Source organism: Crocuta crocuta, unplaced genomic scaffold, assembly GCF_008692635.1.
Source record: "Crocuta crocuta isolate KB4526 unplaced genomic scaffold, BGI_CrCroc_1.0 scaffold84, whole genome shotgun sequence".
NCBI lineage: Eukaryota > Metazoa > Chordata > Mammalia > Carnivora > Hyaenidae > Crocuta > Crocuta crocuta.
The window spans coordinates 7,146,373-7,207,771 of record NW_027530213.1 but is presented as its reverse complement, the minus strand read 5'-3'; the positions used below and the strand labels follow the sequence as shown (position 1 = coordinate 7,207,771).

The 61,399-nt window shown below is 47.4% G+C and overlaps 2 protein-coding genes across 2 annotated transcripts; both read left to right on the top strand.

The window, feature by feature from the left end:
• The first annotated feature begins 7,074 nt into the window (after nucleotides 1–7,074).
• On the top strand, nucleotides 7,075–30,583 carry IFNAR2 (interferon alpha and beta receptor subunit 2). Its single transcript, XM_077765506.1, has 8 exons — nucleotides 7,075–7,247; nucleotides 8,380–8,421; nucleotides 10,280–10,403; nucleotides 12,188–12,360; nucleotides 15,041–15,201; nucleotides 19,198–19,366; nucleotides 24,125–24,255; nucleotides 27,899–30,583. Exons 1-8 carry the CDS (start codon nucleotides 7,193–7,195, stop codon nucleotides 28,604–28,606), a joined length of 1,563 nt encoding a protein of 520 aa, XP_077621632.1. The 5' UTR covers nucleotides 7,075–7,192; the 3' UTR covers nucleotides 28,607–30,583.
• Nucleotides 30,584–33,025: 2,442 nt separating this feature from the next.
• Nucleotides 33,026–56,377, top strand: IL10RB (interleukin 10 receptor subunit beta). Its single transcript, XM_077765507.1, has 6 exons — nucleotides 33,026–33,146; nucleotides 36,358–36,515; nucleotides 39,179–39,345; nucleotides 43,237–43,384; nucleotides 48,972–49,126; nucleotides 55,695–56,377. Exons 1-6 carry the CDS (start codon nucleotides 33,031–33,033, stop codon nucleotides 56,025–56,027), a joined length of 1,077 nt encoding a protein of 358 aa, XP_077621633.1. The 5' UTR covers nucleotides 33,026–33,030; the 3' UTR covers nucleotides 56,028–56,377.
• The last annotated feature ends 5,022 nt before the right edge of the window (nucleotides 56,378–61,399 follow it).

Here is a 61,399-nt window from a genome sequence, read left to right as displayed (position 1 = left end):
CCGGGACGGACCAGCCGGCCGGGAGGTGCGAGGCGGGCTCCGGGGCCCTGGAGGGCGTCCACCCTCCCTAGGCGACCTACTGACCGACCCTTGGGGGCTAAGACCCTCAGGCCGCCCCCCTGCCCTACACCAAGGCGAGCTTCCTAAGCACCCGCCCCCCCTCCCACGTACCGTTCAGATTTGGGGAGCAGAGGGGTGGAAAGGGAAGCCACACCAAAATCTGGTCTAAAGAAAACATCTTTTAAACTTTCCTAGGAATATGGGCATGTTGATAAGGTTTGACCCGTTTGTCCAGGAAATGGCTTGAACGTTTAAGTTCTATAGTGTACGAGCTGGTTTTCCATCTTAAATGATCAGAAACCTGCATGACTCTGTTAGTCTTAGCTGTGTTTCCTCCCAATTTCCTCATGTGTTTATTTAACAGGTGAAATCTGCCTGAAATTTGGTTCCTGTTAGGTTATCTAAAAACATTTTAGAAGAATCGCAGCCCCAGAAGTAGTCTTAGAAACGAAACTTTAAAAAAAAAAGTCTGCTTCTTTTGAGACAACACACACACACACACACACACACACACACACACGTGGGGGAGGGGCAGAGAGAGAGACACACACAGAATCCAAAGCAGGCTCCAGGCTCCTAGCTGTCGGCACAGAGCCCCACATGGGGCTTGAACTCACCAACCATGAGATCATGACCTGAGCCGAGGTTGGGCTTAACCACCCAGGCACCCCTAGAAATGAAACTTTTATTAAAATAAACCTCATCCCTCCTGCTTGCACACAGAGCCTTATTGAAGTCATTTTCCCGTTACATTGATCAACCTTCGATCTATTAAAGAATCAGCGGCCTATATATTTTAACTACCAGTCACCCTATTTTACCAAAGCCAAATGCTACTGAGTATGAGATGCACTTTTATGTAACCAAGTAAGAAAAAAAAATGTGCATTCTGATTTCGGAGATGTTTGGATGTCGGAAAGAAATGCATGTTTTATAATCTGTAAAAGGTAATTGGAGCAAAGCAGAGCCTGACAGTACTTTCCCTGCGGTCACTTCATTCCTTCCGAGAATGAAATTGATTGGCGTGGGATCCAGGAAGACTAAGAGAACAGTAGTTCCTTGGGAGAACAGGTGGGCTTTAATAACAGTCCTGAGAAGTCCAAAGAAGAGAAAAAGACAGAGACAGAGAGAGAGAAATGTAGAATGGGGAGTAGTTGAGAGCAGTTGAACATGGTCTCTGGAGCCAGCAGTAAAATGAGGCCACTTAGTTTCCGCATAAGCCAGGGTGCATAGGAGAGATACTCTTAAGCATTATTCTCATTCTAATTCTGAGTTTTTAAAAAAATTTTTTTTTTAAATTTAAGTGTGCCCATCCACCAGAAACTTTTCTGGTAAGTGAACAACCATCTTAAAAAGGCTCCCTAATAACAGGAAAGAAGAAAACAGGGCGTTCGGACAAAGGGGCAGCAGTCAGAGGCAGTGAGATGGGGAAAGTCAGCTGGAGGAGGGAGCCGGGGAGAAAGCCAGCACCAGAAGCTGAATCACTCCGAGGGTAGAGGCCCTACCCCCGGAGTAGGTAGGAGTGGCTGGCCCTACCTCACCTCCCCACTAGAGGCAGTGAACACCTGCACACAGACAAAATCTTCCAGGAGAAAGCTGGGCGTAGGGTTCCTGACACCTGTCTCTCCCTTCACTGAGCTCCCCCATCCCAGCGTCAGGCCTTGGGGCTCCAGAAACTGCCCAGGCTTTACAGAACAACCTGGAATCTGGTGTGGAAGGCAAGGAGGTTAAGATTTCACTCCACTCTATCACGGTGATGGATGACAAAGCCATCTAAGCACCAGTAAGGTGAACAGAAGCTGGGAGTGGCAGGTGAAGAAAAAGAAAGGAAAAAAAAACGACCATACAGCTTGCAGGGAGTCCTACTAAAAAATATTACTGCTAGACTAGTAGAAAAATTTTTTACATTAGCCTTATAGTCTACAACTTGGTAAAAATACGACTTCAATAAAATAAACTCAAAGGTTGGGATATTTTAAATTGTGATGGAGAGGGAGATTGCAGACAAGATAATTTGAGCACCCTTGAAACATAACTTCAGAAGACATAAAAAAGAGGATACTTTTGAAAATAAAGACATTTTTAACAGAGGAAAGGTTTGATTTAAGCCCAATGAATGCAAATGAACAGAAAAAAAAGATCAAGTCAATTAGGAAGAATCTCATGTGGAAATAAAGAAAGCACAGTCAAGCATTAGCATAATTGGGATCCCTGTCATCCAGAAAGCAACACATGGGACAGAAAATGCAAATAAAAGTAAGATAAAAGAAATTTTCTTGAAGAAAAACGGCCTGGAGGCCAAAGGAACATGTTTCAGGAAATTGCCATTTTCCAAATATTCGTATGGGAATGCTGAGCACCAAGATATCTTTGGTGATTTAAAGTTTTTTAGGGGCACCTGGGTGGCTCAGTCAGTTAAGCATCCGACTTTGGCTCAGGTCATGATCTCACGGATTGTGGGTTTGAGCTCCATGTCAGGCTCTGTACTGACAGCTCAGAGCCTGGAGCCTGCTTGGATTCTGTGTCTCCCTCTCTCTCTGCCCCACCTCCACTCATGCTCTGTTTCTCTCTGTCTCAATAATAAGTAAACATTAAAAGAAAAAAAAATTTTAATAAATAAATAATTTTTTTTTTTTTTAAAAAGGAAAAGGTTTTAGGAATCCCGGAAGAAAAAGGAGATAAAAGAGGGGCAAGCCAAAGCAAGCTGGCCTCAGACATTCTAGTGCTAAATTCTAGAACATGATGGTTCTCAGAGAAATGTTTTAAGGGGAGGACAGTGTTCCAAGAGGGTATTTTGTCCAGCTTAAATGTCACTCGAGGTAAAAGTCAATAGGCAGGCCCTCTCAAATATGAAAGAGCAGAGGGAATTCAAGACCCAGTGAGCTCTTTGGGGGAAAAAATTACTGGATTAGAAAAATCCAGCAAATGGCAAGTTAATAGATAAATCAAAATAAAGACCCCAGGTGTAGAGATCTCACACTCAAAAGGACTGTTGGTGAGTATTTATCTAAGTGTAGATGAATACCAGATATCTTTGGAAGTTGTAGGTAGGAAAAAAATATGATTGCTCTATAAATCCAGGCACAAAAAACAATAAAGCAATAATAATAATATTAAGGAAATAGGGGAGGGAGATGAGAGGAAAAAGGAGTGTAGTAAGGTTCTCATCTTTGAAAGCATGGATCAATAAATATGGTTTAATAGTAAACAGTGCCGGGGGCGCCTGAGTGGCTCAGTCGGTTAAGCATCTGACTTCAGCTCAGGTCATGATCTCACGGTTTGTGAATTCAAGCCCTGAATCGGGCTCTGTGCTGACAGGTCAGAGCCTGGAGCCTGTTCAGATTCTGTGCCTTCCTCTCTCTGCCCCTCCCCTGCTCATCCTCTTTATCTCTCTCGAAAATGAATAAAGGTTTAAAATAATTTTTTTAAATAGTAAGTGGTGCTGGGAACATGTAACTTCCTAATGTCTTCCATAACCTTTTTTTTTCCTAAACATTAGAGGAATATTTTAGGAAGTTACTCTTTCTTATAGATAAAAATAATTTAAATGTCAACAGTCTCTTTGGTCTTCCCTTCAGTTTTGTTCCAAGTACAATTAAAGTTAGACAAAAGTGGTGTGTGTGTGTGTACGTGTGTGTGTGCACACACACGCACACATGCATAGAAAGATCTCTGGGATTATGTTCACCTCATGTTAATGATGGAAATATCTGGATGCTGGAATTTGCATTTTCATCCAGTATTTTCAATTTTTTTAATGAGCACACAAAGTTTCACAGAAACAAGAAAGACCTTTGAAAAAGAGACTGGAAACCAACAAACATGCCAAGATGCTAACAGCGGTTGATCCTGATTGGTAGAAGTAACGATGATTGTTACTTTCTTCTTTATGCTTTTTTTTTCTAATTTCCAGGAAAAAATTATGTAATTGTGTTTGTGTAGTATTTCTGAATCCAGTTCATTCATGACTGACTCCCTGACAACCAATGATACGCCAGGCATCAGGCCAGATAGAAGAAGAGACTGTTATGTCCTCCACCAGGAGACTAGAGACCGCAAGTGCCGTGAGGGATTGTCTGTCTGTCTGTCTGCTTAAGGAGGAGTTAGAATTCAGAGAAGGATCACTTCACCCTGTGGTGTGCATTCGTGCAGGGCCCTGGAAATCAGCCGTGTTTGTTGACAGATCAGAGGCGAGGGTCGCTCCCGGTGAGCGACACCCAGAGCTCGTTTGGGACAGTGACTCCAAGGAAACCCAGAAAGGCTGATGACAGCCTTGAATTCAACCTACCGTGTGTGCCTGATGCCCTGTTAGGTGACAGTGAGCTACAGACGGGGCTAGCCACAGCATTTGCAGGGGCCAGAGCAAAATAAAAATGCAGGGCCCACATGTTTAAAAAGCAAGAAGTATCACTGAAGGCATTAAAATATAAAGCTTTTTCCTTTCTTCCACTGTCTGTCTCTCAGCTGATCACTTTGATATTTGCCTTTGAAATGTCCTGAGTAAAAAAAAGAAAGAAAATTTGAAACTATTAGCAGGAGTTTCAACCTTTCTGCTTTACTGTGCAAACGCACAGCTCTAAATGCAGATGGAAGTGCCTTAAATTCATGTGGGAGTCACCGAATTACATAATTGGCGTCTCATAGCGCATGTTGAGAGGTGCCTCGAACTAGCCAGGAGAAGCAAACTGAAGCCAAACCAAGGAGGGTGGCCAGGGGAAGAGAGGTCCCCTCCGGGCACACAGCCCAAGCAGCGTTTCCTGGGCTGCCGTCGGGGCCAGTGCGGCTCCTCACAGGTGCCCGATGCCACTCTGCCCCTTGCGGCTCTGGGTGCACGTGCACTTGGGCCTGCAGGATGCCAGGGTCGCTCTCCTGCTCGCCGCCCTGCACTCCAGCCTGGGGTGGGCTCCGGGGAAGTCCAGCCCTGCATCTCGCCTCCAGGACCTGCTATTTCAACCCACAGCTCACTGGCCATGCCCAAGGGTCTTTAAACCTCTGCCCCCGGACATGCTAGGTACCTGATCAAGACCGCCCTAGATGCTCACGCCCCCCCGTGTGGCCACAAGCTCGCCGTGTGTCCAGCAGCCTTCACTACCAAAACACAAGTTCAAAGATAAATTTGTTAAGAATGTCAAGACAGCCATAGGCCAGCAGTAAACTGAGGTAGAACCCTTCTTCGGGCGGGACCCCAGCGCGGAGGTTGGGGAAGAGCGAAGCCAGCCCTTGCTAGTAACAGCAGCTTTGCTTTAGGCAGGCTGATTTGTAGTCAGGGAGAGTTTTAAGGAGCCTCATTAACAACACCAGGCAGGACGCCAAGCAGGAAATTAGATTTTCCAAGCAAGCAGGAATCTAGTTACTAGTCATGGGGTTGGAAGTAGAGTGTGGGTCATCAGGAACAAAGGGGAGGAGACGCCCCCTGGCCCCCAGGGGGTGAGGGACTTATAATTGTTCTATAGATGTAGAACAAAGGTGAAGATGTACAGTCAGGAAAAGACAGAGGGTTGAGAGGCCACAAGGTAGATGTTCAAGGGTAAGGGAGTCACACCCCATGTGGCATTCTACACTCTAGCCGCAATCAGCATCTAGGGAATGTCTACAACCATGCAGGCCCTCCTTGGGGAGTAATGGTGGGAGATGATGTCACGTGTCTCAAAGATCTCTGTAGATATTCTAAGTGGGTGCAGTATTGTGGGATGGGTTGTAAGCAGAGGAGCCTGGATAGCTCAGAGGTGGCGGAGGCTGTAGCAGGGATGACAGGTTGTTGGTTTTTTAAATTTTTTTAATGTTTTATTTATTTTTGAGAGAGAGAGAGAGACGACAGCATGAGCAGAGGAGGGTCAGAGAGAGAGGGAGACACAAAATCTGAAGCAGGCTCCAGGCTCTGAGCTGTCAGCACAGAGCCCGATGCGGGGCTTGAACCCACGAACTGTGAGATCATGACCTGAGCTGAAGTCGGACGCTTAACCGACTGAGCCACCCGGGTGCCCCTAGGGATGACAGTTTTGACCTGGGAGCCCTTCGACTCCTCTAGGAGAATACCCTGGATGGCACCTGTTACTCTCACGGTCAAGAGGATTGTTTCATTTGTTTTGAGCCTGAACTCAAGTCTGCCGTTTGTGGTCCTTTGTCAGTTTCAGCTTGGGGCTTGATGCTGCCACAGTGTTGGGGGGACAGAACACCCAGAATCTATAGGCCCCAATTACTTGGATGGAGACAAAAGCCCTGAGGCAGAGAAGGAACAAATTCCAGGGGGTCTCGTAAAATTTGCAACGAATTTCTCACCTTGGAGTGAGGAAAATTTACTCACTAGGACTCAAAATGCAGATGCCAAGAAAGGAAATACCTTTAAATCTGAAAACCTACAACTCAGAAACTAATGCATTAAAAAAAAACAACACTTTTTTTTTTTTTTTAAATCCAGCATGAATAGGACGTCTGGGTGGCTCCATCGGTTAAGCATCCGAATCTTGATTTCCACTTAGCTCAGGATCTCAGGGTTCGTGAGTTCGAGCCCCACATCAGGCTTCGTGCCGAGAGCCTGGAACCTGCATGGGATTCTCTCTCCTTCTTTCTCTGCCCCTCTCCTGCTCGCTCTCTCTGTCTGACAACTCAGAGCCTGGAGCCTGCCTCAGATTCTGTGTCTCCCTCTCTCTCTGCCCCTCCCCTTCTCACGCTCTGTTTCTCTCTCTCTCAAAAATAAATATTTTTTTAAAAGGAGGAGAAATAATATATATTTGGTTTTGCCTATGCGTAAAGATGTTGTGAAGGACTCAGCAAAAAATGAGTAAAAGTCCTTTTCTGAAGGAATCAAGACCTTAGGCTGTTTGCTTTTGTGTATTTTTGGAAACAAATAACTCTGTCGACTATTCAAAAGTTAAATTGAAAACTTCTTCCGGACTAGATGCGAGCTGGGCCTGGGGTGGACTAGATAAGAACTGGCCCCAGGCCCAGCTCCCCAGGCCCAGCTCCCGGGAAGGCAGAGGAAACTTGGAATGGGAAAATTCCTGTTCCCGCCTCATTGTCCTGTGTTTGTCCTTTGTTATCTTTGTAATTTAAGTAAACACTTTAGCATCTGGATCACCTGATAATACTTTCCTTTCAGATGTGAAAGTAAAGAAAAGACTTAATAACAAAGATGCTTTGGAGCCAGAATACTTCCTGGATTAGACCACGTAATTTGTATCCCATGGGTAAGTGTCACTTTTGCCACAGTGCTCTTAGGAGCAAACTAGCAAAGTCACCCCCACCCAGATCCCCTGTTGGAGGAAGCAAATGGCTTTCCCTGATGAGGGGCCCGTCCAATGCCAAGGGCCAAATGGAATGTAGACAGGAAACCTATGCTGATTGATGCTCTGGATTTATTATGAGTTTCTGTCCAACTATTAATTTTAGGAAAACAAACAACTAAATAAGAATGACGCGCGGCTCCACAGTGATGGAGAATATCCTCGTAAGCAATCTGAAGAGTAATTTCTCTTAATACTCTCCTTCTAATCCAGGGAGGAGTCAATCACTCTACTCCCATGCTTACCAAGAGGCCAAACCCCGTATCTCTTACCGTGTCACCAGACTGAAAAGTCATCCCTGAACTTTGGCTTCTTGGCTTCGTTTATTATTGATTTTTTTTCTTCTGAAGTCCTGGCCCACTTTTTCTCTCCCTTCCTTTTGATTCTGTTTCCATATCGCCGCGTCATCTGTTCCATAGCTCATAGGTAGGGGATCCGTGAGCGGGACACTTCTCCCCTGCGCAGGACCGCCCAGGCACCATCACCACCGTCACCAGGGGCCCGTCACCTACTTGGCCTCCGCGTACTAAAAATGCCTGCACGTCCTCCCCTCCCAAGTCACCGGGCCATCTGGAAAACAAATGAGGGTCCCCAATTCCCATCAGTTTTCTTCCTACACCCCCTACGCCACCCCTAGCAAATACCTTTACCTTTAAAGTTTCTTAGAGAGCAACATGCATGTGTATTCATATTCTGAGACTTTTTCCAGACAGGCAGATGCTTCTCGGGACATTCTCTAAAGCAACCAGCCCTGGTATCAGCATCAACTCCCAAACAGATCTTATGCTGGATTCACTCAGGTTGAAAGCCTTGGACCATGTGCTGCCGATACCTTCTAAGAACCCTGTACTTGAACTTTTTTTTTTTTTTTAACACAAGGACGTCTCAGTCCAACGTTAGGCCAAGTGTACAAAAGAATGCCAAGTGTACAAAAGAATGCCAGGTGTATAAAAGAATGCCAGACGCAGAGCCATAATTACAACTTGAGCCTGGAGCGAGTATTTTTGCTTGTCTAATTTTTTTTTCTTCTTCCTAGTGTATGTCAGCCTCATGGTTGGTGTGGTATCTGCGTGGCCTGGTAAGAGATTTTTCTTGGCTTGGCTGAGTTTTGTGTCAGGGACAGAGGATTGGGGTGACCTCTGGGTGGCGTGACCATTTAGAGAAATCTAAAATGCAGGGAGTTTGATTTCTGATGCCAGACCTGTTGCCCATTTTTGTCTGAATCCTTTCTCTCAGGTTTTCTCAAATACTCTTATTTTCTCTGTCAAACAAGCCAAAAGTAGCCACATTTTCACATTTGTCTCTCAAAACTCTTATAAAATATTAATACCAAAGACCATTTTTTTTAATGTTTATTCATTTATTTTGAGAGAAAGAGAGTGTGTGTGTGCCTGTGAGCAGGGGAGGGGCAGAAAGAGAGGGAGAGAGAGAGAGAATCCCAAGCAGGCTCCACCCTGTGAGCGCAGAGCCCCACTCAGGGCTCAAACCCAGGAATCATGAGATCACGACCCAGGAGATCATGACCTGAGCCGATATCAAGAGTCGGACACTTAACGGACTGAGCCGCCCAGGTGCCCCACACCAGAGATCATTTTAAAACTCTTTGAAAGAATTTTCAGGGGTCCTGGCTAGCTCAGTCAGTAGAGCGTGTGACTCTGGATCTCGGGGTTGTGAGTTCGAGCCCCGTGTTGGGTGTATAGTTTACTTAAAAATAAAATCCTTTAAAGGAATTTTCCATTTAAAAACTCTTAATCTAGGATTGAGGAGATAAAGACTAGGTCAAACAAAAAACAATCCAGAAATGATTTCCCTGTAATTTGCATTCCTACACCTGTTTTCTGGTGCCAGGTAAAGGAAAATAACTTTTTTTCAACCAAACACCTTGCCTACATATATAAATCTGTCCCCATAATCTCACTATGCTTTAACTATATGTCCAACCTTGTGATGAGCACAGGGGATGAGGAGTTTGCAGTCAAGAAGCAAAGGTCTGTCCTAGGTTCTAAGTACAGGAAGCTTCGAGAATCACAAAAAGTGAATTTTGGGGGGAAAAGAAAAAGAGAGAGAGAAAGAGAGACTTGCATTTGAACAGGATTTGACAACTATAGCTTTAAATTTTTTTAATGTTTTTATTTATTTTTGAGAGACAGAGAGTATACAGGCGGGAGTGGAGGTGGGTGAGAGGGTGAGGAGGGACAGAGGATCCAAAGCGGTCACTGTCAGCAGAGAGCCCGATGTGGGGCTCGAACTCACAAACTGTGAGATCTTGACCTGAGCCAAAGTTGGGTGCTTAACCGACTGAACCACCCAGGTGCCCCACAGGTATAGCTTCAGAGTCTGTCTCATTTGCCGCTGCCTCTTCCCAGCTGCGTAATACTGTATAAGCCAACTTCTCAGTTTCACAATCTGTAGAATGGGTCTGTTAAGAGCACCTACTTCAGCATTGCCGCCCAGATTAAATGCCCGGAAAGGGCCAGTCTGGGCATACATTATCTGTCCCTTCCTGCCATGACTAGGGAATAAGTGCAGTGGAGGGAAGGCAGGCAAAGGGCTGGGCTGTTTCGAGCACTGCAGAAGGACTTAGAGTGGAGTTGAGAGAATGAGGTGGCCCAGGACAGAATGACAAAGATCATTTTGATTCAGTAAGCCACTGAGAGTCCCTGATCATTAGCCTGAGCCCGAATTCTGTTTTCACAGGGCCGAGTTCCTGTATCCTAAGCTTGCCCGCCCTCATAGTGTGTTGTGCGTCAGTTAGTTGTATTCCTTCATTCCTCGTGCCCACCAGAACCATCTCCTTCCTGTGTTCCCCAGGCCCCCGGGGTTTCTGTGCTGGGAGCGTGGGCTCCAAATCCCAAGGGACAGAAGGACAGAGACTAGCTAAGCAACACGCTGGGTTCCAGATTTCAGTCTTGTTTTTTTCCTTCTGCTTCCTTTAGATTCGTCTGATGAATCTTGCACTTTAAAGGTGACATTTCCCAATTTCCGGCTAATCTTATCATGGGAATTAAAAAACCATTCGATTGCACCGACTCACTATACGTTGTGGTACACCATCATGAGGTTGGTTTGACGTTTTATTTTTTTCTTGCTAAGTATATTATCTTGTTACTGATTGGGGAGTGGAGAAGAGTCATAATCTTACTTGTGATGACGCTTCTGTCCCCTTCTCTCTCTGTTTTGTATTCAGAGCTTTAAAAGTCCAAGAACAAGACACAAGTCTGTTTTTAATTAAGCTGAATACTTTAACAATCCAAAACTATTTCTAACAAAAGTTGTATTTATAACCATTTCTACAGGTCAGAGCCTCATGAAAGCAAAATAAATACCGTGTGTGGTTTCCATAATTATTTCTCTGACTCAGGAAGTCTGAATGTTTAAAAACCCTGTTTTCTGAGGTTGGGAGTCCAAAGATCTGGTGACCATGCTATGTCGTATTTACTTTTCTTTGCTCAGGGAGGCGTGTGGCACATCAGAGAGCTGCCTGGCCCAGACCAGGAGAGGCTCAGATCTGAGGTCTGGCTTGATCACTAATCAGCCGTGACCTTCAGGCACAGAGCTCAGCTTCTCGGAGCTCAGCGTCCTGCTTAGAGGTTGCTGCAGAGAGTAATGACTTAATGGATAGAAACTTCTATGCCTCTGTTTTTCCACCGACTGACATCACCCTTATAAGTTGTTACTTTGATCTAGTAGCTGCGCTCTTTTGTTTGCTGTTTATGTGGCTAATAAGAGCTGTTACTACCACTGACTGACCCACGGGAGGCCTCTCGTGAGTTTCTCTGCCAAAGTCTTAGTTTCTGTCTGCGTTAGGTGGTCACACGTATCACCTACTTACCTTTCTGAGGCTCAAGAAATCAGACATCTGTGTCATCCCCATACAGAACAAGCTGACTTAGGCCTGAACGGTGTGATCCTCAGCTGGAGAGAGAGTATGTCTCAGGGAGGCCACTCATGAGGGTCCCGTAAGGGCAGGGAGGTCTGGGGCTCTGCCATGAAAGTATAAGATTTGCTCATTCTTTCATCCAGCAGATATTTACTGAGCACCTACTACATTGCCAGGGGCCTACCCTGAACCAAAGCCCTTGACTTCCTGGAGCCTAGAGCAGACATTCTGAAAGTAGGCAGACATATCAAAAAAGCAAATAAAGATATAATGTAGTAGGTGGTGGTAAATGGAATGCAGAAACATAAAGATGAGCAAGAGGGATTAAGAGAGAGAGGGTGGACATGATGGGGTAAGGTGTTCCTTTTTTTTTTTTTAAGTTTATTTATTTTTGAGAGAGTGAGCAAGCACAAGCTGGGGAAGGGCAGAGAGAGGAGAGAGAGAGAATCGCAAGCAGGCTCAGTGCCATCAGTGCAGAGCCTGATGCAGGGCTCAGACTCACGAACTATGAGATTATGAGCTGAGCTGAAAACAGAAGTCAGATACTCAACTGACTGAGCTACCCAGGCGCCCGATGGTATTCCATTTTATTTTATTTTATTTTACTTTACTTTATTTTATTTAATGTTTATTTATTTTTGAGAGAGAGAGAGCATAAGCAGGGGAGGAGCAGAGAGAGAGGGAGACACAGAATCAGAAGCAGGCTCCAGGCTCCAAGCTGTCAGCACAGAGCCAGACACGGGGCTTGAACCCATGAACTGTGAGATCATGACTTGAGCAGAAGTCGAATGCTTAACCGATTGAGCCACCCAGGTGCCCCAAGGTGTTCCATTTTAAATAAGGGCAGGTGACTTGATACAGTGATTCTTGAGCAGAGCCATAAAGAGTTAAGGAAGTTGGGCATGGGATTCTCCATCACATAAATGCTAAAGTTTGCCTTTTCTCATTTCTTTCCCTTTCAAAGTAAACCAGATGATATGAAGATTGTTGAGCACTGTTCAAATATCACAGCGTCATTTTGTGACCTCACTGATGAATGGGAAGTCCTGTCCGAGACATACATCCCCAAAGTTGATGGATTCAGAGGAAACAAAATGGTGGTCAGCTGTATCAGTGATTTCTTCCTGGGAGCACATGGTGAGTTCGTCTCTGCTTCTCATTTTCATCATCATCATTATCAAGGTCATCATTATTTGCTTTGCCGTGACATAGGCAGGTCTGCAGAGGGGTCTGAAACTCAGGGCTACATTCACCGGCTGGCCTTGCCACTTCCTAGCTCTGGAACTATGAAATGCTTGCTTCCCTGAGCCTTAGTTTTCTTATCCAAAAAATGGGACGATAATCTGTACTTTGCAGATGATTCCTCACTGCCTGTCTAAGGCAGGCAATTCCGGCAGCAATGGTTGGTTTGTTCATTGCACAACCTGACAGGAAGTAGGTTGTGAGGTCCAGAAGGCCTGTACCTGAGCTGTCCCAACTCTTTGGGCCAATGTTTTCCTTAATACTGTCCCCACTCCCCCAGATCAGAACCCAGTAGTTCTTGTCTATGTCAGTCCCAAGGCATGTGTGCACCCGGGGCACAGACTTGGAGGAGACTGGAGCCCAAGAGTGGGCCTGCCTCTCCTTCTTTCCCTGCAGCTGGAGTCGGCTCCGTGTGGCACTTGTGTTAAACAGCTCCCAGGGCGGTTGCCGGCGGCCCTCAGCCAGACTCCAGCACTTCTTCTACGTCCTAATTTTCAATCTGTTTCCAAGAGATTCGGTTTCCACTCCTGTTAAAGGCTGTGTGGATGCGCGTTCAACATACATGCTTAGCAAAGTGACAATAACCGAGTCCCACTGTCGCAGACAACTCAGATGCTTACCAGAGTCACTGGATGTGTGTGTGTATGTTTGTGTGTGTATGTTTATGTGTATCCAGAAAAGAAAAGAAGGAAAAGCGCAAATTACAGATCATGGTGTTCAGACTGTTACAGGAAATATAGTAAAGTAAGAATGCGATGGGGCGCCTGGGTGGCTTAGTCGGTTAAGCGTCCGACTTTCGCTTAGGTCATGATCTCGCGGTTCGTGGGTTCGAGCCCCGCGTCGGGCTCTGTGCTGACTGCCAGCTCGGAGCCTGGAGCCTGTTTCAGTCTGTGACTCCCTCTCTCTCTGACCCTCCCCTGCTCACGCTGTCTCTCTCTCTCTCCTAGAAATAAATAAAAACATTTAAAAACATTTAAAAAAAAAAAAAAGTAAGAATGCGATGTCATTTTTCAAGACTCAAAATGGTAAATGTTAAACATATGTAAACCACCAGGTTTAGAGGAAATGCACGGAGTGTACTTTGGCACCATCTTTCTGAAAATATGTAGCAGGATGTATTAAAACCTTAACGTGCCCCTGCTCTAATCTAGAATTCCTCCTTAATACTTTGTCCCAAAGACACAGTTATGGACAAATGTAATGATTTAGCTCCAAGAATGCTCATTGGCACAGCAGTTCTATTCAGAAAATGTAGAGACAGGGGCACCTGGGTGGCCCAGTCAGTTAAGCATCCAAGGTCGGCTCAGGTCACGATCTCACGGTTCTGGGCTCAATCCCCACATCGAGCTCTGTGCTGACAGCGTGGAGCCTGGAGCCTGCTTCGGATTCTGTGTCTCCCTCTCTCTCTCTGCCCCTTCCCTTCTCCCACTCTGTCTCTCTCTCAAAAATAAATATACTTTAACACAAACTTTTTTAAAGACAGAAAAGAAAATGTAGAGACAATCTAAATGTTCAAAACAGCAAATCAGTTAAATGATAGTACAGCCAGACACTTAGTGGAATAGAATCAACCATAAAAAGTTATAATGAAGATCCAGGGTCAGCCAACTTTCTGTAAAGCCCAGAGAAGAAATACTTTAGACTTTTTGGGCCACATATCATGCACCATGTCACCTACCCTTCTTCAGTTGTTTTACAACCCTTTTATGTTTTTAGTTTATTTATTTATTTTGAGAGAGAGAGAGAGAGAGCAAACAGGGGAGGGGAAGAGAGAAAGGGAGAGAGAGAGAATCCCAACTAGGCTCCATGCTGTCAGCATGGAGCCAGATGCAGGGCTCCCAAACTCAAGAATCATGAGATCATGACCTGAGCTGAAATCAAGAGTCAGAGGCTTAAGCAACTAAGCCACCCACGTGCCCTCCAACCCTTTGAAAAATAAAAACTACTATGAACTGGCAGAGTGTTCACAGTAGTTCAAAAATCCAGGCCATAGGTCCATTTTCCACCCCTTGATGTAGATAAATATGCATTAGTATGCTTTTGAAATGAGTTAAGTGAAATATATACCATGCAAAACTGTAGGTAAGAATGACTTAATTTTAAGTGAGATATGTGTACATGTATATACACACTAGTTCAGTTTGTATACGTGTGTATATATATTTACACTGATCTACTGTAGACAAAAAATGACTAACCACATTCAAGGACAATTGCCTCCTGTGTTTCCTGATATTTCTGCAACAGTGGGGTATCGTTATTGTAATATGATAAGAAGTCATTTTTACTTTTATGTTTGGAAGACAATCTGAAAATCCAGAAAGTACTGACTTCCATCCTGGAGTCCGTCCCCCATGACTTGTGGTCATTTTGAGTTAATCACGTCACTTTTTTGTCGTCAGCGTTTCACCAGTAAAAAACAAATACAACCCATGCCTCAACTAGGACCATAAGCAGGTTAAAGACAAAGTGGTTGTCAAGAAGTCAGGGTGTATTACAGCCATGGGATTGTTACTGTTATGCAGTCGTTGGCTGACGTCACTGGGGTTTGATTCCGATTTCGTTTTCTAAACAGTGTCTTTGGAAACGCCGGAGTTTGATATTGTTGGCTTTACGGACCACATCAATGTCATAGTGAAATTTCCACCCGTCATTCCCAAGATACTCGATGGGGAAATCTTACAGTTTTACCTACCTCTCGTCATCGAAGAACAGTCAGGGAAGATTGTGAAGAAGGTAAGTGGCTAAAACAGTTCTGAGCTGACAGTGAATGTATTTGACTGTCTTCTTAAAAAGAAAAAAGACGTGTAATGATTTGAGCAATGAAGCCTAAAGGGTCTGAATCCGTGACGTTAAGAAAGAAGTCTCCATAGTTCATTCATTGTGGAAATATGTTGACTTAGCCTAGCAGTGTGGTCTTCTTCCAAAGAATAAGTCACATGCACGACATCAAGGGACACACAGGACCGAGAAAGGAATGTGGTGTGGACGAAGGGAACAGGCTAGCTTCAGCACACTGGAGCGAAATTCCAGAATGCCGGAATGAGTGGAAGTGGGCCCTGGCTGGCACAGCAGCTTCCATGTGCATAGCCCTTGGCCAATTATAAACTCTTGCAAGTACCAGCCCATAAGGGGCAGGGGCATTTCAGGCAAAGGGCACAGGGAGCAGAGGTCCTGAGGCTGGAATGGACCCAGTAGATTCAAGAACCATGGCAGGGAGCCGGAATGGATTAACCGAGACAGGAGAAAAGAAGGAGGCGAGGTCAGGGAGGCGGTGGGTCTCAATCTTTTTGGGCTTTGAGGGTCCGAGGCTTTGAAGTATCAGGAAGCTGCTAGAGGACCTGAGGTTTTAACAGTGCATCCTGGCTGGTGTATTGAGAATAAACCATAGGAGCCAAAGGTAGAAGTTGGGAGACCAGTTAAGAGGCTGTGGAGATGGTAATTACTTAGTAAGAAATAGCAAATTATATAATTATAGTTTTCGCTGTAATATCTACCTGGGTATAATCAACACCCTAATCCTTTGATTAGGAAAAGGAAACAAAAATAACAAAGGAAAAAAAGAAACTTATGTAGCTCAGAGACTGCATCAAATCTCTTTAAATATCATAATCCAGTCACATCTAGTTTGTAGTCAACCCATGGGTTGCAAACTCTGTTTGAGATGATTATTTCTAAAATAAGAGAGCTATGATTATTAGGATATTGACAATACCTTAAGAGGAAAATGATGGTTCATATGCATCATCTTCATTAAAGAAAAGTAATCTTTAGATTAAATTAGCAAGAAAAAAAGAAGAGGCTACTGGTGTCATGCAGGTGACAGATGGTGGCTTGGACCACTTGGCAGTAATGAGAAGCGGTTAAATTCTGCATATATCTGGCAAGTGGAGCTGACTGTATTTTTGGATGGATTGGATGTGCCGTGTGGTGAAGAAAGAGACAAGAGCATCTGGAAAGATGGAGCTTCCATTAATTAAAATGGAGAAGATTACGGAGGCACCTGCGTGGCTCGGTTGAGCGTCCAACTTCAGCTCAGGTCATGATCTCGCGATTCATGAGTTCAAGCTCCGAGTCGGGTTCTGTGCTGACAGCTCAAAGCCTGGCGCCTGCTTTGGATCTGTGTCTTCTCCCTCTGCCCCTCTCCCGTTCACACTCTGTCTCTTTCTCTCTCAAAACTAAATTAAAAAAAAATTTTTTTTAATTTAAATGGGGAAGATTACAGATGGAAGAGGTGGATGGTTGGATATCAGCAGCTTGGATCTAGTTTGAGGCACCTAAAGGCATCCAGGAGGAGATACTGAGCAGGAGTTGGACGCTCTGAGTCTGAAGCTCAAGGGAGAGCCCCTCACTGGAGAGACGTCCCGGGGAGTTGTTGGCTTCTCGGTGTGTATTGATCCCTTGAGACAAGATGAGATCACCTGGAAGTGGATATGCAGAGTGAAGAGAAGACGTCCAAAGTCAGAGCCCCAGAAGCCCAGAATATAGAGATCTAGGAAATGAGGAAACAGTAAACGAGACTAGAGGGGTGCCTGGCTGGCTCGGTCGGTAGAGCATGCAACTCTCGATCTCGGGGTCGTGACTTCAACCCCCACGTTGAGTGTGGAGGTTACTTAAAAATAATATCCTAAAAAAAAAGAGAGCCTGGGAAGGAGCAACCAGCATGGTAGGAAGAGAACTAGGTGAAAGCGATGTCCTGGTTGCTGAGAGAAGAAAGTTCCAGAAGGAGAAAGTGATCTACTGGATCAAATGCTATCAATGGGACATGTTAGGTGAGGACTATGGGTTGAGTATTGGATTTAGCAACATGGAAGGCCTGGTGACCTTGATAAGAGTGATTTCAGTGGAGTGATGGGGTGAGGACCTGGTAAGAGTGGATTCCAGAAAGAGAAGAGAGAAATTGGAGACAGTGAGGAGAACTAATCCTTCTAAGGAGCTTTTCTGTAAAGAGGAGAGATACTCTGTGGTGGCTATAGGAGTAAGTGGGGTCAAGAGAGAGAGAGATTTTATTTTATTTTTAAGTTTATTTCATTTTGAGAGAGAGAGAGAAAGAGAGAGAACAAGGGAGGGGCAGAGAGCGAGGGAGAGAGAGAATCCCAAGCAGGCTCCACGCTATCAGCACACAAAANCTCTCTCTCCTAGAAATAAATAAAAATATTTTTTAAAAAAAATTAAAAAAAAAATGGAAGAAGTTATGGTGCGCCTGGGTGGCTCAGTTGGTTGAGTGTCCGACTCTTGATATCGGCCCAGGTTATGATCTCACAGTCATGAGTTTGAGCGCCATATTGGGCCCCACACTGGGTGAGGAGTCTACTTAAGATTCTCTCTCTCTCTCAAAATAAAATAAAAAAAAACTGGAGAAGTTACAGCATGTTCTTATGCATATGGGATGCTCCAAAGGATTGCTGGAGCCATTGTGCTTGAGGAAACGAGGATGGACAGAATCTCATGCGCACAAGAAGGGGTTGGCCTTGGCACAGAGCAGGGACTGTGCATCCAAGGCAAGTAGGGGAGGCAGGACACTCAGGCGAGCTTCTGTTTGCTTGGTGAAACAGGAAGCAAGTATGGCCGACTTCACCAAGATCACACAACCACAGCACCAGGTGTGAAACCCAGATAGTCTGACTCCCCGCTGCTATTGGCTGTTTCTCTTGGAGGTGAGAGCCCTCCCTCCACGATACTGTTTCCACTTCTGTCCCCTTTTTCTCCGTCGTTGCTTATTGGTGATGCGTGAGAGTTTAGCTTATTAGGGATTTTTCTTTTCTTTTTAATGCTTCCTTCTTCCAAGCAGAAATTTACAGAAAAATATTATTACAGAAGGTAGTATGTGAACAGCTAGAAATCCTGATTCATAGAACTGCTAGTATTTTGAAAACTAGAAAACGTGATGCAGAAGTTGTTTTTCTTGAAAGAAACTTCGTATCATCTCTTTAATTCCAAAATGGAACAGAACTCCTTGGGAACAGAAGAGGCAAGGTGTCCGAAGGGAGAAGATGAGGAATTAGACTTTAGCCGCAGTTCTGCCGCAACCAAGCTGTGTGGCCTTCGAACGTTACCTAACCGCTCTGAGTGGGGGTTTCCTCATCTGGAGAACGGGAATAATTTCAACTTTGCGGACTGTTTTCATAATCACATTCATTAATATGTGTGAAGGTACTTTCTGAAGGGGAGACACATCTCATTAATGAAAAAAGATAACCTTATTTTTATTTTCTTGTTTTTGCAAGATTATCTTAATGCAAGACCAAATAATCTTATAAAAATGACATCATGGAAACTTTTTTCGTTTTCTTTTTTGTTTCATTTTATTTAGCTGAGAAAGAGAGAGAGCACACATGGGAGAGAGGGGCAGAGGGAGAGAGAGAGAGAGAGAGAGAGAGAGAATCTCAAAGAGACTCCATGCTCAGTGCAGATCCCTCAATGCTTTAACCAACTGAGCCCCCCAGGCGCCCCAACATCATGCAAACTTCTATTCCTCATTGAAACTTTTTCTACTCATTATAAAATTCCATTGCTAGACTAGATTTCATGGTTTAAAAACGTGATGGTACCCATGTACATCTAGCTTTGTGCTAAATTGCTGGCCCCAAATAACTTCTTTTTCTTTTCAAGCCTAAGATCTTTCTATCCCCATTTAAGATATGAAAACAAATCCCCCAGGGGACTCATCGGGTCTGGCTCCAAATGAAATTCTCACTCAAAGTGTTCCTGATTTTTTGCTTCTTTTTTCAGCACTACCCCAAGCTAAATGGAAACATCAGTGGAAATTTCACTTACATCATCGACAAGTTAATTCCAAATACAAACTACTGTGTATCTGTTTATTTTAAGTCTAAAGATATGGGAGGAATAAATAGATCTCCAGTAAAATGTACCTTCCTTCAACCTGGACGGGATACAGGTATAAGTTTTTTAAAATTCATATTTTGCTTTTAGGCGGAGGGAAAACCTAGCTAAAGAACAGAATCTGAAAGTCATGGAGCCCTAAAGCTACTCCTTCCCGTAAAATCACATCAGAGATGCTCTCCATTGGTCAGTCGCTGCGATGCGGCGAAGTCACCAGAGGGACAATCAGATATCTACCTTTGTTCAGTCAGATCCTCCTGAAGTACAAACGCTTTTAGCTCGGGGAGTCGGGATTAAATTCAGTTCTGGGTGCCCTGGGTTTGGCCATTATTCAAGCCAGCTGCTGGAGGAGGCAAGGTTAACCGGGACGAGTTGCATGCAGAGGTGTCAGAGGGTCAAACTGCGGAGGCTGGGTGGGGCTCCCTGGCGTGCCAGCTTGCAGGAAGGTTGGCTGTAGCTTGTAGATGGAAGGGAACCCGACCAGTGTGTATGACATAGTCCCCGATGAAGACTCAAAAGTCCTTTTGTTACAGAGGCATCAGAACAGTCAACAGTGCACAGTCCCCGAACCTTCCTCCGAGTGGAGAAATCTGCAGTGAGAACAGTCAGGCTTAGGGACATTCACTGCTGATGACTTGCCTGGGAAGTAACACAGTCCCTAATCGTTTTGCTAAACGTGAACATCTCCACCAAAGGAGCCTTTCTGAATTTCCCAGCCCCGACGAGAGTTTCTTTAATGGTCTGATTTCCCAGAGTACTGACAAAATGCGGGGGGGTGGGGGGGGCGACAGAAGGAAGCACCTGTAACGGTATGGCTTCTTTGTGGACTAAGAGGAACTACACCCCCCAGTGCCTGCCGCCTGGCTTGTGGGGATGCTTAGTGCGATTCTACTCTCCAGCATTACGTAGGGTTGAACGATGCACAGAGTGATTTTAAAGGAAAAAGTATCTCCTTTAAAGTATCTTTCAAGGAAAAAGGCGTTAGCTTAAATCATTATTGTAGTGTCAGTTAGGTGTGGGCCAACCTAAACTTGCATACAAATTCCTTATGCCTGAAGCTCTTACAAAAATGTGAACCCCAAACAAATGTACATGTTTGTGTCCTAATACCAATTCTCCAACGCCAACCGGGTGTCCAGTGATTCAGTTCATTTCTGACACTCTCTGGAGTGAGTAGGCCCTGCAGGTTAAGGGGCTCCGTCCCTCGAGACTGTCCCCTCTTCAGGTGCCAGCTGCCAGTATGACCATCCACACGTCTCTGCAATCTGGCTACAAATTCAGAGGGTCCCACGATCTCCCCTCACATTTAATAACGCACCAGGATTCATGGAACTCAGGAAGCACTATCTTAGGATTACTTTTTTTTGTTGTTTTAATGTGTATTTATTTTTGAGAGAAAGAGAGACCCAGCGTGAGCAGAGAGAGAGGGGGAGACACAGAATCTGAAGCAGGCTCCTGGCTCTGAGCTGTCAGCACAAAGGAGGCTTGAACTCACAAACCTTGAGATTGTGATGTGAGCTGAAGTCAGAGGCTTAACTGACTGAGCCACCCAGGTGCCCTTAATTTTTTTTAATGTTTATTTTTGAGAGAAAGAGAGAGCGAGCACGGGAAAGGGGAGAAAGAGAGAGAGAGCATGGGGGGAGGGAGAGAGAGAGAGAGAGAGAGAGAGAGAGAGAATCCCAAGCAGGCTCCACGTTGACAGCAGACAGCCTGATGCAGGGCTTGAACTCACAAGCCGTGAGATCATAACCTGAGCCGGTCTGACGCTTAACTGACTGAGAGCCACCCAGGTGCCCCAGGATTACTGTTTTATCACAAGAATACAGTGAACTGCCAGATGAAGAGGCACAGTCTGGGGGGGTCCCGGGAGCTTCTGTTCCCATGGAGTCAGGGTGCACCACTCTGCCCATACATCCGGGTGTTCCCGGACCCGGAAACTCCCCCAGCCTTGCTGTCTAGAGTTTATACTGGGTTTTGTTACGTAGGCAGGATTAATGAAATCATCATCCAGTAGTGATTGAACTCCTTCTCCAGCCCCTCACCCACCCACCCCCAAAGGTCAGGGGCCAGAAGTTCCCACTCTAAACACCAGGCTGGGTTTTCTGGTGACCAGCCCCCCCCATCCAGCGCCCTCCCTTGAGTCACCTCATTAGCGTAAACTCAGATATGGTCCCTAAAAGACACTCCTATCACTGAGGAAATTCTAAGGGTTTTTGATGGTCTGTGCCAAGAACCAGGGGCAAAGACCAGATTTTTATTATTATTATTATTGTATTTTTATTATTGTCATTACTATTTTTTATTATCATTATCATTATTATACCATGATCTTATAGACAAACGAAATTGCAAACCAACTGAATGGAGAGCTATTTCCCCTTCTACTCACAGAACACTTCTGTACTTCCCTGTGTGAGGGGGTTTTGCCCCCTCCCACGCAATTCGCCCACACCAACCCAGTGTCCTACAATTTAACTCAAGTCTGATGCTCCTACCTGGAGTTAGGGGCTCAGTTCCACAGGACTGCCCCTCCCCCACCTAAATGCCAATTGCAGGTCAAAGTCAGCGGGTGTCAGACCGACTGGCTATAAATCAGAGATTCTCACAGCCCCCTCCTCGGGTTTGATAATTTGCTAGAATGGCTCACAGAACTTAGGAAAACCGTGTCTTTCCTGGATTCCTGGTTTATTATAAAAGGGCACAACCCAGGAACAGCGTAGGTGGAAAGCTCCATGTGGCAAGGTATGAGGGGAGGGCAGGGAGCTCAGCGTTCGCCCAGTTGCCCAACCCAGAAGCTGTCCTCTGGAGATTTTATGCACACTTCATTACAAAGGCAGGACCAATTAAATCCTTTGCCACTGGCAGTTAATTCACCCTCCAGCCCCTCTGTGGTCCCCAGAGGTCCAGGGGTGAGATTGAAAGTTCTAGTCATGTGCCGGTTCCCCTGGCAACCAGCCAGTATCCTTAGGAACTTTCCAAAAGTCACCTCATTAGCATAAACTCAAGTGTGCTTGAAAGGGCTTGGTTATGAACAAGACACCCCTTTCATTTTCTTTGCTCTCATCACTGAGGAAATGAACTCCATACCCTGCAGGAAGTGGGGACAGAGACCAACGATAGATTTTTTTTTTATCGTAAATTACAATATCACCAATAAAAACTCAAATTAGAAATATGACCTGACAGATGAGGGTTTGCTAAAACTCAGTCCCCACTTGGAAGATGAATGTCAAGACTGACCAAAGGCACGTGTTCTTTGGAGGCTGACATGCGCTGTGATGACTCAGTTTTTGCCCTGCCTTTCCTGTTTCCCCTGCTAAGAAATAGTCGTGCAATAATTGCATGTTGTCACATCGTTTCATCTTCACTCGGTGTAAACACATCATTTTGCGCATGAAGTCAACCTCTCTTCTTATATCATGGCCCTTGACAGTTAAAGAACAGGCATCCCTCACTATCCGAATATTTGAGGTCTCAATTCTTACTGTCTGAAACTCAGGAACCAAGGAGGTTCACATAATGTGGACTTCCTGACTGCCCAGACTTGCCATGGGAACTAACTTCAGCTAGGCCAGCTTGGGAACCAGACAGGTTAGGATGGTGGGAGACGGCAGAGAGGTCTTGAAAAATAACTTGGGACCAGTGTGATCTTCCCCAGACTCTGCGGTGAGCACAGGCATGACTTGCATGGGGGGAGTTCAGTCCAGAGATCGACAGAAATGTCTCCCCTTTGGTCGGGTCCAAAATTACCCCGTTGGCTCTTTCGCTAAGGCCCTGAGGGAAAGCTGTGCCCATCCATTTGACAAATATTTATTGAGAACCCACTGTCTGCTGGATTCTCTTATAGATGCTGGGGATACGGCAGGGAAGAAAACAAATAGAACTAACACTTCCTGACCATGCAGAGCTTACGATGCAATAGAGAGAAAGAAAAACAAAATTTATAAAGGTACTTGCAGTCAGAAGGTTGGACTTTTGACAAGAAAGGGGCACTGAGTAGGGCAGAAGTGGGCTCTGCAGAGCCCTGGCGTGGCCAGAGTCCAGCCTGCGAATGACCCAGTTGTTGTTTTTCAGACAAACTTGCCTTTTCCACTTCTTTCTGCTTGCCATGTCTACTGTTGAATAACAAACTTTCAACTGAGTCCATTTGGAAGGTCTAATTAGCTTCATTGAACGATTTGTGCATTGGGCAGCATCCCATCTAGGAAGCAGAAAGGAGCTCCAACGGGCTTCAGAAAGAGAAATGTTTGTAAAGGCAAAACAAGAAGTCAAACGAAAAATAGGATTATTTTCAGGTGAGGTCACCTCCCTGTGAGGGACCAAAGAGTCTTATTCTATTAGGTGGATTACCTCATTGTGCTGAGTGGGAAATTCCAAAATGACTAAGTTTGGTGATGTGGGCCAGGCTTAAAAGGACTCCTTTTGGGGCCTTGAGTTTTCTTTTTAACCATACTAACAGGTGGGTATTGAGCCTTTGAGATATGGCTAGTACGAATGGGAAAGTGAGATTTTGTTTTGTTTGTTTTTTTTTCAATTTTGATGATTTAAATTTAAGTAGTCCCATGTGGCTGATGGCTCCTGTACGGGGTAAGTGCAGTGATAGAACATCATTCTAAACTGGAAGAATTTTCACTTCTAAAAATTAAATCTGGCATTTTTATCATTTAAAACTAGGTATACTTGGATTTACTTTGATTCTTTTGTCTTTGACAATCATTTTTCCAAAGTTTGCTCTTTGATATCTCATTCCCCTCATCTGCGATAATTCATTGAATTTGTTTCGAAATAAAGTCATTTCATTTTTCATCAACAGAGCCATCAGAATCTGCCAAAATAGGAGGAATCATTACGATGTTTTTAATAGCAGCTGTCTTCATAAGTGCCATAATAATACTGAAACGGGTTGGTTATATATGCTTAAGAAATGAGTTCCCCAAAGTTTTGGTATGTAGTTTTTTTTTTAAATTTCTATCTTTATTTTATAACTTAAGAATTTTTATTATATTCTTAAATATTTTCACAGAAGAAAAAAACATTTACTAAAAATACTAAGGTGGGGGCGCCTGGGTGGCTCAGTCAGTTAAGTGTCCAACTTCGGCTCAGGTCATGATCTCACGGTTCCTGAGTTCGAGCCCTGCGTTGGGCTCTGTGCTGACAGCTCAGGGTCTGGAGCCTGCTTCGGATTCTGGGTTTCCCTCTCTCTCTGCTCCTCTCCCACTCACACTCTGTCTGTCTCTCAAAAATAAATAAGCAGTTTAAAAAAAATTTTTTTTAAAGGTAAAGAATTAATTTATAATGCCGGTACCAGCACGTAGGTGTGTACAATTCTCCAAAGCTCTGATGACATTGATTAGTCATTTTTACTACCTTTGTATATTTATCACGTGTGTGACGGTCACCCCTAGTGGCTCTCGTTTGTGTTGCTTTAATTATTAGTGAAACCAGACACTTTGCTGGTCCTCGTTTTTTCCCCTGTGCTTCCCAAGGCAGGTGCTTTTTGCCCAGACAGGCCTGGGTATTGATCTTACTTCTAAAACCTCATGTCTTTTGACTCAACTACTTTGGGTAGTTTGGGTACAAAAATCATTTGTCATTTCTCTCTCCCATCGCTGTCTTTCTGTATTCGTTTTATCAGTTTTCATTCAGAAGTATCTTCTTTTTCTCTAAACTCATTTCATCTTTTTCTTCTCATTTTTTAGCCAGCCGCACATTTAGATACTCCTCTGCTGTTGATAAAATTGTACTCTTCTTTTTCTTGGTGTTTTTCTTTGTCTTCGGGGGATTTTAATTACAGTTCATATTTGAACCCAGCAGGCTTTTGGCCCCGCCTTAGATGACTCTGTGTTGGGTTTCATCCACACAGTGATCCTTGTCTTTCGAGAAATGGAGTTTTGATCCTTCACTGTAACGTATCTTTCAGTCTTTTATGGTAGCAGTCAGATGCGGCCTTATCTCGGCCTTAATCCACTGCTTCCTGTCTACCAAGTATTTATTCCTTTGGCCTTGAGTTCTTAGACAAACTCGACTCCAGTATGTCTCACTGTAGCCTGGAGATATAAAGGCCTTTATCACCACACCCACTCCCTCCTACATAGTTTCTCTGCCTGACTTACCTACACTGATTACTAATCCCTTCCCCAGGTCTCACAGGCGCTCCTCCTGGCCCTAAAGACGCATGACCCCGAGTACTGAGAAGAAGTGATGTTATTTTGTGTCTTTGTAGTACTTCTCCATTAAAAATTGCTGCTCTGTGTTTAAATAAAAACTCTAGGAATGGCAACACAGAACACTCTAGGCCTTGTGTATTTGTGTGTATATGTGTTTAATCAAGAACAGATGTTAAAGTTTTCTTTTCTTTCTTTTCTTGTTCCTTTCTTTTTTTTTTTGCATTTAACAAATATTTACTGAGTACCTATCATGTGTTTACATGTTCTAGGTGCTGGTAGGGAACAAAACAAACAAAAATGTCTGGGGAGTAAGGGTAGAGACAGTGATCATTTATAGACGATATGACTGGAAAAGTAAAAAATTCACATGAATCTAGAGATGGATCATTAGGATTAATAAGGTTAGCAAAGTTGTTACCTACAAAACAATCAATATGAAAAACGCTTGCATTTTTATACACTCGCAATACGTAGAAAATAAACAGGAAGCTGCTTTTCAACATCCAAGAAATTAAGTAAGTGTACAAGCCGTAGCATAGAGCTCTGTGAAGTTTCACAAACTCAATGCACCCATGTAATTCATGCCTAAATCAAGAAAAAGAACATAACCAGCCCCCCTGGAAGTCCTTCTCCTGCCCCCTTCCGGTAACTAAGCCCCACCAAGGGTAACCACTATCCTGATTACTAACAGCATGGATTAGTTTTATCTGGTTTTGAACTTGAAATCATACAGTTCAGTAATACAGTTCAGTAGAATCATACAGGTTTTTTTTTAATACCACTTTGATAGTAATAAAAATTTTCCAAAAAATTTTTTAATCTTCATTTATAATTTTTGAGAGAAAGAGTGTGAGCGGGGGAGGAGCAGAGAGAGAAGGAGACACAGAATTTGAAGCAGGCTCCAGGCTCTGCTTCAGAGCCGGACTCGGGGCTTGAACTCAAAAACCTGAGATCATGACCTGAGCCGAAGTCAGACGCTTAACCAACTGAGCCACCCGGGCGCCCCATAATAAAAAAATATTTTTAAAACATTAAAGAATAAGTCTAATATAGGATGTTATAGCTCATTTGTGGAGAAAACGTCTTATTGAAAGACATTAACAAAGATTTGGTCAAATAGGGAGCCCAGAAACAGACCCACACCTACAGGAATGTGATTAATGATGAGTAGATATTGCCATGGGGACAGGATTGGCTCGTCAATAAATGTATCTATATGGGAGAAAATGCAATTGGATCTCTACCTCACACCACACACAAATATCAGTTCCAGCTATATTAAAGACTGTCGTGTGAAAGGCACCATAGAAGATTCTATTTGACCTTGGGGTACGGAAGATTCTCTCAGACACAAAAAAGCAGAAACCATAAAGGAGCAACATCGATACCTTTTCTTACATTAAAATGAAGAAATTCTTTTCATCGAATGTCATCACAAAGAGAGTAAAATAATAAACCACAGGCTAGGGGAAAATATATGTAACATAAATAATCGAAAAAGAATTAGCATCCAGACTGTATAAAGAGCTCCTCTGAATCAATAAGAAAAAAAGATGAACAACCCAGTAGAAAAATTCTCCCCAAGCCTGGGTCGGGTAGAGTAGGGGAAGAGCGGGTTTGCCAAATTGGGCAGCCCGAGTAGGTGTAGAATAGAGAGGAAGATGATGTTGATGACGATTCCAGGTCTATGAAAGGAGCCTCTTGACCACCTCCTCGCCATTCGCCCCACTGTAGTTAACCTTGAGCCAGAACCCAGCAACAGGACAAGACTCCGCCTGCCTAGTGTTCTCCACAGCTCCCTGCGCAGCTGTGTCTTGGTGGTGCCTTCTTCCAAGAGCTCGAATAGAGTGCACTCTGGTCTTGCCATTCTTCTAACCCTCCTGACGGTTTAAGGTCCTCCAGTCCAGGGGGCTGTGACCCGGATGCAATCGGCTCTCTAGAGTCTCTCCTCCCCCACAGTTCCCTGACACCCCTTAGGAACATCCTGGCAATCCAGAATCTAAATGGACAGATTCCCCTGAGAGGCCAGAAGCAGTGAGGGGAGCCCAGTAGGAGGGAGTGGAAGCCGGAACACAGTCCCTGCTGTAGGCAGCCTTCGGCCACTCACTGTTCATGCACCTTGGGCAAGCGTCTTAACCTCTCTGTCTCATCTTCTCATCTGTGAAATGGGGATAAGAACAGTAAGCCTGCCTCACCGCATGGCCGCGAGGGTAAAATGAATGATAACGCGAGTAGAGCACAAAGACCAGTGCCCAGCAGATAGGAAACCCTAGGAAACTTAGCTATTGTTGTGGTTGCCGTTGACATCACCATGCTCATCCTCATCACTGAACACGTAATCTCATGGAGTTTTATTATGTCAAAAATAAAAGACAAACACTCAGAATTGATATTCTCTCTCTCTCTCTCTCTCTTTTAAGAATTTTCATAACCTGTCAGCCTGGGAATTTCTCCAAAAGCCACCCTTGGAAACAGTGGCTTTCGTGGAGGTGATTCACATTAACAGGAAGAAGAAAGTGTGGGATTATAATTACGACGATGAGAGCGACAGCAATGACGAAGCGGCCCGTCCAGCAAGCGGAGGTGGTTATACTATGCATGGACTGACAGGCAGGCTTCTGGGTCTGGCCTCCACCTCCTCGGCCACCTTGGAAGACGGCACCAAGTCGGACGCCGAGGACCCTGATCAGTCTGAACCTGAGGCTGACACCACCGAGCCCCTGATGGCAGCTGTGCCCAGCCCCGGGCGGCCGGAATGCTGCTCAAGGGGGCCCTACGAGGGAGGAGGGAGGCTGCTGCAGGACCCCTTCACCGAGGATGACAGCAGCCCCACCGAGGAGCCTGGGGACAAAATTACCTTCAACGTAAATTTAAACTCTGTGTTTGTGAGGGTCCTCGATGAAGACTCAGAAGTCCCCCCGACGTTACCTCCTTTACTAGAAGAGACCGCCAACCTAGAGGATTCAGATGAAACGGAAGTAAGCTTTCTGGTGGCCAGTGGGGAAGGGACACAGCCACCCTTCGCCAGCCCCTCTGCAGAGTGCCCGTGGCCTGAAGATGCCCTTTCTAACGAAAGTGACGGTTCCGAGTCAGATGCAGACATCGGGGATGGTTATATAATGAGATGAACCCAAGAATAGTTCATTAACGTGGACTGAGGATGAGTACTTCCAGAGTTCTCCCTCCGTGTACCATCCTCGGCCCCTTCTGGGCCAGCCCAGCCAGCGATCTTAGAGGGAAGGTGCTGGAGACTGCAGTCGGCTTGGTGATCCCTGGTGACGTCATCCATGCGGATTCCCAGGATGGCCACATGGGACCCTCCTGTCCTCTGCAGTGTATTGTTTACATGTCCCAAGTGATGCACTTTGAAGGGAAAGAGCCCTGTCCATTCCCTTCACCCTCCACATTTATAATGTTTCTGCATCCTGTCTCCCAGAGTAAGGGGCAGGGTCCCCTGCGGCTTTCCTGGGTGGTCCAGGACCCTGCAAGTTAATGGCATTAGCCAGGGTGGGAGCGGAGAGTGTAAAGGAAGACACTCAGCAAGGTTCATAGCAGCAACAGTCAGCAATGGTGAGTCCAGCAGGCTTAAGGAAGGGGCCGGCAGGAAGGGAAGGCCCCCAGAAGGAAAGAAAGGGGACCCACAAAGAAACAAGCACAGGTTCCAAGTTGGAAGTGGGGAAGGTAGAGCCCAGTCTTGGGCTCCTCCTCGATGTCGAATCCTGTCACCTACACTCAGAGAATTCAACTCGGCTGCTTGTCCAGCCCTCCTCAGTTTGAATGAGGAAGACAAATTCGGACACAGAAATAAGTCTATTGTCAGGCAGATGACTAATCGGAATCCTTTGCATGAGGGAGAGAGATAGAATCTCTGCCAAATTTTAAGGTTAAAGAAAAAAAAAGCGAGAGAACAAATGCAAAATTGTTACAAGGTCCTCAGAGGAAATAAGGTAGAAAATCCCTGGAGGTCTTAATTATCAATTTAAGAAGAGCTGCGTGTGCTGATTCCAACTGTCCTATGTGTGACCACAATTCCTGTGGATGGGGGCGCTGGGGAGGAGGGGCAGGGGAAGGGGAGTTCTAGAATGTCATGTAGCAACAGTACAAGAACTAGGACTCAGGGGCGCCTGGGTGGCTCAGTTGGTTAAGTGTCCGACTTCGGCTCAGGTCATGACGTCACGGTTCGTGGGTTCCAGTCCCACATCAGGCTCTCTGTGCTGAGAGCTCAGAGCCTGAAGCCTGTCTTTGGATTCTGTGTCTGCCTCTCTCGCTGACCCTCCCCTGCTCATGCTGTCTCTCAAAAATAAATAAAACATTAAAATTTTTTTTTTAAAAAGAACTAGGACTCAGAGGTCTGACTCTGCTGCTATTTCACTGTGTGACCACAGGTACTTTGCTTAGCCTCTCTGAGCCTCAGTTTCTTCATTTAGGAAATAAGGAGATTGGACTAGGTAATCTCCAAGATCTTGTGGTACTAGGGGAAATATTAGAAAATACACAGGAATTGGGGTGCCTGGGGTGGCTCAGATTGGACGTTGGACGTTGGACTTTGGCTCGGGTCATGATCCCGTCCACATTGGGCTCTGTGCTGACAACTCAGAGCCTAGAGCCTGCCTCGGATTCTGTGTCTCCCTTTCTCTCTCTGCCCTTGCCCTGTTCATTCTCATTCTCTCTCTCAAAAATAAACATTAAAATAAAATTTAGAAAATACATAGGAATTGAAGACTCCGGTGAAGGGGCTGCAACCCTGAGTGGCCCCCAGGGCCAGTGAATTGTGCGAGATCTCCTATCTCACTCTGCTCACCCCAAGAGCAGGCTTCTCAGATCTGTTAGCTCCATTCAAAAGGGGGCAAGCAGTAATTATGAGCTCTAGTTCAAGGACTTTGAAAAGATTATTTTTATAACTGTTCAAAAGTAACTCAGAGGGGAGCCTGATCAGTTAAGTGTCTGACTCTTGATTTCGGCTCAGGTCATCATCTCCTGTTTTAGGGGATAGAGCCCGGTGTCCGGCTCCATTGCTGGCCAGGGAGCCTGCTTAGAATTCTCTCTCCCTCTCTCTCTGCCCCTCCCCTTCATGTGTTCTCTCTCTCTCTCTCTCTCTCTCTCTCTCTCTCTCAAAAACAAAAGTAACTCAAAGGAGAGGGATGTGAGAGGGGAAGGGGTTATTTAATAACCTAATGAAATAACATAGGAAAGGAACCTTATCATGGAAAGTATCCATTTCTCCACCCTCTTAAAGCATCTATCATGTTTTCAAAGACTTCCAGAGTGATCTTTGGGGATAAACTTTTTACAGCTGTGTTAACGTATGTGTGTGTGTCTCAATTTTGTATAATTGTCACAAGTTGGTGAAGGATAATAAATACTTTTTCATACAAACTTGGTAATGCCTTCAGAGTTATTTCTCTTTAGAGGGGGTAAATACACAGCTGATTTGTGGCTCTGCTGGCATCTCTAGGGTTGCACCAAAGTTCCTCTATGTGTGGTGGCCTGTAGGGGCCACGGGAGCGTTCCAGCGGGACCCTGGTGGGTCATTCCAGCGTCCCACGTCAAGCAGTGCCTTACATCACCCAGTACTTTACCCTCCTCTGGATTTTCCAATCTCACCACTGCCCAAACCTTTAAAGAGGAAATTAAACCTCTCTCAGCAATCTTGCGAGAGAAACAAGTTTTTGCCCAATAAATAACTTGGTTCTGTGTCGTTTATCCCTAGGTGGGAGGGGGTAAAGTAGACCCTTTCAAACTGTCTGCTGGGGTGCCTGGGTGGCTCAGTTGGTTGGGCATCTGACTTCAGCTCAGGTCATGACCTCACTGTTCGTGGGTTTGAGACCCGCATGGGGCTCTGTGCTGACAGCCAGCGCAGAACCTGGAGCCTGTTTCCCATTCTATATCTCCCTCTCTCTCTGACCCTCCCTTGCTCATGCTGTCTCTCTCTCTCTCTCAGAAATAAATAAAACATTAAAAATTTTAGAAAAAAAAATGTCTTTGCTAACAGAGTGCTTTAAAATCGGCTTATTTGCAGGAAAAGGGGGCTCTAGAGAAACCTCGGAAGCAGTTTTCACTGGAGAAAACTTGGAGAATATGAATGGTGTCAAGAAAACCCACTACCATCCCTAACCCCAGATAGCACCAACCTCTGGGTGGGAGTTGTAAGCTACTTATCTAACTTGGAAAAGCATGCATTTAATGTCTGCGGGGTGTCCCCCCCTAATCGAGGTACTGAACGTACTGTTTTGGAAGCATTTTACTACCCGTGTTTTCCACCCACCCGTTGGGGCAAGCAAGGCCCCTTCCCTCCGCGTCTCACATGGCCAATCCCCCGCCCCCATCCAATACATCCCTGTGNGAGCGGACCCCGTGGGCTCCCTGGAAGTGACCGAGTGCCCGGTGCGGACGCCAGGGCCTCCCATTCAGTGCTCAGCACCCCCCGCACCTGAGCTCTGCCCCTCACCTCCACAGCTGTGTGGCTTCTGGGTTTTGAATCCACCGAAACCTCGTCTGCCCTCCTGTACATTTCTTGCCCGGGTTGAGACAACTATGGACGCCTCCTTCCTTTCTGATGAACTCATCGCCGGCCTTCCTGGAAACCCCACTCTCCCGGTTCTCCTCCTACCTCTCAGGCTGTTTCCAACCTAGGATCCTCCACCTCTGCCGGATCCCTGTATGGTCGAGTTCTTAGCCAGCCCCTCCACCCCCCTGCCCCACACTATCCCGGTCGGGGATACCAGCAGAAGCCTGGCATTCGGTACCAGCTACGTGCCTGTGATGCAAACGCGTCTCTCTGTTGGCACCAGAAGTGTGATGGGCCGTCGGTGGTTTATCATACCTTTCCCTCTGCTTTTGTGTATGTTTAATAGTTTGCATTAAAAGTTTTAAAATGGCTTCTTTATTTTTTTTGAGGGGTAGGGTGGAGAGGGGCAGAGCAAGAGAGAGGGAGAGAATCTTAAGTAGGCTCCACCCGCAGTGCGGACCCCAATCCCACGACCCAGGGATCATGATCAAGGGTGGCCTCTCAGCCGGCTGAGCCACCCAGGCACCCCTAGAAATGATTTCTGTCTCTAGCCCAGATCTCTCCACTGTGCCCCAGACTGCTTCCTCCTGGTGGCCATCCCTGCTTGAATGTATCCAGCATCTCAAACCTAAGGCAGCTAAATTGGGACTCTTGATGTCCTTGCTCTCCAGCCCCATTTAGGGCATCAGGTGCTTAAGCCAAGAATGAATATTAATGTCTCCACACCAAATGCATCAGAAAGTCTCCAGTGTGTACCTCTGGAAATATATCTAAATCCCACCACCCAATCCAAAAGCCCCTTTTCACTCTCACTCCCTGCCCCACTTCCCACCACCACCACCACCGCCGCCCTCAACTTCCCAGATAAAATCCAGACTCTCCAGCACAGCTAACAGTGTGTCTCTTCTTCCCTCACCTGTGAGCCCCTTGGAAGACGTGGAGCTATAAGACAGACCTGAGTGTTGGAGTATGGTCATTTACTTGTGCAACTCTTTTGAGGAACAAAGCTGCAAACATTTTCCTTTTATTTTTACAGCCTTAGGAATGGTGCCACCTCCTGAAAACGTCCGAATGAAGTCAGTGAATTTCAAGAACGTTCTACAGTGGGAGGTGCCTGCTTTTCCCAAAGGGCATCTGACTTTCACAGCTCAGTACCAAAGGTGAGTCTAGGATGTTCTTGGGCAGGAAGGCCCTGAGCTGCTCACCGGTCCCGACCGCTGGAGAGAGTCTTACTGCTGTCACCGGCGACCATGACCTCCCACAGGGAGCCTCCCGGCTGCCCTCCTTTCTGTCCGGGAAATTCTTTTTTTTTTTTTTTAATGTTTTATTTATTTCTAGGAGGGAGAGAGAGACAGCGTGAGCAGGGGAGGGTCAGAGAGAGAGGGAGTCACAGTCTCTGAAACAGGCTCCAGGCTCTTGAGCTGGCAGTCAGCACAGAGCCCGACACAGGGCTCGAACCCCCGAACCGTGAGATCATGACCTAAGCGAAAGTCGGACGCTTAACCGACTAAGCCACCCAGGCACCCCATCTGTCCGGGAAATTCTTAATGAAAGTTCTGTTCTCTGAAAAAGGACAAGTAAAGTCTTTTTTGCTTTTTCTTGTCATGTTGATCCATAGCTTGACAATCGCAGGGCCACGGGGAGATGCCAACCTTCTATCGTGTGGCTTTGGATGTCACTGGCCGTAGTGCTGCCTGTTGCAATGCGAATATGTCAGGTTTGTCACGATTGATGTTTTTTGAGAGAAAAATGTCACTGATAGCATCTCCAGTTATTAGAGTACTATTGCTAAAAGTCAACAATTTGCAAGCAAAGCCCCCCAGGAAAAGTGAGGTACGCGGAACAGGAAGGCCCCGGCCATCTTACCGCCCAACCCCCCAACAGATTATATCAGAACCCCCCAGTGCTAGGGGGTGCAGATAATTTGCGTAGTGCGTGCTCAGTTACTCTGTGGCCGTGTCCCAAAATCGAAGGTAAGCCAGCTACTGGCCATTAAAAGCTCTGGCCTCGGGGGTGCCTGGGTGGCTTAGTCGGTTGAGCGTCCGACTTTCGCTGAAATCATGATCTCGCTGTTCGTGGGTTCGAGCCCTGCGTTGGGCTCTGTGCTGACTGCCAGCTCAGAGCCTGGAGCCTATTTCAGAGTCTGTATCTCCCTCTCTCTCTGACCCTCCCCAGCTCACGCTGTCTCTCTCTCCCTCCTAGAAATAAATAAGAATATTAAAAAAAAAAAAAAGCTCTGGCCTTGGAAACAGCACCGAGAGTTACGGAGAAAGGGTGGGTGTCACCAACGCAATTATCTCGGTGGCGCTCTGACTTCCCAACACCTGCCCAGCCAGCCCTCCCTCGGCAGCCCACCTTCACGCACCGCACTGCAGGGCGGACCACAAGTGACGCACCTTTTAAGTCAAGTGCAAACAACAGCGGGAGGCCAAAGGGTGATGAGCCGACACACCTGTCTCCAGTGTGACTCAGAATCTTACGGAGATAGACCATGCCTTGCATAAAGCAGGAGGGGACACGGGTCCCGGATCCCATTAATCCCACACTTCTCATCCAGCTCTGGTTTGCAGACATACCCCAGGCCTGTCAGGCCAGAGAAGTAGGGAGATAAATAAAATAGTCTTTATTTGTTTGGTAGCTTTTNGTGAGATAGTGACCTGAGCCGAAGTCGGACGCTTAACCAACTGAGCCACCCAGGTGTCCCAGAAAAGTATCTTTAACTGCAATAAAATGGCCTGTGAAGAAGAAAATTGTTACGGAACAACTTTTGAAATACCTCGTGTTCCAGCCAGTTGATGCATTAGTTTATTTTTTCAATATTTTTAAAAGTTTATATATTTATTTTGAGGGGGTGGGGAGAGATAGCATGAAGAAAGGAAAGGCAGAGAGAGAGAGGGAGAGAAGGAGAATCTGAAGGGGTCTCCAAGCTGTCAGTGCGGAGCCCGATGTAGGGCTCCAGCTCATAGACCGTGAGATCGTGACCTGAGCTGAAATCAGGAGTCAGATGCTTAACTGACTGAGCCAGCCAGGCGTCCCGATGCATTAGTTTAAGTGAAGGAAGTGGCCACATGTGAGAAAGGCCCCTTAATGCAGTGACCCCGGGAGTTTCCAAATGGTGGGATGTCGATTAACAAAAGGTTTGTGGTATATTAAGTGAAAAGAGCAGATTGTAGGATAGTACGATCCCAATGATCCCTACCTACTTTTAGCAAGAAATTGTTCTGGGCATCGCCAAGAATATGGCGAGGTGTGGTGTGGTGCCTAAGACTGTGAGCTCTGAAGTCAAACAGATCTGAGTTCCATGGGGTGAGTTTCTTAGGTCCTCCATCCCGTGCCTCATCTATAAAATAAGAGAGGGGCACCTGGTGGCTCAGTCAGTTAAGCGTTCGAGTTAGGCTCAAGGTGTGATCTCGCAGTTCATGAGTTCGAACCCTGCGTCGGGCTCTGTGCTGATGGCTTGGGGCCTGGAGCCTGCCGTGGATTGACAAGTGGGCTGTTATTATTTCTTATCATCGTCCACCATCATTGTCACCTCCAAGGACAGCCAGATTGGCTTTGAGACCAAGACTGAGGGAGGCCCACTGGGAAACTAGTCAGACTGGTTCAAATCCTCACTTTTTGCAAGCCTAAGCTTGCAAAACCCAGGAGCCTGGGTTTCCTTGGGTCAGGTGAAGCTGATTCAACCTGCTCAGGCTGTTGTGAGGTCAAGTTACACACACCTGGTCACTTTTCCCAGACGTTGTTTTCCTTCTTGACTTCACGTTTCTGCCACCCTCCCTTCAGTGATGGGTGCTGGGGCTCGAGCTCTGTTTTAAACAAATTATTTTAAGACACATCTATATAAAAATGAACTGTTTTATAGTTTTTCCAGAGTATTCGCAGCCATTAGTCATTTATAGGACATTGTTTGAAATTACTGTAATATACTTATCCTGGCCACTCTGTGTATATCAGTATTCACAAACTGTCCTACATAATCAAGGAGGGAAGCTTTCTTGATCAAACGTATTGAACACTCAACCTAGGTTGGAGAGGCACGTGCTCATTAAGATATGAAGGTCACTGAGAAGTTGTGTTCTGAAGACAAACGCCTCTTTATGTTTAACCCAGTTTCTGCCCCAGATTGTTTGATTATGAGACAGATTATTTTTGAAACAACTTATGATATCTCAAGGATCACACAAGTCCCATGCAGTACAGTTTGGGAACCACTCGCATAAATGTTGCATCAAAACGGATGATCCAGAATTTGGTTTATTTTTCTCACATTATCTTCCGGTATCCTTTGGTAGTGGGGATTAATAAACTACCAGGCAGCCTCAGAGAGACCGGAGTGAGAACTTTCATGATTTTCTTTTTCTGATTTTACAGTTATAAGAAATTCCAAGATATGTGCATAAGTACTGCCTTGACGGAATGTGATTTCTCAAATCTTTCCAAGTATGGCGATCACACGTTGAGAGTCAGGGCTGAGTTTGCAGATGAGCACTCCGACTGGGTGAACATCACCTTCTGTCCTGTGGATGACAGTAAGTCGCTTTGTTTTCCATTTCGTTATAATGCCGTCATCATGCCCTGGGGCTTCTTTTTTTTTCTTCCCGTGGGGTAGCTCACCGGCAAGGATTCTTTGAGCTCCCACAAAGTGCGTGGCCTTGCACAGGGAGCTTCGGGAATATCAGAAGGGCTATGGTTGTAAAGAGGTTTGTGAGAGAGACAGGAAGGGCTAGTCACAAACTTAATACGATAATTAAATATAAATCTAAGAACGTGAAGGCTTGTGGGTAAAGAAGGAGTTGAGGCCAGTGTTGTTAAGGAGAAGAACTGGAAGGATGGATGTAGCAAATTTTCTGGGAGGAGGTCAGTCCGGAGTTCGGGTGTAAGGACATGTGACGTGACCGGCAGAAGAATAAAGGTTATTCAAGGCAGGTGTGGAGACAGGCTGACCAGATGCAGACAGCCGGCTTGCCCGGAGTGAAGGACAGAGCAACGGATTCGGTGAATGTCTGGTACGCTGAGTCAGGCTGGCTGGTAAGCATCATAAAGAATGTTCCCAGGTTAGATGTGGGGGGTCGTGGGGACTCACCAGAGGTCACGAGATGAAGAATTGGAACATCAGGAACTGAAAACTAATTAAACCACCTTACAGCAATGGAGAGAGTAAGAGGGTAAGGGGTGACAGGCACCGTCACTAACGAGACTCAAGTGCAGGCTTCCAGGGAGTAGCTGGAGAGAAAGCATTAGAAGGATTGTCTCCATGCGGGGCAGGGTCTTGATTCTGCTCCCCGCTCTGGGCCCCCGGGGCTCCCACAACTTCACCCTCCCTGGTGAAGAATGCAGCTAGGATACCCTTCCGCTCTTCCCCGGTTCTGTCCCATGCTTGCACCACAGAACTCTTTATTTCTGGAGTCAGAACTTATCAAAGTTACATTATCTCTTCTAAAGGCCATCCTTATAAAAGTTGTGAAAAATAAACATTGAGAAATACAAGCAGCTTGGGGCGCCTGGGTGGCTCGGTTGGTTAAGTGGCCACCTCTTGGTTTCAGCTCAGGTCATGATCTCGCGGTCTGTGAGACTGAGCCCCGAATTGGGCTCGTGCTGACAGCATGGAGCCCTGCTTGGGATTCTCAGTCTCTTCCTTGCTCATCTCTCTCTCTCTCTCTCTCTCTCTCAAAATAAATAAATAAACTTAAATAAAAATAACAAGCAGCTTAAGAGTAGTCATGTTTTCAAAATATAGTATAGGCTTCTGCTCCTATAATTACTATGTGACTGACCGGGTCCTGACTGGTTCCACTTCCTATTTGGGGACCCATCTGTAGAAATTCCCTTCAGAAACTGACACACAGTGGCTGAGCAGCTTGCCCAAAGGTCATGCAAGTAAGGAGTGGCCCAGCAAGGATTGAGCACCAGGCTGCTAGGTCCATGCTCTTAGCAACAACTGCCCTGCTCTGGGTATTTGCCTCTTGAAGTTTATATGACAGGAAGGTGCTGTACGATGTCACATCGAATCCATTTATACATTTTGCTTTGAAAAAAAAAAATCTAATAAATGTTCTTATCTGGTTTTCAGCTACCAGCAGATTAAAAACAAGAGTAGAATGCTGGAAGCAGGCCCACTAACAGCCTCAAAAGAAGTAAGAGCAGCCAGAGAAAAATACAGGACAGAGAAAAATAGCACAGTCACTCAGAGACATTTATGACTCATTGTACAGTTGGTTTTGGGCACCTACTAGGTGTCAGGCACATTCTTAGTGCAGAAGCTATAACAGTTAACAAGACAAAATCCCTGCCCTCGCGGAGCACACACTCTAATGAGGGAAGACAGATAATAAATAGATACATATTTTATAACAGATCTGAATGTGGCTCGCAAGAAAATAAAGCAAGGCACTGGGGCAGAATGAGTTGGGAGCTGCTAGTTACGTAGGGTGGTAAAAGATAGTCTCTCTGAGGCGGTGACATTTGAACCAAGACCCAAGGGAAGTGCAGGGACCGGCCACATGAATGTTCAGTAAAAGAGTATTTAGGCAAGAACAGCTCAGACTTTGTTGGAAAATGTATATGATCAATTATGTATGTTAGGCACTAAAAATAGTAGCCTTCAGCCCAGCAAAGGAAATAAAGAAAATTCAACCCATCAGAAAGTAAAAAAGAGGAGAGGAACAAACAACGACAGAAAGTCTTTACAGAAAACGATATAGTTGGAATAGTTACAAATCTATCAGAAATCTCAATAAACATAAATGGACTAAACTTGGTTTAATAAAACAAAGGCTATCAGATTTTTTTAAAAAACAAACTCCAACTGCCCTCCTTGGGCACGCCAGTCAATGTCACAGCAATCTTACATCCAAGAGCAGAGTCCTTCAGTGGACCATTGGTCTGCACGCCTATGAAAAATAGATGTTTACATTTTTATTTTATTTTTTTTTAATGTTTATTTATTTTTGAGAGAGACAGAGCATGAGCAGGGGAGGGAGGGGCAGAGAGAGATGGAAACACAGAACCCGAAGCAGGCTCTAGGCTGTGAGCTGTGAGCACAGAGCCCGATGCGGGGCTTGAACTCACGAAGCGTGAGATCATGACCTGAGCTGAAGTCAAAGGCTTAACCGACTGAGCCACCCAGGTACCCCAGTGTTTACGTTTTTAAATGTGATTTTTGACTGTCATTTTGCTTTGTTCTCTTACCTAGCCATGATTGGACCACCTGGAATGCAAGTAGAAGCACTTGCTAATTCTTTACATCTGCGTTTCTTAGCCCCCAAAATTGAGAATGAACCTGAAACATGGACCATGAGGAATATTTATAACTCATGGGCTTATAATGTGCAGTATTGGAAAAATGGCTCTGATGAAAAGGTAAGCTCAGCAAATCATATGCAGTTCAGATGTAGGCTCCCCTCTTTGCCTAGTGTTAGTCTAAGGCCGTGACTATGGAGAAAGGGGACTAGGAGGCCCTTCGGTCCAGGTCTTGCAAAGTGGTAGCACCTTATGGTCCAGAGGGTTTAAATCCAGGTCCTCTGAATGCCAGAAGCTTCCCGGTCTGAAGGATGCCTAGAATCTGCTCATGCCTCCCAGGCCCCAAGGGAAATGTGTGACGCTGCCGGGTCCTAGCACCGTGAGAGCAAGCCTTCTCTCCCTGAAGGGAAGTTGCAGGAAAAGATAGGTAGAGCTGACTCCACAGTCACCTGGCACAATCTGGGGTCAGCTGAGTCAGGTGACATGCTGCATAACTGCTGTTCCATGGTATGAACCCCTGTGTTCCATGTACACCACAGAGCAGTCAAGTGCGTGGTCATGGCAGCTGCACCCCTGGATGCTGGATGAAGAGTGTCACATTTTATCCATCTGACCCCACTTTTCCCCGTCACTCTCCTCCTCTCCAGGGGATGGTTCCTTTAAAAACATGAGCTAGGATGGGGCACCTCGGGGACTCAGTCGGTTAAACGTCCAACTTCGGCTCAGGTCATGATCTCATAGTTTGTGGGTTCGAGCCCTACATTGGGCTCTGTGCTGACAGCTCAGATCAGAGCCTGGAGCCTGCTTTGGATTCTGTGTCTCCTCCTCTCTCTCTCTGCCCCACCCCCGTTTGTGTGCTCTCTCTCTCTCAAAATTAAAATAAACATTTAAAAAAAAATGAGCTAGGAGTTTGACCTCGTTGGATATTGCTCCTGCCATTGTGACTCCAGTCACATTCTGTACCTCAGCTCCTTCGTGTCTGTCTGCAGAATGGGCATGATAATCCACGTCATTAATACAGTGGGACTAATAACCTCCTTCACAGGATTCGGGGGAGTTTAATGACATGATGAAAAATAAACTTGTCCCATTACCTGAACAATGTATATGATCGATACATAGTGTTCCCTTCCCCTTCAGTCGACCTGTTAAGGCTATTTTCATGCATCCTTGGTCAGGTTTTATCCTTGTACTTAGTGCTTCCAAGCTGAATGCCATCTGTGGTTCTAAACTGACTTACGTTTATGTCATATAAGTTATGTTACGGGTATATTATCTCCTCTATACTAAATGTTGCTTCTATCACTTAACTCTCAAGGGTTTAGGAGGAAAGAATCACCTATGTGTATTGTTTTAGGAATTGTGTAATTAAATTTATAGGTACATACTGCTCAGTTCCCCAAGATCTCAAGTTAATTTTTCCCCCAAAAAGTGCTCCATTAAATGATGCAGGATATTAGCCTTCTTCACAGAATAGATGATTTTGCTTATAGTCAAGACCCCAAGAAATGTGTGCCTAGAAAGCAATACAGAATAATAAGGGGTATTTTTTTAAGGTTATTTATTTTGAGAGAGAAAGAAGAAAAAAAAAAAGAAGCATACACAAACAAGGGAGCAGCAGAGAGAGAGAGAGAGAGAGAAAGAGAGAGAGAATCCCAAGCAGGCTCCGTGCTATCAGCACAGAGCCCAGTGTAGGGCTCGATCCTGCCAACTGGGAGATCACATCCTGAGCCAAAACCAAGATTTGGGCGCTTAACCGAGGGAACCACCCAAGCCCCTCCGGAATAATGAGTTTTATAGAGTTTTATAGCCGCTCATCAAGTGCCAGTGTGTCTGTTAGGCTCTGGGATGCAAAGATAATACAGGACTTAGCACATGTTTATCAAGGATCAATTTCCACAGCTGTTGTGCCTGAGTGCCGCCCACACCAAGCATGAAATGCAACACCCTGTTTGTCTTTAGCTTCTTATCCAGGATGTGCCCGCAGAATAGGCATCTGGTTGCACATTTGTCTTGTCATTTCTGCCTAGTGCGTGGAAGCCTTTGGTGTGACATGCCCAGTGTCAGAGAGGCCGCCTGCTCCCCACTTCCTCCCTCACTGGTGTCTGCCATGTCGCCATTACTGGTTTATACAGGCTGTAGACTCAGTGTTTGTGTCCCCCACCAGACTCCTGGGTTGAAACCTAACCCCCAAAGTGAAGGCATTAGGAGGCAGGGTCTTTAGGAGGCATGGGACTCACGCCCTTGTAAAAGAGACCTCGGAGAGCTCCCCCCTCCCCTCCCCCTCCCCCTCTGAAATGTGAGACTCAGCGTGCAGGTGGCTGGCCGTGAATCGGGAAGCAGCCCTACCCAGACACCAGATCTGGGACTCCTCAGCCTCGAGAACTGTGAGAAATAAGTGTTTCTTGTTTATAAGTCACCTGTCCTGTTACAGCAGCCTGCAAGGAATAAGACAATATGGTTCCCTTCTAGAACGCAGTGTTAGAAGGCACCACGTTAGATCCCCAACCTAATCGCATGAAAGGCTTCGGGAAATTCTATGTTTTCCTGGAGAGAGTGGGCAGATAACATGCGAAGTTGCCCGGGTGTGAAAGACAACTGGAAAAAGCGGGCAGAGGGGACCTGAGCAGGCCCCTCCCAGTCTGCCCTTCCCTGCCTGCTGCTGTGAGTCAGCCCCGAGTTTAGTCTTTGAAAAAAATAGCACTGTAAAGTTTTAGGGGTACGGGATTTCTAGAAATGAAAACCGGGGTTTTTTCCTTAAATTTTTAATTATTGGAAGTTACACCGTATTCTTCGTGTCGTCAGTGGTATAATCCGGTTCTTGTCCTCGATGAGCTTAGCTTTCTCGTACAATAAAGGAATAGAGACAGGTTTTCGACAAACCCAACCATAACAGAAAAATAACCAGTCACTAAAGTAAAAGACGAGCCTGTGCTCACTTTCTGTTGAAGTTCCTATTCGTGTAACACATTTTAAGTAGGACCCTTCTATCCAGAAATGATAACTGTGATGGAAACGTTGGGGGGGGGGGCAGGGGCTCTTTCTGTTTCCTCTATTTTGCCAGAAACTGACTTGGTTTCCCAAATTCAGGAATATATCAATTGATGATATTTTATATTCAAACTAAGCTGGGCCGGGGGTGTCCCACCAGAGGCAGGCTGTGACGTGTGCCCTGATGGGGAGGAAGGCGCCACTGGACGAGAGCAGCCCGGGGGCTCAGGTAGAGAAGCGAGCCCAAGGAGAATGTTGGGCAGCGAGGGTCTGAAATCTGCTCTTGACTTAGAAGGAAAACCACATGGAGTCTTCTTGTAAATGACGGGTGTCATCCATCCTGGGACCGATGTACCACAGATTAAACAGGAAGCTGTTGTCTCAAGGTTCTGGAGGCCAGACATCTGAGGTCAAGGTGTCGGCAGTGGTAGACTGAGGGCGCGGAGGTAGAATCTGTTCCGTGCCACTCTCCCAGCTTCCGGATTGCTGGCTAGCTTCGGGTCCTTCGCCTGTAGAAGTAGCAACCTATCCTTACGTGACATGTGCACATCCTTGTCCAAATTTCCTCTCGTTATAAGGACGCTGGTCATATTGGATTAGGGCCCATCCTAATGAGCGCTTTTTAACTGAATTACCTCTGGAAAGACCCTGTCTCCAACTAAGTCACTTTCCAAGGTACTAAAGCTTAGCACTTCAGCACATGAATGTGTGGGTTATACGCATTCAGCCCATACAGCTTAATTCTTTTTTAAAAAGGAGTCGGATAGTTTAGGTGGCATTTAAACTAGAGAACTCAGGAATGAAGTGGTTCATCAGGAATCAGCACCGCAGTCAGTGCTTGCCCCGTGCCTTAACAATGCTCTCGGGTCCCTGACGTGAACTGGGAGGAACACCTGCTTCCTTCATCGTCTTGTTCTGAGCCCAAAGTAAAGATCAGAACTGGTAAATAGGGGAGGAAAAAAAGCTGGCGTCCTTTCACTGCGAAGACATGGTTTTTTTTATTTTTGTCTTCATTCCTAGTGGCTGATGACTTGTCAATATGACTTCGAGGTCCTCCGAGATCTTGAGCCATGGACAACTTACTGTGTTCAAGTTCGAGGGTTTCTTCCGGATCGGAACAAAACTGGGGAATGGAGCGAGCCTGTCTGTGAGCTAACGACCAATGACGGTGAGTCTTGAGAATCACCATCTGTATATCTGCCTCCTCTGAGCCTCTGAAATAGCTTTACAGACGCCCCCCGAGCGTTAGCGTTGGAAAGTTCCTTAGACAGGAAGGCGTCCACCTCAAACCGCAACCCAGGTCAGCCCTGCCTTATCGGCTTCCTGCTGGGGGGGAGACCACCACCTTCTGAGGCAGCTCGTTCTCTCTTAGACCAAAGGGATGGATGGACCCTGGGCTCTGCCCCTTGGTGCCCACCAGCACCGTGTCCATCCTGTGCCCTCAGGCCTCCTGCTGCGAGTCTCATCAGCCCCCCAAGACCACCCAAGGTCAAGCCTGACCCCCCAGGTGCCCTCCCTTCCCAGGCTGTGCGTCTCCAGTCCCTTCAGACACATGAGGGGGAATTTGGAGACTTTTATCACTGTCTCTGGCAAGGGCTACTTGTCTTGGCTACCAGGATGTCAACACAGCCCCTCACAGTGCCTCCAAGCTCCCTGTTTATTAAAAAAAAAAGAGAGAGAGAGATTGGGAAAGAGGAAGAGAAGGAGAGGAGAGAGTCCCATGGGCCTGGACTTTGTGATCATTCATATGCAGACACATTGCATTCGGGGTCATGCATATCTGCACCAAACGGCAGCCCTTTTTATTATTCAAAGACATCGAGGAGAAGCTCAGCCTGCTCAGATCACAGAAGGATGAATGAATACAGGCAGGTCCACTCCTGGCCGTTTTCATTTACTGAGGCCCTCCTGGAAGCGAGACACTGGTCTGAGGGCTACAGAAATCCAAAGGAGAGTCAGAAAGAGTTCCCTGCAATGCGACCATCTCATTGATTCATCATCTCTGCTCATCCAGTTCCTGAGCATTGCTTTTTGTCACTGAGCCTATTTCTCGCCCAATTTTGCCTTGTCTCCTCTAATTTGCCAGAAAGAACTTCTTTACCCACGTGTTGCTCACACTGTTGGTGGACCCGGGATACACCTTCCTTGAAACCGCTTAACTGCTTGCTTGCTGATCACTGAGCTTTTGGGAAAGAGCGGTCTATTCTATAAGCTGCTTTGGGTTTTTTGTTTTGTTTTGTTTTTATATTTTTATTTATTTCTAGGAGAAACAGAGAGAGAGACAGCATGAAGAGGGGAGGGTCAGAGAGAGAGGGAGGCACAGACTCCGAAATAGGCTCCAGGCTCTGAGCTGGCAGTCAGCACAGAGCCCGACGTGGAGCTCGGACCCACGAACCACGAGATCATGACCTAAGCGAAAGTCGGACGCTTAACCGACTAAGCCACCCAGGCGCCCCCTTTTTTTTTTATTTTGTCCATGAGGTCATTGTGATAAACTGGCAAATAACCAGCTGAAACGGACCCCCAGGCCTCACAGCCGAGCTGCCTCAACTGTGTTCTAGGACTATTAGTGGGTGTTTCTCAGAACAAGAGCCCTGTAATCAGGTGTGCTTAGAAGCGATGGGGCGCTGCCTTGCCCTCTCAGAAAAGTCACCCCTGTCTATTAGGACTTTTAGCATATTTGACCTTTCACCACCTTTTNAACTAGCCCATATGCCGTACTTTTCCAACAAATCACCCTGCCCAAAAAAGGAAAGGCTATTTTGGACTAATTGCTTCTTGGTGCCCTATTGTTGTTTTCAGTTATCATCCTTATCCTTTTTAAGTGTTTGGTAATTAACCACTTAATTTCCCATTCTGGAATGCTTGTTACTTTTTTCTGGAGATCCGGCATCAAGCCTGCCGGCCTATAGTTTCTTGAATCTTATTGTTGTTGTTCTCTTTGTTTTGTAAATGCACAAATTGTTTGCCTGGATTCAGAATTCTTTAAAAAAAATTTTTTTTAACGTTTGTTTATTTATTTATTTTTTAATGGTCCATTTATTTCTGAGAGAGAGAGAGAGAGAGAGAGAGATACAGCATGAGCAGGGGAGGGTCAGAGAGAAAGGGAGACACAGAATCTGAAACAGGCTCCAGGCTCTGAGCTGGCATTTAGCACACAGCCCAACGCGGGGCTTGAACCCAAAAACTGTGAAATCATGACCTGAGCTGAAGTCGGACGCTTAACCGGCTGAGCCGCCCAGGCGCCCCAACATTTGTTTGTTTTTGAGAGAGACAGAGCGTGCGCACAAGTGAGGAAGGGTAGGAAAGAGGGAGACAGAGGATCTGAAGCAGGCTCCGAGCTGTGAGCACTGAGCCCGATGTGGGGCTCGAACTCACGAACCGTGAGATCATGACCGGAACCAAAATCAAGAGTTGGCTGCTCAACCGACTGAGCCACCCAGGTGCCCCCTGCCTGAATCCAAGATTCTTTCACATCTTCCAGGTACATGATCTTTGCGTTGTCATCCAAAAATCTTCTGTGATTGTGTTAGCAAGTTTTCTCAGGGCTGCAGAGCCACAGAGAGAATGAAAGTCTTGCTGTCTCCCTGGAGGGCATTCTCTGCCACTCTCGTTTTCTCTAGCCCCCACTCCAGTGCCTCGCATCTGTAGGCCCAAGGTCAATGCCCAAGTCCACCTGGCTGTGTCCCTGCTTCCATGGTCTGAGCTGGCTAAGCCTCTCCGCAGTGCCTTTCAATAATAAAAGCCTCCTGTCCGTGAGCTACGAGTTATTTTCTAGGCTATGCGTTATTTCTACAGACCTTCTTGATTCTTTTTCTCATTTTATTCCTCTCTTGAATCGTTTTTACTTGAATCAGAATTCTGTACCTTGGGAGCCCCCATCCTGCTTGAATCACTAGAATCCCTGCTCTGGGGATCATCCTTTGCTCTGAACGCCTGTCATGTGCTTTCCCCAAACCTTGAGTACATTTCGGGATCACCTGGTGTTCCGTCCTTCCCCCATTAACGTGACAGGGGCCGTGGGCCGAGTCCCTGACTGCCCTGTGCCTCCACCATCTCATCTGCAAGGAGAGCTCCGCGGCGCCATCACACACGGGGCTTCAGGGACTCGAACAGTGCCTGGCACAAAGCGAGGCCTTAATACAGGAGGTATTACGGTTACACTATTGACATTTTTAAAATCACATTGTCAAGTGTTCCTAAGGGTTTATGTCATGAGACACCGTGTGAGTCCTACGATTTGACCAAGAGAAATATTTAAAATATTTTGTGACTATAAATGATTACCCACAAACTGAGTCCAAACATTTTATAGAAGTATAACCCACTGAAAACCTGCTTTTGCCCAGCATCATCTTAGATTTGTTTAAACACAGTTATCTCTTTTTTTTAATGTTTATTTTTGAGAGAGAAGGTTAGAGTGCAAGCAGGGGTGTGTGGGGCAGAGAGAGGGGGACAGAGGATCCGAAGCGGGTTCTGCCACTGACAGCAGTGAGCCCGATGTGGGGCTCGAACTTATGAACCGCGAGATCATGACCTGGGCCGAAGTCAGATGCTTAACTGACTGAGCCACCCAGGTGCCCCGAAACAGTTTTCTCTTTTAAACCTCACAACAGATTTTTAATGAGAGCTTTGGGCTCTGCCCCGTTTACAGACTGGAAAATCAAGGTTCGGAGAGGTGAACCTGCCCACAGTCGCTCAGTTCCCACAGGAACTTGCCCACAGTCGCTCAGCCAGTGAATGACCAGGGACGGAGCAGGTTATCTTTCCCGTAATTTACTGCCTACGGATGAATTCCAGAGCAAGCGCAGGCGTGACTTCCCTGCAGGTAACATACAGAAAGGTAGTCGGCCTGCCAGACCCCATGGTCAGGTGGACCTGAGGCAGGTCAGAGAGCAGAGAGCTTTGACTCACAGATCCTCCTAACTCAGCCTGTGTAAAGCAGTGACCTGTCCTTACCCCTTCTCGCTCCGGGTGAGTCACAACAGCATCCTTTGAATTTTGTCACCACCAACCAGGTGTGTTCATGGACCATCCTTAAATAAGATGCCGGCACATCCTGGCTGGATCGCAAGGAGCCCAGGTGCTGCCCTCAGGGGCGCTAAGCAAAGTGTCATTGACGGCACAGGGTCTGGGGGCGAGACCCACCGTGTTTAGTCCATGTTCAGTGAGCGATCTGGCCCCGCGCCACACAGAGAACTGCCGGGTAGAGAGACAGATGGACGAGGGGGAGCCTGAGGCTTCCCTAAGATCCCAGGTGGGCCTTCTGTTGTTGGGCGAGGTCCTCCCCCAGGGGACCGCCCCGGCCGGCTCGCTCACCACGCCACCCTGCAGCCACCGAGAAAGCACCTGTGTGAGTGCTGCAGCTGTGGGCTGGACGGCACCACCCCGCGATTCTAGCAAATGAAGTTAAGAATTCACAGGGGATTCTGGGAGGAGTTCCCTTCAGGCCGGAAAGTGGATGAGGCCACTGTCCTGCATGAAAACACAGGGAGACGAGGGAGGAAGGCAGGCTCGCTCGCCCCTGTGCCCCCTGCAGACACCACATGGGGGCAGATAATCTGATGTGGCCTGTGGGCCACGTGCTGCTAAGTGCTGGGGCGGGGGGGGNCTTGGGTAGCAGCCGGTGAGGCTCCCACGTGCTTGGGACTGCCCCCTGCAAGCAGGAATTGACATATTCTCAACAAATAAAATGACTCCCTTTAAAATGACTTGCTCTTGGGGCGCCTGGGTGACTCAGTGGGTTAAGCATCCGACTTCAGCTCAGGTCACGATCTCACAGTTTATGAGTTCAAGCCAAGCGTTGGGCTCTGTACTGACAGCTCAGAGCCTGGAGCCTGCTTTGGGTTCTGTGTCTCCCTTTCTCTCTCCCCCTTCCCTGCTCACACTCTCTCTCTCTCAAAAAATAAACATTTAAAAAAATTTTTTAAAGAAAACAAGGGAGGGGAAGAGAAGAGAGAATCAGGGAGAGAAAAATTACAAAACGCAGGTGAGAGGGTCGATCAGTGTCAATGCAGTTAGACCATCAGTGTCTTTTGCTAACTGCCATTAACGGGTCAGCTCCTCCCTTCCTTCTGAGGCTGGGGAACAGCGACCCTCCTTCGTGATGGCTGCAGTTTAGAGCAATGGCTCGCAGGTCCTTGCGAAAGACACCCCTGGGTTGTAGGAGATACACACGCATCTCGGAGGGGCAGAGGAAGGACTCACAGTCCTAAGCTTTTATGGTGAAGGCTCTCAGAAAGGAAGGCCGGGCGTTGGCAGCCTTGAACTTCCCCAGACAGAAACCCAAGGCAGGGGCTGGGCGGGCCCTGCAGCCTGGCCTCCGGCCGCTAGGAGACCCGCTGGAGTTCGGGCGCGTCTCTGGGCGCAGAGACTTGGATGGAGACATCACGCCAAGACCTTTTGCTGTTCTCAGTACAGAGCACCCCAGGGAGCCCCATTTTCTGTGTCAAGGCAGAAGAGGTGTCTCCAGAACGGGCAGGCCCACCGCTCAGGCTTCTTCCCGTGCGTGTCCGCAGCCCTGCCGGAAACCAGACCTGGGAAACCCATAGGAAGGGGTGACACCTGCTGGAGACGCCTGGACTCTTGAGCAGGTTTCCCGTGGCACCGCCTCCTCACCCCTCCCGAGATGAGCGGCCGACCCTGTTCTCAGAGTGAGATCTCCGCCGGACTGTGGCGGTGGAATGGTGTCGCGGTCACGTGACCCGTGCGTCCTTGAGCAGCAGGTAACGTAGCCCGCTGTCCCGTCCCCGCAGAGGCCGCCCCGTCCTGGACTGTGGCCGTCGTCCTGGCTGCCTCCGTGTGTGTGGCCTTCCTGCTCCTCGGCTGCTGTTCCCTGCTGTGGTGCCTGTACAAGAAGACCAAGCGCGCCTTCTCCCCTGGGACCTGTCTGCCTCAGCACCTGAAAGAGGTAGGCCTGCGAGGCGGCCTGATTGGAAGGGACCTCCTTTTTCTCTTTTTAATGTTTATTTTTGAGATAGCAAGCAGGGGAGGGGCAGAGAGAGGGACACAGAGAATCCTAGCAGGCTGTGTGCTGTCAGCGCAGAGCCCGACATGAGGCTCGGACTCTCAAACCATAAGATCGCGACCCGAGCCGAGATCAGGAGTCAGACGCTTAACCGACTGAGCCACCCAGGTGCCCCGAAGGGGATCTCCTTTTAAGTCAGGGCCATCTAATCCCATGCAGCGGGCTGTCCCGGAGAATGACACCACTTCAGGGAAGTCTGTGGTCACGGAACAGCCCACGGGGAGGAGGCCAAGCCCTCCCTCCAAGCTGGACGCCGTTCCTTCTCCGACGTTCCCTGCCTGAAGCCCCAAGTCGTCAGGGGGCCACTCAGCCGTGAGACACCCGCCAGCGGTGTTCCTGATGGCCAGGGCAGCGAGGGTCTCCTTCCAGAAGGAGATCTGGGGAACACACCTCAGCGTCCACTGCAGTTCACCCCTTATACCACAGGGACCCACCGGAGTGGCACCTCCAGGGTTTGAGTCACTCTCTTCCTGGGAGAAGTTACAGGAGGAAGGTTAGCGGAGCCAGTGCCAGCACCACTGCTGGGGCCCGTCTCAGGAGCACGGGTGACGTGGTCTCACGGCTCTGCTGCCCCCTGTTGGCCCTGCTCCCCGCTCCCCTGCCATGATTGCCACTCATCACGTTGCGCGCCCCAGGCCCTCAGCCCCGAGAAATTACAAGTCTCTAGTCTTGGGGAGCCTGAGGCCTGGGCCACTGTGCTTGTCCACCTGCCGTCAGAACAGCACAGGGGACACCCTGAGACAGCTGATGACTCACAGTCAGCCAGTAGAACTGCACAGGGGATGGGGCACCCGGGTGGCTCAGTCAGCTAAGCGTCCGACTTTGGCTCACGGTTCGTGGGTTCGAGCCCTGCGTCAGGCTCTGTGCTGATCGCTGGAGCCTGCTTCGGATTCTGTGTCTCCCTGTCTCCCTGCCCCTCCCCTGCTCGCACTCTGTCTCTCTCAAAAATAAATAAGCATTAAAAAAAAAAAACTGCACAGGGGACACCCTGAGACATCTGGTGACTCGTTCCTGTGCCAGCTGGGCCCCTGCATGAAGAGGTTACAGGACTCTCCTCCTGTGGCCCCTGGTAAAAAGGCTCCCCCTGTGAGAGCCCTCTAGACCAAAGGTCGGCAAACTTCCTTAAGAACTAGATAAGCAAATACTTCAGGCCTTGTAGGCCAGGAGGCAAAATCAAGATATTATGCGGGTATTTATACAACCACTTACATGTAGTTATTTAAAACTTTAAACCATTCTTTTTTTTTTTTAATGTTTATTTATTTTTGAGAGAGAGCGCACACACACACAAGCAGGGAAGGGGCAGAGAGAGAGGGAGAGAGAGAGAGAGAGAAAGAACCCCAAGCAGGCTCCATGCTTTCAGCCCAGAGCCCAGTATGGGGCCGGAACTCGCAAACCGTGAGATCATGACCCGAACTGAAATCAAGAGTTCGATGCTTAACTGACTGACCACCCAGGCACCCCCTGAAACCATTCTGAATTCCTGGGCTTCACCATAGTTTGCTGACCCTGCTCCAGACTCACAAGAGCCTAAAATTGATTGAGCACCGTAGGTGGGCCCAGGGAGTGAGGGTAAGTGCGGCCACGGCGGTCTCCCCCCTTGGTTCCTGAGCTCTTGTACTCTGTCTGTTGAAGACGCAGCGTCACGTAACGGCCCTTGCTTCTGGGCGCACCCTGGGTGCCAAGAGTTGATACCCGCTCTCGCAGGGCACCGTTTCCTAGCTGGCTCGTCACCTGCACCTTCAGCTGGTCAACCCGCTGGCCCGCCAAGCTGGCTGCTGCTGGGTGGTGCGCTGTGTGATGTCACTGGTGGGTCCCTTAGACACGTGCCCACTCCAGCCTCTCTTGCCATCAGTGGGCCCCCGGTCTAACATGATACCAGGTGGGGCCGTATTAACTTGCCGGGGCTTCCGTCACAACGTCCCACAGACCACGTGGCTTATACAATGGAAGTTTATTGTTTCTCAGTTGTGGGAGCCAGAGGTGTGACCAGTAGCTTCCTTCTAAGGCTGTGAGGGAGTCTGTTCCCAGCTCTGCTCTGGCTTCTGGTGGTTTCCGGCCATCTTTACCATCCCTTCGCTGGTAGATGCATCGTCCCCCAACCTCTGCCCTCATCGTCCCATGGCGTCCTTCACGTGTGTGCTCGTGTCCACGTTTGCTCCTCTTATAAGGACCCCGGTCGTATGGATTAGAGGCCCGCCCTAAGGAGGCCTTTCTAACTTGATAACCCCTGTAAAGACCCCATCTCCAAATCAGGTCACATTCTGTGGTAGTGACATCGGAAGGGGCGGCAAAGCACTTGACTTTCGTTGACACTTGTCTGAGGAACGATTTGCCATCCTGTCCGACAGGGCCTGGGTCAGCGCTGCTGACGTCTGACAGAGTGGTGGCTCCATTGGCACGGGGTCCCGTGGTGGCCTCGGAGTCCTTGTATGACACGGAGAGCCTTGGAGCCGCTCCCCTGGTCCGTTCACACGCCTCTCCCCCAGACGTCCTCACCCCTGACCCTCCCTGACCACCAGCCTAGCCATTAGCCTCTGCCTGTGAGGCCACAGGGAGCCCGGTCCTGGGGCCACTTTTCTTTCACCACGAGGGAATGAGCAGATCCCCGGCCCGCCGCTCTGCACAGTGGAGGGCTTTCCCCTCTCCACGGCCATGCAGGGCCCCCCGCTTCGGGCTGTAGTGCTACCACGGGCTGCTTTGGGTTTGTGCCCACGTGCCACGCCAGCCCCCCTGTGGACCACGGTTGGCTTTTTCCTCCTCCTTCAGCTCGTGTGGACAGAGGCAGACACGCTGGCGTGGCAGGGGTGGGCGGCGTGGGAGACTGGGGTCCGTGCACGTGCACCCTTGGACCTCACTTCTGGCCACAGTAGAGGCTGTGACTCTACTGGGTTCCTGTGATGTCCCGGAGCTGTTTTACCACCAGGGCATAACTCTCTGCTGCAGGTGGCCTGGCCTGGTCCCAGAGTTGCTGTCATCTGCATGGTGATTCTCCTCTTAGGGCCTGCTGTGCACTCTACCCGGCATGGCCGCCCACCGCAGGCCCCCACGGATCGGCCAGGCCACACGCACTTCGTATCATTGGGTTCAGTCACCACGTCGTCATTGGTAGATGACGCCAGGCCTTCATGCCCCTGCCTCAGCCAGTCATGAGATGTGCCAGGGCAGCTTGCCCCATAGCGCGTACCTCCTGCGGGGCCCTCTCCTGCCCTCGGCAGCTGCCCGTGTCGCTCTACAAACCCACTGGAGTTGTGTTCCTTGGTGTGGAACGTGCCATCCCCAGACCCACAGAGGCTCACTCAGCAAGAATGCGAGTTCTGAGCAGCGGGAGAGGCGAGATACCATCATTGGTCCTTCACTTTAGAGAGGGCGTCCGGCGGGTCCTCCTCCAGGGGCCCCCTAAAGCTTCGCCGATATGGCGGGTCCCTGAATGTTCACGCAGTGAGTTCCCCGAGCCCTGAGACGCTTGTGTGTTACCAAGGCCTTGCCCCGTCTTTCTCTTCTGGTCCTGTTACCGTTTCATTGTGATAGCTGGTGTCAGGCCTTGTCCCCACACCACCCAGTCAGTTGGTAGCAACTGCCCCGGGGAAGGACAGAGTCCCTGGGGTCCCCCGCGCTCCTGTACAGGGCAGCTTCTGGACTCTGCCGTGAGCCAGGCCAGCCTCAGTGTTTCCAGAAGCTGTGGAACAAGCTCCGTGAGGGCTGGTCTGGGCCACACAGCATCCGTGGTGAAGGGAAGGTGAGACACCTGACCACAGGCAAGAGTTTCCGAGCAGTTAGAACCTTCTGTCAAGAGTGTCAACCAAGACTACAGCAGCCAGAAAGAGCCAAGAGGCGTCTGTGAGCTCCTGAGAAGGAGGAAGAACGAAGAGGGGCAGCAGGCCCTTTGTTCTGGGCAGAAGGTGTTTGGAGACCCAGGAGGAAGTAAGACTATTCACCTGCTGTTTTTGCTTCTGGCTTGTCATCACAGAGACTGGCCGGACAGGAAAGGACAGCTGAAGCCCGTGCCGCAGGGCAAATCAAAGCCAGAGCTGTTGGGAGGAGCCTCTGCTCCAAGACTAGAAGACTTTCCCCCCCGGCCTGCAGAGGCAGCCCCTGGAATGGCTGAGGAATGCGGGCACGGGGGCTGGAGAAGGGGGCCAGAGTGGGGAGCACGGAGGAAGCACCAGGAAACTGCGAAGAGTGGGATCATTGCATCGTGAGAGGCTCTAGCCTGGCGCGTGATGTAAAGGTTCGCTGACCGTGGCCCAGAGAACAATCTGGGTTTTGGGAGACTTAGCGGGGACAGGGACTTCGAGTTGGAGCCATAGGGAGGTTCATCTGTTGAGTTTCTGGACGTGTCCCGCCTGGACGCCAGCCTGACCCTTGCTCTCCTGAGATCCAGCACATCTCCATCTGTTTTTCCATGTCCCCTTTCCCAGGAGAATCAAGAGGGGTCCTAGTCCATTCTTACAAACCCACTGGATCCGAGAGTTTGGGGAAGTTACTCCCCACGGTGTCTTCCTTTGCGCAGTTGAGATCTGGATGTAATTCCTCTCGCCCGTCCCCTCCCTGCTGTCCGGTGGGAGGTGGAAATCCTGTGGCATTGAACCAAGCCCCATCAGAGGGTTGAGTGTGTGTGGATATCACATTAAGAAGGGAGCAGACTGTCAGAAGTGAAGCCGCAAGTAAACAGTGGACGGGAGAGGGAAATTGCAGAGCTTCGAGACCGTCTCCACCTCATCCTGAAGAGCATCGGTGGACCTACCAGGAGGAAAAATGGCAAATGTGAAGTTGGCAGATATTGTAGGAAACACCTTTCATCGTTCAAAGGGCGGGAAAGACCCAGATGGTTAGACTAGGGTTCCTGCCCGTAACTAGCCCCATCCCCCAAAAGAGACAAAAAAACAAGGCCATGTGCGTTAAATGTGCTAGATAGAAACAGCACAAGGCATGTGTATTTGAAATTGACAAGTAGCCTCTTTGTTGGGGTTTTTTTCCCTTAAATAAAAAAGGGCAGATGAAATTAACATTGACAATATATTTATGTAACCCGGTATTTACAAAATATCACTTCAGCATACAACCAGTATTCTTTTTAACTTTGGAAATATTCGCATTCTTTTTTCATAGAGTCTTCAAAATATGGCATTTCTCACAGCACCTGTTGATTTGCCACATTTCAGGTGGTCAGAAGCCACATGCTAGTTGTGGCTGCCAGGCAGTTCAGGGCTGAGGGCTAGGGGCACATCAGGTACTGGTAAGTGCCAAAGAGAGCCCCTAACTCAACCTGAAGACGAATGGGAGATTCTGTTCATTATTCTAAGACACATTCATCCTGTGCCTGCGACATCCTGCTTCCTAGAGAAAATGACACTCAGGCTGTGTTAGTGCCACATCGTCATGATCGGTCTGAAAATCTCCCTCCCAGTTTAAAAGAAGAACCATCAGCAGCGCCTGGGTGGCTCAGTCGGTTAAGCGGCCAACTCTTAGTTTTGGCTCAGGCCACAATCTCACGGTTTGTGAGTTCAAGACCTGAGTCAGGTTCTGCGAGCCTGCTTGGGATTTTCTTTCTCTTTCTCTCTCTCTCTCTCTCTCTCTCTCTCTCTCTCTCTCTCTCTCCCTCTCTCTCTCTCTCTCCCCCTCCGTCCCTCTCTCTCTCTCTCTCCCTCCTTCCCTCTCTCTCTCTCCTTCTCCTTCCCTCCCTCTCCCTCTCTCTCCCTCCTTCTCCTTCCCTGTCCTTCTCCCTCTCTCTCGCTCTCTCACCCTCCCCAGCTCAATTTGCCATCTTGACCATTTTTAAGTTCAGAGTTCAGTGGTGTTAAGTACATTCACACTGGGTCACATTGTTGGACAGCCATCACCACCGTCCATCACCAGAACTTTTTCATGATCCCAAACAGAAACGCTACCCCTATTAAGCAAGAACTCCCCAGCCCCCCTCCCCAGCCCCTGGCACCCCCATCCTGCTTTCTGTCCATGATCTTGACTATTCTAGAGAGCTCACATAAGCAGAACCATACAACATTTGTCCTTTTGTGCCTGGCCTCTTCCACCGACCATCATGTCCTCCGGGTTCAACCACGTAGCATGTGTCAGAAACACATTCCTGTTAAAGGCTGAACAAATTTCCAGTGTATGGATAGAGCGCCTCTTATCCGTTCCACCATTGACGGGCACTTGGACTGCTTCTACCCCTGGCTCCCGTGAATGACATTGCTGTGAACATGGGTATACAGATATTTCTTTAAGACCCTGCTTTCCATTCTTCTGGGTATGTATTCAGAAGTGAAATTGCTGCATCATATAGTGATTCTATTATTAATTTTTTTGAGGAACTCTCACTCTGTAATTTTCACATCCTTGAAACTCACATTCTCCAGCCAGGAGTTCTGTATAAAATCTATGTAAGCCCAGAAAAAGAAAAGGGAAAATTTGATCATTAACTGGCTTTTTTTTTCCCCTCCTGCAGTTTTTGGGCCACCCTCATCAGAATACGCTTTTGTTTTTCTCCTTCCCGCCCTCTGATGAGAATGAAGTCTTTGACAAACTGAGTGTCATTACACAAGTCTCCGGAAGCAACACGCAGAATCCTGGTGATGGCTGTACCCTGGGGACCCTGTCCGGGCAGGGACTCTCCGGGCTGCTCCCCGAGGAGGAAGTGCGCCCAGCTGAGTACAGCACCCCCCTGGTTCTCTCACCTGCGTCTGAGGGTAAACAGAGCGGGAAACCACCTGGGCAAACCCCAAATCTGGATCTCAAAGATTCCGAGACAACACATAACAACCAAAAGGCTGCATTTTAAAGACTCACTTGGCAAAAATAACTCCATGTTGGGAATTTGCTGCTTTATACAGGCCTTAATGACTTTAAAAAAAGAAAAAAAAAATGTTGACCACTGGGAGTATAATTTCCAGCCTCTTACGCTAATATACAGAATACGTTTTAATTATAAGAAACAAAGATATTTAAAATGAGGAATAAAAACAGGTGCTGTAAAATCCAACCAGACTGTCAATAGACTGATCCAAAAAACAGCCTCAACTCAAAAGTGGTCAGCAAACTCCGGATTCTCAGGGATACTTGGCCTGGATTTATTTTTCTACTGTAGATGTTGTATATAATGCTGGTTCTCTATTAAAGTTTTATTCTCTATTTTTCTGTGTGCATTAATGTTACTACATTTGGGCAGTCATCAGATTTTGAATGAGGCTCCCATCTGCCATTTTTGGTGTCCATTCATTTGACAGGTATTCCTTAGTCCCTTCCTCCTGTCACCCAGGCGCCACACCAGGTGAGGGTCTAATGGCATCTGGGAGCTATCAGTCTAGGAAGCTTTAAATTCTACCTCAGGCACCCTCTCACCTGTGACCCCTCAGTTTCCTCATCCGTATGTGGAGATGAAAAGACCTAAGGGGTGCTCCTGGGCCGCTCAGTCGGTTGAGCGTCTGACCTTGGCTCAGGTCATGATCTCACGATTCGTGAGTTCGAGCCCCGCATCAGGCTGTCTGCTATCAGGGTCCAGAGCCTGCTTCAGATCCTCTGTTCCCCCTCTCTCTTTGCCCCTCCCCTTCTCTCTCTCTCTTTCTCTCTCAAGAATAAATAATTTTTTAAAAAGATCTAAGGATTAGTCATCCTCCATAAAAAGTACTGCTCCCGATGCCCGCACATAGTAGGTACTCAGGAAATGGTAGCTGGGTATGACTTTAAGTCCACAAACTTAGGTCAGCAACAAATGTCCCTTCCTCCATGCCAGACTGCCCAATAAACAGATGCATTGAAGGTCACAAAGATAAGAAAAACACTTCTTCAAATAACTTGACATTTTTAAAATGAAACATCATAGATGCGGGTGGGAATGGGGAGGCAGAGGAAGGTCAGAGGATTGTTGACCTTCCTTGCACTCATTTTATATGTCAGTATTTTTTCATTGTTTTCAATAGCATTGTGAAGGAGCCACCACCATATTGTCAGTTCTCAGTGCCCCCAAAGATCTTCCTCTGGTGTGGGGCGAGTCTCATGACAGGGGAGACACTGATTCTCTTCCCCAGTTGAGTCCTTCATCCTGACACATCCACGGGTTGGGGGGGGGGACGGGGCTTCCAAGTTCTGCACGTGTGGAGGCATCTGGCTCAGGAGAGAAGAAATGGGACACCCCACTGCGCACCCTCCCTTGCTTTGGACACTTGCACTTTTATGCCCACCTGGTACGTGACTCTCCCTCACCTTGGAAATGTGAACCCTTCCTCTCTGCTTGGCGCTCCAAATTCCTAGTTCCCTCACCACTGGGCTACAGGCACACAAGCCAGGCTCCAGCCCAGCTTTGACTTAGAAGATGGGCGGCAGCAGGAGGTAAGGATCCTGGGAGAAGTAGCCGGCAGCCAGGGGAACTCATCACCAGCAGCAGCAACGTGCCCATCAGACTGCGTCTGCTTTGGACACTGTTTCTGCCTGGGTCCCCACTAAGTCTATTTCCCCCAAGCCTTCCGGAGACTCTGTGAGCTCCTCTGATCATATTGAGAAACTCCTTTTCTTCTTGTATCAGCCAGAATAGGTTTCTAATGTTTGCCTCTAAAACCCTGAATGGGCCTCCAAGAGTGAAATGGAGTGGATGCGGATTTCCCAGTCCCAAAAATGCACCGAGCAGGCGCAGGAGGAAGGCGAGAATGAGGTATCGCTGCCTGGTTTCCCAGCAGAGGGGACTGACATAACAGTTTCTCTTTAGAGGTGGGAGGTCCTGAAGGGCTTCAAGGGAAGGAGTTGAAGCCCAAGATTGGCTAGCTGGGGTCGGGGCCCGCTAACCAGCCTCCTACCTAGAATGGGAGAGAGACACAGGGAGGGAAGAGGAAAGGAGAGCAAAGCATGGGTCCTTCTGGGCCAGGACCTGATAGGGGAGCCTCTGCCCCATGCTGCTGGCGAAGGCACCCCCTCCCCGGTATTTTGTGAGGTGGGGGTGGAACCCGAGGCATCTCTGTGACTGAGGACTCTAAGCGCTCTGAGAAACGCACTGTTGTCTGCTCCTCTCACCCTACGCACACGCCCCACCCCCACTGCTGATGGATATTTGGTTGGTGCTGAAAAGCCCTCCCACATAGTGCCCATCCCCCTAGGACTCCGTTTATCTCTTGACCATCTCTTTAATGATGCAATCGGCTCACGTCTCTGCAATAGTAAATAGGGGACATATCTATCCTTTGGCAACCTTGGTGATAAGGAATAGCCCATTTAGACTTCCATTTCCTGCAATATGGCTGATGAACCAATGTCCCTGACCCTCGGATGAAATCAACTGAAATGCTGGATGTAATAGGTATTTTTAATATATTTTGTTTATTTTTTTAATTCCTTTAAAGATTATTTTAGAGAGAGAGCAGGAGAGAGCGTGGGAGGGGCAGAGAGAGAGGAAGAGAGAATCCCAAGCAGGCTTCGAGCTGCCAGCACAGAGCCCAACTCAGGGGTTGAACTCATGAACTGTGAGATGATGAACTGAGCCGAAATCAAGAGTCAGACACTTGACCGACTGCGCCACCTACGTGCCCCTGGATGTAATGTTTTTTAAAAATGTTTCAAATGTTTTCCTAACAAGGAAGGAAGGAATATTCAGAGACCAAAACCCACCAAAGTGGCCCAGTGCCACCTTTCCCTTTGAGGACATTTGACAAACCCTATAGGTATCAGCCCCTCACAAAGGCTCAGGGGACAGAAGACAAAGATCAGGGCTTGCTCAAGGTAGAGTTTAAAGGAACCCTCCCCCTAAATCTGAAATCCCAGAGAGCCAGCCCTTCTGTGTAAGGGTGACTAGGAATAAATGAATCCCAACCCAATGCATGTTGGTTTCCTGGGGTTGCCCTGACAAAGTACCACAAACTCAGTGACTTAATGAAAACACATTCTCTCATAGCTCCGGAGGTCAAACACTCAAAATTAGTATCACTAGGCGGAACTCAAGGTGTTGAAAAGTCTTCAGAGTTTTGGGGAACAATCCATTCCTTCTTCTTGCAAATGCCAGTGACCGTTGGTTCATGGCAGCCTTACTCCAATCTCTGCCTCCGTGTTCACATGAACTTCTCCCCTTCTGTGGGTGTCTTCCTCACTCCCCCCCTCTTGTTTTAAGTTTATTTATTTTGAGAGAGAGAGAGAGAGTAGGGGAGGGACAGAGAGAGAATCCCAAACAGGCTTCTCACCAGCAGCGCAGAGCCTAAAGTGGGGCTCGAACTCACAGAACCATGAGATCATGGCCTGAGCCAAAACCAAGAGTGGACACTTAACCGACTGAGCCACCCAGACGTCCCCCTCTGCCTCTCTCTTATGAGAACACTTGTGTTTGCATTCAAGCCGGATGCAAATAATCCAGGATAATTTCCCCATCTCAAGGACCTTAATTTAAGCACCTCTACAAACACCCTATTTCCAAAAAAAGCCACATTCACAGGTGTCAGACCTGGCATCTTTGGGGGTTATCATTCAGCCTACCACACACTCCTACAAGGAATTACAAAAGAACATTTTTGGTCTTGGTTGTGTTTTCTGAGTGAAGGGGCAAAATATATCTTTCCTGAAAAGTTATCATCTCTTTTTTTTTTATTTTTTTTTTATTTTTTTAAATTTATTTCTAGGAGAGAGAGAGAGAGACAGCGTGAGCAGGGGAGGGTCAGAGAGAGAGGGAGTGACAGACTCTGAAACAGGCTCCAGGCTCTGAGCTGGCAGTCAGCACAGAGCCCGACGCGGGGCTCGAACCCGTGAACCGCGAGATCATGACCTAAGCGAAAGTCAGACGCTCAACCGACTAAGCCACCCAGGCGCCCCGAAAAGTTATCATCTCAAACCAAAGGTTTACAGCCCCAAATCACATTATCTGGATGGTCAAGTAAAATTTCAGGGCTAACTTAGAAATAGCGAAACCCAAAAGGAAAGTATCATGAGCAAGAGCCAGCAGGAACAGCAAGCAATTAAGCCAGACCCACAAAGGCTTCAGGACATCATATAAACAGAGAATATATAGCAGGGAATATTCCAGAATAGTTAAAAACAAGTAAGAGGGCATTGATAATATTAGGGATGCACAAGAGGCTGGACCATTCAGCTTTGCTGTGGTAACACATGAATCCCAAATCTCATCTGACTTTTAAGAGCAAAGACTTGTTTCTCACTCATTTTCTGTGTGGCCAGAGGTCAATTGTGAGTCTGTTCTAATCTTAATGACTTCATTCTAGGGTCTAGGCTGATGACTGTGCTAAATGGAGAAATAAATGTCAACCCTTACAACAGTTCTTAGAGGTTTTGGTTGGACATGGAGCATGTCACTTCTGTCCACATCCCTTTGATCAAAAGACATAACCAAAGCCAAGGTCAACAGACTGGGGAAGTACTCCTCCCCAGGGAAGAATTGTGAGTCATATAGCAACAAGCAGGAATATATAGTGTTCTTACAAGGAAGGGAGAGAATTGGGAGCAATAATTATAATCTACTACAAACTGAGAAATGGCCAAATAGATTTGAGTGGTGGGGGGAGGACTTTGTGCAAATAGACCTCTAGAACGCAAAATATAATAATTGAAATGTAAAAGTTAGAGGATGGGGGGGAGGCGTCTGGATGGCTCAGTCAGTTAAGCATCCAACTCTTGATTTCAGCTCAGATCATGACCTCTGGTTTGTAAGTTCAAGCCCTGTGTCAGGCTAGTGAGGAGCCTGCTTGACATTCTCTCTCTCTCCCTCTCTCACTGGCCCTCCCCTGCTCGCACATGTGCTCTCTCTCCAAATAAATAAATAAATGTTAAAAATAAAAAGTGTGTGCTAGGAATTTACCCAAGGGATACAGGAGTGCTGATGCATAGTGGCATGGCACATGGACCCCAATGTTCATAGCAGCACTCTCTACAGTAGCCAAAACATGGAAAGAGCCTAAGTGTCCATCAACTGATGAATGGATCAAGAAGATGTGGTTTATCTATACCATGGAATACTGCATGGCAATGAGAAAGAATGAAATCTGGCCATGTGTAGCAACATGGATGGAACTTGAAGGTGTTATGCTGAGCGAAATAAGTCAGGCAGAGACGGACAGATACCATATGTTTGCACGTATAGGAGGATTAGGAGGAACTTGACGGAGGATCGTGGGGAAGAAGAAGGGGAAAAATAGTTGGGGAGAGGGAGGGAGGCAAACCATGAGAGAC

Excerpts from the sequence above, each read along its gene's own strand:
- IFNAR2 (XM_077765506.1), top strand. The coding sequence starts at position 7,193 with ATGCTTTGGAGCCAGAATACTTCCTGGATTAGACCACGTAATTTGTAT. Across the intron at positions 12,361-15,040 it reads TTTCTTCCTGGGAGCACATG|TGTCTTTGGAAACGCCGGAG; the intron begins GTGAGTTCGTCT and ends TTTTCTAAACAG. Across the intron at positions 15,202-19,197 it reads CAGGGAAGATTGTGAAGAAG|CACTACCCCAAGCTAAATGG; the intron begins GTAAGTGGCTAA and ends TTCTTTTTTCAG.
- IL10RB (XM_077765507.1), top strand. The coding sequence starts at position 33,031 with ATGGTGCCACCTCCTGAAAACGTCCGAATGAAGTCAGTGAATTTCAAG. Across the intron at positions 33,147-36,357 it reads TTCACAGCTCAGTACCAAAG|TTATAAGAAATTCCAAGATA; the intron begins GTGAGTCTAGGA and ends CTGATTTTACAG. Across the intron at positions 39,346-43,236 it reads AAAATGGCTCTGATGAAAAG|TGGCTGATGACTTGTCAATA; the intron begins GTAAGCTCAGCA and ends CTTCATTCCTAG.